Here is a 68,848-nt window from a genome sequence, read left to right on the forward strand (position 1 = left end):
ATTTCTCAATGAGGGAGAAGGAGTAGCTGTTATTTAAAAGGGTTTTAACGAGGTGACTGAACTTTGTTTTATGGGAAAACCACATTAGATACAAATTACCATTCAAAGCAGAGTATTATTATGTAACTTAAAACATGTCTGGTAGCAATCATTGATAAAAAAAAAAAATGCTAGACTCTACAGACTATACTCCTGGGCAGCAGATGGTGGCACAGTGGCAATGTACCTTTAAGTTTAACATTGTTAGAAAATAAAAAAAAGAATAAAAAGTAGTTTATTTAAATAAAATATATACCCGATTTTATTTCCTATTTCTTACATGTTGTTGATCTCAGAATTTTAAAAAAGTACTTGTAACGTTAGTTAGGTAGAAAAAACAACAACATTTCGACCCATTCTCCAGTAGGTGGCGGTAAAACTTATAAAGTTGTTTTCTGATCGCCAGAAAGGGAAAACGAAGAAGAGGAAGAGGAAGAGGCAAATATTGTAGCAGCATGGCGGCTGACATGAGATTACCTGTTATCCGAAAACCAGTATCGTTAACCGTTTCCACTGACCGAAGAGATCTGGTGGTCCCCGGCGATGTGATCACTTCAGACACCGGTTTCATGAGGTAGGTCCCGGCTGGTGGACCGGTGGTGTGATCGGCTGCTGCTCCGGGTGGCCTCATGATGTTTGTCATGCAGGAAAATCAAGTGAAAGAAGCTGGTTTATTTGTGGTACTACTACTGGCATCTTGCTTTTAGCTGGTTAAAGCTAACTGGTTAAAAAGTAGGTTGAGCTCAGAAAAAATCTTCTTAAGAAAACCCAAACCTACCACGGACCGTTTAAGTGAGCATGATCAGGTTTGCAGGCTACACCAGCTTCATTTGAAAGGTTTATCTTAACTCACTGAGAGGATAATATTGGTTCAGCTTGTGATCAGTTGATGTAAGATTAGATATACTCAACTTGTCTGGTCTGCCATTGAAGAGTACGGAAGGTAAATCCTCCTTGTTTTTATCTAACCCACCTTTTTTAGACTCAAATACAATTAATATGTATGCAATAAGTGATGCGGACTTTAAGGGGGGGCGAAATCATGTATGAATTTGTTAGAATTGACACCTGTGTAGTTTGTGAACACTAGCTGGAGGGCATCATTACCGCGCCTTTCTCTTCACCACATCCCTGTTTGTCAGCATAACAAAGCCTCATTCTCAGTGGTTCTCATACCTTTTGTCCCAAGGGGTCATGGTACCTATGTTGATGAGGAGAAGCTAACTGCTTCAGTCGCTGGAGAGGTGCAGAGAGTAGACAAACTAATCTGTGTCAGACCACTTAAGACCAGGTAAGTAAAGTCATACTGAATTGAAACATGCACTGATTTTAGTTGGATAAGACTGCATTTGTAGAAATGATGCAATTGTAATTTGGTTGTGTGTTATTGAATTACAGGTTCAATGGTGAGGTTGGTGATGTGGTGGTTGGCAGAATAACTGAGGTAGGTTCCTGTCTCCATGTCTCTTTTTCTATGTGATGTCCAATATTTTAAAATGTTTCCTTTATGCTTACAACAAGCTGTTTTATGCTGTATTATGTCATGTATAGGTGCAACAGAAACGGTGGAAGGTGGAGACGAACTCCCGATTGGACTCTGTCCTCTTGCTGTCTTCTGTCAATCTGCCTGGAGGAGAGCTGGTGAGATGCTTGGAAATTGGATTAACAGGGAGATGTTACACCGAAGAATTAGGAAACGGTTTCGGGTGGGGAAGTTTGTTCAATTTTATTCTTGAAACATTTCTTTATTTTTCTTTTAGAGGAGAAGATCAGCAGAAGATGAGCTGACCATGAGAGAATACCTTCAGGAGGGTGATCTCATCAGTGTATGCCTCTCTGACTATGCACACTTTATAATTATCTTTAACAGGTTACTCCACCTTCTTATCTCTTGCTCATAATGTCTTTGTTGCTTTTGTCCTGTGTTTTTAGGCTGAAGTGCAGTCTGTCTTCTCAGATGGAGCCTTATCACTTCATACCCGCAGTTTAAAGTATGGAAAAGTAAGTAATGCACATGTGCACAATGAGATGGTTTAGTTTGCTCTATGACTCACTGTTTGAGGTCAGGAAGTAAACAAAGGGCCAGGATATACTTCTAAGTGGGCAGTGCTAAAAAAACAGAAATCACATTACTATACAAAGGAAATTATTCACTCAATGCTTACACTTAGTATTGGGGGTGGTAATAATGAAAGCACTATTCATTTAAAGCACACCTTAAAAGTGTCTATTTAATCCTTCCTATACAGTATATCACAGTACAGTATGTCTTCGCTCCTTTTATATGTTTATGTATAGCACAAACAACAGTGCCGGGAGACAACATAGTAAGACAAGTACACATTTAAAAACAACAAAAATACAACCGCATATACTGTCTAACAAATAGTTGCATAAAAGACAGTTATATACTCTTAATGTAAAAACAATCAATAAACCTAAAAGCAGCAGTAATGTAAAAGAAGTAAAGTTGAGTCATTAACAATGTGATTTGAGTCCTTGGAACAACTAAAAAGTAATGTAGCCAAAACATAGTTATAAGTTTGTTTGTTTGTTTTTTATTTTTAATGAGAGCCTTAATTTGAACTCCTCCTCCTTCTCTGATCATCAGCTGGGCCAAGGAGTGATGGTACAGCTCTCTCCTTCTCTCATCAAAAGGCAGAAATCACATTTCCACAACCTGCCATGTGGTGCATCCCTCATCCTCGGCAATAATGGCTTTGTGTGGCTATATCCCACACCAGGACAGCAAGAGGAGGAGGCTGGGGGCTTCTACACCAGCCTTGAGGTGGGAATGGGATTAATGAAGAGTAGTAATTTCATAGCTTTTCCAAGTCTGTCTATCATCTCATCTATCATGGCCACTTGCATTTCAACTGTTGGGGAAATACACCATGTCTCGTTTGAATACCTTTTACAGAACAATGTTACAATAAATTATAGTAATCTGGAGACACTTGATTAATATTAATTTTAATCATGTTTGTATTTGTGTGTCTTATCTCTGTCCTCAGCCTGTGAGTCTGTCAGATCGAGAGGTTATTTCACGGTTGAGAAACTGCCTGCTGGCTTTGGCTGCGCACAAGGTCCTCTTGTTTGACACCAGTGTTCTCTATTGCTATGAATCATCACTTCAGCACCAGGTAGGAAGCAAGCAAGTAGAATTTGATACACTGAAATGACAGTTACATCAGTTTGCAACATTATGTGACTGTTTTTGAATTACACCCAAAATATTGCAATAGAAAGTGGACTTTTCTGTGCCATCTGGTGGCCATTAGGGAAACCCACAGCTGCTGGGCAACAGTTATGGAAAACAAATCTTTTGCCGTTCTCAACTTTGCTGTTCTAACAGTGGGGAACAGACACGACTGAATTCATTGCTTTTTTAGGCAGAGAACTAATGACTTACTGACAAATACTTCTCATAAATGTTGAGTTTATATAATATCGGCATGACGGCTTACATCTCGTATATCAACAAATCCTTGTGGCAGTAATGACATGGGCAATACGCTTTTACTATATACTAATACTTTACATTTTGTCAGCTGTTAATTTGGCATTAGTTTGCAAAGTTTTCCTTTTTACAATACTTGTTATTGAAGCCCAACACAGCTGTTTGATGGGTTACTGAGCTGTCATTATTGTTTGTTTCAGTGGCTAGAACCCAAATAGTAAAATCATTCAAGGAATTGCTGAAATCACAAATGTGAGAATAAATATCCATTATTTTAATTCTATAAGGCCTTTGTATCTAAATTTTGTCTAACCAGATACGTGACATTTTTGTGGTATTCAAAACACTAATTTATTTCAGTGCAGCTGATCTACAATTGTCCCCTTTGTGCTGCGTCTGCAGGTCAAGGACATTTTGAAACCAGAAGTGATGGAGGAGATTGTAATGCTGACACAACAGAAGCTGTTGGAACAAGAGGGTTAAAGATGAAGCATGAATCCAAACAGTGGCCTCAGAAATCCACAATCACACCAGCAGCTAAGGACTGACCACCTACCTACCTGAGGACTGGACTGGTTTAAAAAATAACAACAACAATAACAACAAAAAAACCCTCCCCATTGTACAGTTCAAATTTACTGTATGTATAAAACAAAATGGCTCATTGTTGTTTGACTGCAAATCGAAAGAAACTATAACCTCCAAAATACTGCAACATTCACAAATCACTTGTGCAGCTGTTCTTTGGTTTTAACTGTTTTACATTTTCAGAGTTACAGTGGAACACTATTGATAATGTGTGATGTGTGATATTGTACAAAACTCTGTTGTATACAATACATTTTCTATCATTTTCAATACTTGGCACAGTGTGGTTGTTCTTGCTGAATGATTGAGAACCAAATACAAAATTCAGTCTTCACAAGGTCATGTATTTTTTTCCATCACAAATATTCCTATATATTTTTTAATGAAACTAAACTACTGAAAATGGCAAGGCCAACTAGAGCGATAATTAAATCTGAACAATACATACTTAGGGGTCTATACAGTGTCATTACATACTATGTCTATTTGTCTATAACACTTGCATGTGAGTTTGCAGAGCACAGATACAAATCTTGAGCTTTTTTACCTTTTGAACACTATATCACCTTGTAAGTTACAATTGTAGATACAGTATCTTGCAAAGGTTTTAGGCACTTAAGATGTTTAGAGTCTTATCCATAATGCAAAGCTATCAGGGAGAACAAGAACAAGGAGTCCTGCAGCAAAAAAAACCCTGATCTCTACATCATTGAGTCAGTCTGGAATTGGCAAGATGTTTGGAGCAATCTCAGTTCTTTTAAATCAAATGTGAGGCTTTTGATTCATCTCTTGCACTGCACTGTAACTTGTATTATCTTGTTTTATGTGTCTCATCCTATTATAACTTATTTTTGTTTTCTAGTCTCTTAACTTGACCTTAAAAAACTATGTGCAGGTGTACCGAGGTAAACTAGTGCTGATTTAAAGATGAAGCATGGTCATAATAAATACTGATTTAATTTAGGTTTCTTCTGTTTACTGAACTTTGTGTGAAGTTATCTGATAAGTAAAAAAACTATTCATGGCATTATTTTTTAAAGCACTTTACTTTTTGTACCTAAAACTTTTGCATAGTAGGCTACTGTATGCTGGTATTCTGAAATCAAGCACACAAGAAGAAATTAAGAAAAATTGTGGTAAGATTTTGTTCCCCAACTAATAATATATTTGTTAAATGTTTTATTACAGAAAGTGTAAAAACAGTTAAACATTCTGTCATGTTTTACTTATAGGTGGAAACATAAATTATTCCCCCTTTTTCTGGGGTTCCCTGGGACCCTGTGAAGTCTCCATACTTCACTTTGAGAACCACTGGAGTAGAGGGTGTGGAATACAGCATACTCACTATCTATTTGATTACAATTGTTGGTATACAGTTATTGACATGCACTTTAAATGCCTGCCTGGACCAGGACCATAATAATGTGTACAGTGACTGCAACAGATGATCCGGACAATACGTTTTCCAAGTCTACTTTTACAAACTGCACAAAAGTATTCAGAGAAATTCCATCAAGTAATAAAAAATAGAAGAAGAAAAAAAAAACAGGTTGTTGTAGGTTTTGCTTGAAGTGAACTTCTTGAGTTGTTCTGGCCTGCTGCTCTTCCTCTGCTCGCATGTACTAGCCCACGCACGCACATGACGCCACACGTCGCCCCACCCTCATATTTCTGTAAACCACCTTGCGTATGGAAGTATGGCGGCCCCAGCGACACAACTACTGCTCGGCCAAAGTTTATTGCTGAGATTTTCACGTGAGAGCGATGAATAAGTGCGTGAACCGAGCGGTCGGCAACGAAGAGCTCGGCGGCTGTGAACAGAGGAAAGGGCTCACAGAAAGAGACGTCGGTGGCAGGCTGACTTGAGTTTCCTCGATTTCTCTTCGCCTCCCTGATTGAAGTGCCTTTAGTCCGGGTACCACAGGAGAAGAAACTCCGCAAGACGGAAGAGTGGACACGGAAGTTTGAAACAAACTCTATACCGTGCCTTTTGGGAAGAAAAACACACCGCAAAGCATTGAAGTGCGGTGGCCGGAGATGTTTTTGTGAGACATTATTGCACTTGTTTACTAGCATCGTGTTAACAGCGACCCAGGAAGAGCCAACTGTTGACTGCTCGATGTGCATTTAAGGCTCAGGCGCTGCATACCACCAGCTAGTTAGTTAGCCTCCATGGCTACCTCCAACATTAGCCTGAGGTCGCTTCATAACCAACAACATGAATGTTTCTGTGGACATGTAAGTTTAAAAAAAAATTCATACTTGTCTTCACGTTGTAAGTTTCTAATTGTTGTAGAAGTTTGCCATTTTCATTTGACTGGGTGCTACTGACCCCTGAGTGCTTTTGTAGTAAAAGCAGTATGCCAGGAGCGATAGGGTTAAAGATAAGAGTTAAAGTCCCCTTCCATTCAAAAAATGTGTTTTGATTTCTGCTCCTGCGGTTGGATGTTTGAGCTTCACTTTGCTGCATGGGTTATATGCAGAGTTTGACAAGAGAAAGTTGTTTTCACATTCATCTGCTGAAAGTGGAAAGTTTCTTTGGGAAAAAAAAAGATTTTAATGGGGGGCCCTATAAGCATGATTTGTGACATCACAAACAGTTTGGGTGGTAATTGTGGTCTAATATTCAACTTACACAAGTATGATGTGGAATTTTGAAGCCTCTGGTGCATATAAACTGAAAATGGATGAAGGAGAAGACAACATTTGAAATGAAATATATTTGCAGTATTTTTTAATGAGGGAGATGGAGTAGATACTAATTATCTTTGCATGGATTCCTCTGTGCTCTGACCACCTGTTGCATATGACACTTATGAAAAGTGGGTCACACTCTTTAATTTACTTTCATTGTTTATCTGTCACTACAATAAGACATTTGTAAGGAATAAATTGCATATTACCAAATTAAGTAATTAGTAGTGGTTTTGACAGATCTATTTTTGGAGGTTGTTACTGATTCTTTGTTTATGAAGGGATTTCTTTGTCAACTGAACTGATTAATGAATGGTGAGGAAACTGAGGTCCACAGTGACAGCCATAGTTGTTTTGGAATATATTTTGTGAATTATGGCGATTTTAATTATTGTTGTTTCAGTATGTCTAATTGGATGGTGGATATACTTATAAACTTATTTGGAATAACAATGGACAGTATTGACTGACAGTGAAATTCAATGTGATGTGATTGTTACGTCATAGTGATTAGTAATTAGCTTTATCTGGCAATCTACCTGTCCCCTTTCAGTAAGTGATGTTTTTCTTCATTTGTACACTCTGATGTAAATTCTCTGTGACGGATTAGTGATTAAATCTGAGTGTGACCCTCTTTTCACAAAATGTAGAAGGTGTAGATCCTATTTTAAGGTTTTTTTTAACCTTTTTTCTGTGTAAAACCCATATCAGATACACACACTATTAGTCAAAGTAGAGTTTTTTTGTATAGATCTTGAACATGTCTGGAGGGTATCTTTAAGGCTCGGCCTCATTTCCATAATCAGACGGCTCCATAGACAGAAAGGAATAGGGATGTATGTAGAAAAAAAGCACAGGTAAAGTAGATGTACCGACAACATAATAGAAATAAAGCAGTTTCCAATAACATTTTGAATTGCAGCATAGAGAAACATTTGCTTAAACTGATTGAAATGTTTATTTTGAATCTAGGATGCATGTTTGATTGGTTTATGATTTTTTTTGGGTAATATCTTCAAACTGTTGACTAAAACAAAATCTTTCATACTATTATTAGGAGCAACTGAATTTGAGTGGTGCAGTTTGAAAGCATCACACTTTACTTTTAAGATAATCATCAGTGACCCTTGACTGTCCCCCCTCCCCTCCCCCCTCCCCTTAGGTTCCTGTGATATGTCTTTTTTGACCATTGAAGCACTCAGATTCCATTAATGCATGATAAAAAGAGACATACTGGAGTAATTCGGATCTGCAGAGTTGACCCGCATCACCCATACTCCAGGAGAGGACAGACTGAGCCAGGGAAAAGGGCTCCTGTCTTCTCCCAGTCCCCCCCCTGCTAGACGGCCGACTGTTGGACGGTGAGCAACTGAGTCCAGCTTGGAGAGTCCCGGCTGCGGCCTGGCACCCTGCCCTTATGGGGCAGCAGCCGGGAAAGTTTGTAGGGGACCAGAGGAGACCCAGTCTGCCGGCCTTCATCAAGGGAGGAAAGAGGGAGTCGTCACGCCATGGTACCCAGCCCTGTAACGTTTTCGCTGTGCACGGTAAGAGCAAATTTTTCTTCTAAGATCTTTGTAAGGTCCCTTTCACTACTTTTACTACTCTTTCTTGGTAGTATTAGTTTACTATGTGAAAATTAGACTTGCTGATTTTTGAGCATCATGTTGGCCTAGGATCAAAATACTATAATACCTTTCTGTTGCCTTCATCTGTCTTGTACTTTACTTTTCAAAAAAGTGAACCATATAGATGAGTAAGATGAGCACGCTGGACTGACCATTGCACGTTGAGAGCTGATTGACAGACATACGTTTGCATAACCAGGAGGGGAGAAAGTGGTTTTCACTTTAAAGCATGCATAATTAATTTTAACAGTTAATAATCAAACCTACCACATAAATTATACAAGCAGCACTGGGTAACTCTAGAAGCGGTACGATACATCTGTACCTTTGTCAGTCACTTGCTGGGTCTTAGTTGTGATCAGTTGTCCGTCACTTGACCAACAAAGTGAGATTCTTCTTGTAATGCTTCACAACAGCTAATGACACACTGCATGAAGCATGAAATATGTGATATATTTATTTGATTATATTTATTTATCTCAGCTCACTACATATCTCTGGTATAACAAACTGATTACTAAACAGTGAGATGTACCAGTAAGGGTCTCTTAATATAATCTTTGTTTAAATGAAAACAGCAGTGTGCATGCAATGTGTAATGATAAAGCTATAACTTGGAGATGTATTCATTATTTTATATTTGTTGTTTTATGAAGGTTTTTGTGGCAAGAGCCTGTTGATGATGTTTAGAAATATTATTTGACTGTTTTTCCTCTGAACAGTTACAAACTAATAGTACAATTTTAGAAGAAAATATACTGCAGTATACAAGTATACAATACCAAATAGTGTGTGGAGTTCTGAGATGTTTGTTTGGGGTGTAAGAGGATAGTTTTACTCAATTACTCAGTGGTATTGATCCTGTCATCTGAGATTTCCCAGCCATCTGTTCGTCACAGAAATAAACGACAGCAACTGGGGCCCATAACAAAAACATTAAACTTGCAATACAACATTAATACTTTTTTTTGTGTGTGTGTAACATCTAGTGTACTGTCAGACTTCTCTGACTCTATTTAACAAGAGATGTGAAGTATTGTAAATAAAATGTTACATTACAGTGCAAATCTCCAGAAGGCAGACATGTATGGACATCTCACAGCTTAGTCTGATTACATAATCAGGTGCTCAGACAGAGTCACAGGAGTCTCATGGGAGATTGTGTACCTTGTGGCCAGTATGATAATGATATGGACAGAGGATGCTGAGAGACAACTAAAAGCATAGAGCACACTGCTTTTAATAAGCTTGCCCTAACTGAGGAATGAATGGAGAAGAAGTGGGAACAACAATCATTAAAGAATACGTTCACATACATGATATAAAGGAGTGTTTTGGTGAGTGGCACAGCTCAACAGTGCCTCCTCCTGTGTTTATAGTGTGAAGTATGTTTTACAGAGCACTACAAGTTTTGCTGGAGGTTGCAGAATGTAACTAAATCTGCAGGATATTTTCTCAATAAACCAATTAATCACCTTGTTAATAAAATGTCAAACAATAGTGAAAAGTGCCAATCATGTTTCCAGAGCACATCTTAAAAGTACTTGTGTAGTCCAACAAATGACTTAAATATACTGGTTACTACTATCTTCACAGCTGAAATGCTGAAGCCACAAAATATTTGCTTGAAAATGGACTCAAATTATTAATTACAAAAAATATATATTTGCAGCTTAATGTCTGAATGAGCTCATTATACCTGTTCTCAATTGCCTCTGGGGAAGGCTGGCATGTTGATGGCACAGAGCCTGCTGTGCTTTGTGAAAAAAAATTACCCAGTATGCATCATATCACATCGTAGACTGATACATGGTGATGTTTGTCCTTGTGTGGGCAGTGATCATGTATCTTTTAGCAATATAGAGAAGTTTGTCTTGTTCTGTTCCTCTACTCGTCTTGTTGTTTCTAATGTCCCATCAGAATTTCTCATGGCTTTTAGACACAAGACATAGAAACCAGCGGTGACATCATCCGTTACTTCACCCCTTGTTTTTATTGTTTTTATAGTCAGTGGTTTATTTACTTGTTTTGGCTCATGAAAATGCTTTTGTGGTAGTCTGTGGCTTCATTTATTGCCAAGAATAACAAAACAAACAATATAACAAGGCACAGGGAGGTTTATTATCTACCATAAATCAATATATAAGTCAATTGAGATGAGGACGTTTTGTGCATTTATGTACGTAAAAGTTTTATCATAATTGTCCCAACTTGAATGCTTAGTAGTGTAGCTAGTACTCAGTGTGGGTGCAAGGACAATGAAAAAATTTAGAGGTAAATTGTAGCATTTCAGCACATCAATGGAAAGTATCAATGAGGTAAACAAGTTGTATATCAATGCAGGATAAAAGAGAGATCATGCTGAACTGTTGTAGCTTTGTAAAATGATCATGTGCCATTGAACCGGATGCATGCCATGCATCCAGCTAACTGATAAGTTTACCAAATGTGTCTGTGGGGCTGTGATTGCCTTGGCAGGGAATACTTTCCACTGACTCTAAAGTCTTGCATAACACAGAGGGGGGACAGGACAGGGAAGGTCAGAAAAACAGATTGAAAGCTTTTGCCAGTAAACGGATCGAATTTGGCAAAGGGTCAGTGACACGGGGCGTATTTGTTTTCCCTCTCTGCCCCCTTTCCTCCTGTGATGAGCAGGTTAGGCTATGAGAGGGGATGTGAGTCATAGTGCAAGAGGAGGGCAATATCAACACATGATTTTACATCCATGTTTTTTTTTCTACCTGGTGAGCCTCAGCTAATTAACTCTAGCCTAGCCAGCACCACGCTGCTTCCCAACAGGCAGGTTCAGATCTTTGCATGCAGCTGCCTGGGAGACTGACAGAGGCAGTGAAGGGCAAGCAAAGACCTGTTTCTGTTCTTGGCACTTCTGTGTACTGTACAGTGGGGAGGTATGATCTCACTGGCTAGCAAGCACAGATTGTGCGGATTGTGCAGGGTTGTGAATTTCTGGAACCATAGCTCACACGCTGTATTAACAGCTTTTTTTCTCAGTGTGGGGTTCAGATAACGAAGTATTCTTTAAAGGTGACACTGGAACTCGATGAATCATGGACTAGATTACAGGCTGCAGTAGGTTACCAGGCCTGTTTAAAAAAACAGATCTGAGCACAGATAAGTGTACTTAATCTCTTCTTTATAGTCTAATTTTGGCTTGTGCATAATGCTCACTTGTGGATACAGAAATACATCCTGGATTAACGGTTGTTGCTGATGTTCGGTAACTATTACTGTTTAATAATAGCTACAAAAAATCGGCATCAGTTTAATAATTTACACAGTTTTTTAAAGTAATTTAACTGAATTAAAATGAATTGATTGTGTAAGCATATTAAGCATTGTTTTATTCAAAGAGCGTTAAGGTGACCATTGTTACTACACCCAGTGAAGCAAAACTTTTTTGTATTTCCGTCAAAAATATGCTTCCCGTCTTCCTACCAGAATTTTAAATCTGCTGTTGTGTTAACTACATGGGCCGACAATATGTGACAAGTCTGGAACATTTTTGAGCGACTGCAGGAAGCGGAACTGCTGTGTAAAAGTGCTTAATGAAGGAATGATGCCTTTCATTTGTCTTCCTGCCCCTCCATGAAAAGGGCTGACAGAGGAAATAGGAAAGCAGAGCGGGATTTGGAGGTTGGAGGGTTCAAAAGAAAAACTAATTCTTTTATTTATTTATTTTTTCTTAAAAGGCTCTCAACTATATTGTCTGTTAGAGTTAACTTGGTGATTTCTGTACTCACCTTGGTAGAGTAAAGGAAAATTGGGCATTTTGCCCCCTGGTGGTTACATCTGTTTTGTATATTGCAGTTGTACTGAGATGCCATTTTCATTCAAAAAAATATTTTGACAAATGTTATGTGTTGTAATAAACTGCTTTCTATTACATAGTATATGTATAATTTCTCTTATTGATCATGATGGCAGTTTGGTGACAGGTTGATGTCACCTGCAAAGCTTTTCCTTCTGTTTCATCTCTGCAGGTGCATGAGTACCATTATTATTTATTATAGTAGCACAGTAATGGTGTTTGTTTATTCTGTTACTAGTGTGTGTTTATTCTGTTTAACCCTGTATATTTCCTATGAAGTTCTGATCTGTAGCATGGATTTGGCCTTATTTATATTATTTTTAAATGAACAAATGCTGTAGGGTCTCAGTGCTATTTAGCCCAGTGTGCAGAATCTAGCTCTTAATGAGTCTGGATGATATGACACAGCATGACTTCATCAAGGGCAAACCATCACATCATAGGCCCTGATAGTGGTGCATTTATCACAATTAAATTATATCTCTCCAAAGCACATGCATTCCAGACAAATTTCAGTCATTTAACTTTTAATGGAAACCATGCAGCAGGGCTCTGACCTCTCATACATTACATCATTACAAGACAGCAAATTTCTATTCTGTGCTCTGTTTATTCAATCATCTTGTTCATGAAAATGCACCTTTTGTATGAAGCTTAACCTATTAGCTGTAAATCCCCCCAAAACTACTGGAAAACAGCAACAGCTGGAAACAGTGTAAGGGTTTAACAGATGGCGGTTTTGGCATGTGATTGGCCACTGATTGCCCTTGTTGTCTCAAATTTTAACCGTAGCCAACAAAAAGAGAACAGTGCCAACTTATGGTCGTCAGCCAGACGAGTAGGGTTACAGAAAATGTAGGGAACTCTGTCTTGTTGCTTCTTGCCTGGATGGGTTTCAGTTTGGGCACAACAGGGCTTTTCTTCTTACTCATAAGCTTCACCCCACAATTTATCTCTGGCTGATGCCTGCAGGCTCCTCTGGCAAAACTTCAAGTATGTTCAAGGAACATTAAAATGTGGGGATGAAGGAAGATGACACCCCATTGTCTTTATTTGCTTACCAGTGTTTCAATTCAGTGATGTTGGGTTCTGGGGGCAGCATGTAGAGATGAAAACAGAGAAGCACAACACACAGGTTAAGGCTAATAGGAAATCACACTCATCTATGGGTAAATAAATAGATCATTTGACTTACAAGGCTGTGGATGATGCAAAAGGAAGAACCACACATAAGGACATAATATAAAAACTCTTTTGCAAATGGTGTATGATATCTGATAGTAGATATTTAACAGAGCTTGATATAAGTGTCATGAGCAGTTAAATTAGAATAAATGTTTTCAGCGTTGCTTGTAGATGCATGAACAGTGTTTTCGTATGTGCTGTAAAAGTGGTACAGTAAGCTTAGATTACGTCATGGCTTCCAGGAAGAACAGCTGATGTTAATATCTAGAACTGAGATTAGACAGTCATGACTGGGTTATCTGATGGCCATAACCGCTAACTTATAAGACTGTGTGACATAGCAGGGTTCCAGCAGCGTAACATAAATATGTTTTCAGTCATGTAAAGTCAAAGATATTAATATAGATGTATATTTTATAAGTTATGACAGAGATATCTACTGTCATCTTAGCCTCTAGTTTATAAATCAGTTGCTGCTGGATGTTTCATGATCTGCTAGTGATGGTAATCATGTAGTTGAACTTATAATGAGTGTTGTGTTTGGGAAATAGGGTAGACGCTGTGACCACCCCCCCAGGCTCCTCAGTGACATCATTTCTGTGTGTGTGTGTGTGTGTGTGTGTCCGTTTTTCCTGCAGCAGCTGCATTCAATGTGTATGCAGTAAGTAAATCCGTTTCTCTCTTAGTCTGTAACTCGCTCTTTCTTGGCTGGAACTCGTGGAATCTATACAGTCTAGACACCAAATCTCCTCCCATGATCCCTGTGCGTCCTGAAGATTGAAGGAGGGGGGTGTGTGTGTGTTTGTGTGTGTGTGTGTACACACACCCACGCATGTACCCATGCAGAAGGCGCCTCATAGTAATGCTCATTCAGGCCAGCTGTTAGGTGGCTGCTCCCCGGTGACTTGTCCCTCACTGTGGTTGGCTGTGTCTCCACACTAATGGACACAGACAGACAGACAGACAGACAGTCAGACACTGTGCTCAAGTCAAAGGATGTTTACTATTTCTTGGTGTGTGTGTGTGTGCGTGTGTGTGCTTGCACGTGTGTGTGAGTGCGTGTGTGTGTGTGTGTGTGTGTGTGTGTGTGTGTGTGCTGATTAGTAAGTGTTTTGCCCTCTCATCAAGCCTTGACCAACTGGAAAGGAGTCCACTTTATTACCATGCTGGCTGATGACTAGACAGAACAGGTGTGTGTATAAATCAAGGTTGTCTCACAAGTTCCCACTTCTTAACTTTGTAAATGAGGACCTGAATTCAAAACACTTATGGCATTTACATGCTGGAAATGATATGGCAATTGGACAAAAAGTGTGAAAATCAATTCAACATAGTTTTCCTACAAATACACACATGACAATTTGAAGAAGTTAAGTCGTATGAGATAAACCAGATTGATCTATTCTGTCTGCCCAATTAAGGCCCTTTCTGCACAGGAGTAGATTTATGAACAAGTTAGGTTGAGGACATTGTAGGATATGACTGGGATGGACAGATGCCCTGCGTACAATTTTTAATGGCGGAATTTAACGGTGATGACAAATAGTTCTTCATTATTGTTAGTGTCATACATGACACCAATGTCAGGAGTTTCTGTCTTCAGAGTACAAACAGAGATGTTAAGGTGCTCACTAGTTTGTGGTAAATGCTGATTACTTGAAACCTACTCTGGTCAGATGTTTTGAAAGTGAGTCCCACTGTAGTTGTGTTTGGACCACAGGAACTGTCCCCAGGGATTAAGAACCTGTTGAGAAACTCACTTTCTTGACCTGGGTAAGACCTTCTTCTTGATCTAAATTAAATACCAGGAAGATTGTTTCATCCCCCAAAAAGCCCCTGCTCAGTGGGTTGGTACTTTCCAAGAGTACAGGAACTTTGGGGGTGGGCATTGCAACGTTGACCACCAGTGATTGGTCAAACACACATCATTGCTGTTTTAGCTTGTGTGCTGCCTCATTCACAAAACAAGGATTGTTTGATCACGTTAAAGTAAAGTTAGACTCTGTTGCCCCCCCCCCCCCCCCCCCCGACTAATTTTTAAGAGAAAAAAAGTGCGACTAAGTGAAAGAGAGGGAGAGAGACGGCGTGGCGGTGGTCGAGTGAGGAGAAGAAACAGCGGTAGCGAGAACAAAGCCCATAAAATAAGAGAAATAAAACATTATTTTTTCATTGTTTCATGGTGGTTATGTTCTAAAGCAGAAAGAAACAACAAACACTCAAATTTACTGTGGAAACAGACACCATTAGTTTCCTTTAGCTCCTCTGCATTTCACCATTTTATTCATTCATTACACAGCACTGAATACAAAGACAACAGGAGAAATCTGCGTTGATTTGAATACAGATCATATCTACCTGGGCGGGTTTTAATCTACCTGGGTGGGCTGCCCGAGTAGAGCCTATGTATGGGAAACTTAGTGTTGTGTTATTTGATCAGCATCATTGTGTCATGAACAGATTCCTGGCCAAAGCCTCTTCATCCCCTTCCTCTTGAGCCCGCCCACTCTGTTTTATAGTGAATCGCATATGTTTGTGTATCATCTGTTGCACCAAGGGTGTGTTGAGTAATATTGTCTTCCGTATTTTGCAGAGGGGGAGAGAGAGAGAGAGAGAGAGGGAGAGGGAGAGGGAGAGAGTGAGTTAAACACAGGGCAAGCCACAGCAGTGGAGTGAAGAATGTGACCTCTTGTGCATTCCTCTCTCAAATAACTGGTGCAATCCCCCTCCCTCCCTACCTCCTCTCTTTTTTTTTCTCCCCTCTGCCTCGTTTTGTCTTTCTCATCTCTTTGTCATTGTTTCTCTCTTTTTTTTCTTTGCCTTGCTCGCATGCTCTCATTTCTAATAAGTGGATTTTGCATCGCTTAGAACATTTTCATTGACATGAAAGACAAAGACAAAGGGAACAAAGATCAAAACTAATGAAAATCAGCAGACAACAACGGAGCACACAAAAATGACAAATCACAATATACATCAGTAAATAGTATTAAAGCAGCAGGCGTTAGAAACAGTAACAAGTTAACAAGTGTGTTTTTCCTTAAGCTAACATGGTTACGTTGGTGTGTTATCTCTTTCTGAATGGCTAAACGGTATCTGCTACCCAGTGTTTGTATTTAAGCTGCATTTTATTATCCAGTCCAAAAATACTTTGAATGATGCAAACACTAAGCTTATTGTCAGTGGATAGGCCACAGTGATTTTAATAACATTTCATCATACCTGAGATAATTGTTTTCTGGACTGATTTCAGACTTGAAAATTGAGTAATATCAAAAGAGAATCTCTAACTTTCATTGTCAAATTATGATTTAAACAGCTGAAACAGAGAAATGATTGAGAAAGATTGAGCTAGTTATAAAGTTTGAAGGAAAAAGAAACTTCCAAATGCAAACAAAGGAAGAAAAAACATCACAAAGGCGCAAACCAAAGCTTTTTCCATATACATCAGTTACGCAGTGTTTTGCACAGAACAATTGAAAATGTAAGCATGCTGGTGTAGTACAAACAATCCTGTTGAGTCAGTGATTTTTGTCTTGGTTTTTGTTATATGGATCAACTTCAGCATCTACAGTAGTATATGTAATGAAATCTGGGCTTGTGATTGCACTGAAAATAATTATGTACTGAAATATCTAACTGTTGAAAATGTGGCTAATTTGGATTTTTTGAGACTGAGACTTAACTCCAAATTGTATTGCCTTGAAGAGAGAATAATTTTGATGTAATTTATCTGGGCATTCTCATATTATTTCGCAGGGTATGTATAAGTGATTCTAAAAGTAATTGTTCATTTTAAGTACCGGTTAGAACAATAAGAAGTACAGTTAAACGTTCAGTACAAGCAGTTTCTTTTCACACACTTATACATAATGTATATACTGCACTCAAATGCATACAGAGAGCCTTCACGTTGGGTTAGGAATGCAGTGTGGGAGCTCTTCGCCACCCGGCTCCATACACACACGCACACACAATCACAATAAAAAGAACACCCCTGGTTCCCTTGCTCCATGCCCGAGCAGGCAGCTCCAGCTTTAAACGCAGCTGTTGTTTTCTCTGCAGACAACCGGCTACCTAGGATGCCAGCTCTGTCTTGTAGTAAAAATTTCCCAAAGTGTGCGGGTCCTTCATGTTCAGAGATCATCTGTTTATTTTGCAGATTGAGGTATTGAAGCCCATGGAGTCATGATTTGACATGAAGTTAAGAATACCTTCATATAATGTTGGTGTTCCTTCATCTTACTCAGAACAATATTAGTTTCTTTTTCTCTCATGCTTAGGGCTTTATGTTCTGTTTTAAATATCTATTACATTATTCAATTTTAAAATTCTGTCCACCTAAGCATCATATTTCCAGATATATTATCACATGGTTAGTTTGTTTTTTCCTCTCACCAGTCCGGTCCATACAGCACTGATATGGTGTCCTGTCCTTTTGTGTTGTTTTAAGCTCCTCTTCGTAGCGCTATATGAGGGGGCCTGCTATGCTCGCTGCATCTGGATCCACTTAGACACAAAGAAGAGCCCAAGCAGCTCCACTGCGGCAGCCTGAGAGTCTCATAGCCATAGTTTTCTCTGCTATGTATCTGTTTCTGTTTTTACCTCCAATGGGCACACAGACAAATGGGGTCTCTTCCCAGGCATCTAGATAACTTATCCAAGACGTTTAAGGTTTATAGTCTGTGAAAGCAGACTGTGCATTTACTGTCTTTCTCTGCCTTGTTTACTGAATTTTGTCTAGTACAGTGTTGTCTTATCATGCAGCTGAATTCATAAATTAGACCTAAAATAATGTAAGAGGCTACTGTACAAACCGTCTTCTAATCGCTGTGGAACGGGAACCCTCCTGCTCATATGTATACATGCACCCTTTTCTTTGCTGCATTCTCTTTCCCTCCTGAAAGAGTTTGGCTCTCCTTGTCTGCACTCTCATAAAACAATGGAACATAAAAAAATGTGCTTTCATGCCAGCACTCTGGGTCAAATTGAGTAGTTAAGCTAAACTCTAAAAAAAAAAGGACTGGATTATCACCCTCTCCCCTCCACAGACACACACATAGGTTACTTTCTTTCTTTTGCCGCCTTAATTTTCACAGACGTTTTCAACACAGATGGTTTGCACAGCAGTTTTTCCTAATAAATGATGAAAAGTTCTGTGCATTTGACCTGCCTGTCTGTTTGCTTCAAAGTGTGAAATTATAACTCTGGGCTAACATACATATATATTCACTTTCTGCAGGTTTGCATATTTTTGGCACTACATAGCTTCGTCTGGGCCTACATCAGTCTATCGTGTGGAGAAATGAGCAAAGGTTCTGCTTAGTCACCTGGTTTGTGTTGCCCTATTTTGTGTCTGTCATCATGATAAAATGGTTCCTCCAGTCCTGTTTTAATAGGTTGGCAGGGTTTCACTCCCTCTGTCTCAGCTCTGCATGCCAGCAGGTCTGTCTGGCCCATCTGTATTGAAGATTGTTGTGAAGTTGAGCTGACAGCGAAGTGTTAATGAGTCACATCAAATCTGATGGATTTAACTAGAAAGATATCGAGTATCTGTGCAGATGTTTACCAGCATGCACAGACATGAATTTCATCAAGAAAATGTGTTCAGTGACCTCTGGGTCAGTCTCACAGTTTCCATTTAAAAGATAGTGAGGAAACAGCTTCTGAAAAGCCGAGGTATAAATGACAATATAGGAAATGGTATTTTGCTGTCTGGGCATATTATGATTTCTACACACCAGAAGCTGGGAGACAAGTCTGCTTATTTATGTTCACCTATTACCACAGGCGGATGATAGAGCCCTTACACTTGAACTCGAGCAGCCACTGTTTTGTTCTGAAGTGTCCATTCTCCCGGTGGACAGTGCTGAGTGGAGAATTATGTGGAACTCAAAACCTCTTAACCTCATCTGCTGGTCTGCACGCCCCAGACGCTCTGGCTGCGTTCTCCAGAGGGCCCTGAGTAAATAGCCACACACACACACACAGACACACACACACACACACATCCATGGTACCTGGTTCTCGAGTGTCTGATATTTAAGTACACTTGGCTGTTACAGAGTTAGGCACAGCAATGAAATGATGAACCATGTGCAGCGCAGAATCACTATCATGGATTTACACAGCTTTGTCTCACTCCCCCATCTCCCACCCTTTTCCTCCTCTGTAATTAGAAAGCTTGCTCAGTTTAAAGTGTAATAACTCTTGTTCCATGACTTGGATGGACAGGATTCATGCCAAGTGTTTGCTGGCTTACATATCTAACATTGTTAGACACTGTAATTATTGTTTGTGTGTACGTGTCCTCATGCATGGAGTGGGGTGGATTGTGTTTTTGTATGATACTAAAATATTACAGCAATCGAACTGTCCTCAGACACATTTAAAGACATTATCTTCTTACCAAACCTTTTTATTTCCACTTTTTCACATCAACTGACCGAGTATTAATTTATCATACAGGCTAATGGCCTACTTCTGCCTTCACTGCCTTGCCACATGTCAAAATCTTCATAGCAGATGTCAGCAGCAGTTAATCATGTAATGGTCTGAATTACTGAGGTGCATTCTTGCTCAGTGAATACTGATAAAAAGCATTAGCTAAGTGTGGAAGCAATGCCTGGTTCATAATTGATAGTTAGGAAATGAAATATGACACATGTCAGCATTATCTAAAGTGCTATAACACAAGTGGAGTCTGAGACAGGGAGGGAAATTAACTTTTTAAAACGTGAACCTCTACCAGCCACTGACAGATAAAGCCACTCAATAGTAAATCAGCCACTTTATATTTTACCAACATCTGGCTGGTGGCTGGTGCTTATTTCCCACCCTATCCTGAGCCATTATGCCTCGGGTAATGCAACCTGTTCTCTTCTTGAAGGTTTGGAGAACGGAATCAGGAAAGCAGGAGGGGGTATATTAGAGGAAAAGGGCCAAAAACCATCCCGTGGGTGGATGTACGTCAGCTAACTGTTAACACACTAGGCTCAGATTATAAAACGCGAGCGAGTTATTCTCCTATGAGCTCACTTCCAAACAATGTGCTTCATGTTTCTCCATCTGCAACCTTTTTTCCTCTTTCCTCCTACATTTTTATAGCCCCTCTCCTCTTCCCCTCATCCTCTCATCTCCCCAACACTCTGTGACTGCGGTAAGTTAATGGGCCTTTCTCAGAGTTTGAGGAAGCCTGCAATTCTTCTTAATTGGTGTTTGGGGTGGCGTATGAGAGGAACACAAATGTTAGCCATACCAGCACTGCAGCGATGATGTAGGACTTGGTGCCATGTGACTGGATGCTCAGGGCACTGAGGTCATTACTTGCAAAAACCACTGACACTGAGCCATGTTGAAGAATGCCAGTAGATGCTAATGAAAGCATCAATGTCTGTACCCAAGAGACAATCTTACAGTAACTTGACTGTATCAAGACTAGTGTGGATATATTGTACTTGGCCAGATTTGTTTGGATTCCTCTTAGATAAAAATTAAAATCTGCATCTTGACTTAACTATTGATCAAAAATACATTCCTTACACATTTCTCTGGTTGTCCCTGTTTGTATTTATCTGGTCCGCTGTGGCCGGGTTAAAGCTGGGGTAGGCAGTTTTTGGGGAAAGGCAAAAAAAAAAAAGAAGAAAAAACACATACAGCCCTCCTCTCTTTCTCCCCACTCCGCTCTCCGTCCTAAGTCCCTCCCACCAGACAAAAACAGCACATGTTTCATACACGCCCCAACACAACAGTATAACAGTTTACCACTGTACTCACGGAGACACACAAGTTCATCTCAATGAACAACAACCTTTAGTGAACAGTAAATAGAACTGTCCTTCACTCTTTTGAAGTCCGCCACAAAAGTAATAAGTGTCTCTGCTTGAATTCAAGTGATATTGTGCCTCTTTCATTGTCTGCTTCAAAAACCTCCTCAGTCATCTTACAGTCATAGAGCCAAACCCAACCTGCAGCTTCAGTCTTAAGATGACGAGCGGCATCAGGGTCCAAAGACGGGTCATTATCTGGCCTGAAGCTGCTGTAATGCATAAAAATCTTATCACTACTTTTCACCTCTGGGACCTGAGTTCATTTCCTTTTGAAAGTGACTCATTCCGGTGTTGTTAAGATTATGTGCTGTTCAGTTTCCACTGTACTAAAGTCAATATTTCGATGACTACACATTGCTTTTCATTCTGCTTTCCGATTCCGATTTTCTCCCCATTTGTAATTCTTGCAGTCCCATCACTTCCAATCCATCAGTATCCGACTGCTCATCTGGCCTCTAAACTTTCTGTTTTGTCTGTTTAGTCTTGTGGAAGACTCCAGTCATGTGCCAAGAGTGTACAGGCAGAGTGTGGGCAGATAGGTAGGTAGGTAGGTAGGTAGACACGCAGGTAGGCCATCCAATCATTCCATGCTGGCCAAATGAAATTATTGGTTGGGTTTATTACAGGCCTGTGGGCCACAGATACTGGATTTTTTCTTCTTTTTTTGTCAGAGCATTAGATTTATTAGTTTGTGATGGGATGTAAAGAGAATTCAAACAAATAAAACAAAAATCTAAATTCTAAAATAAATTGTCTATCCAAGCTTGACTGGGCCAATTATGCATCTGAACCCTCCCTCCAAACTTTTTGTCTTATATCTCTGATCATGAATCCTCACAACTACAAATGTGTAGGAGGCGTTGGGGCGGTCTCTGAGGAAGGCAATCAACCTGTGTTGAGGCAGCTTGTCGAAAATTGTTTTGCAAAAAGGTTTCAAGACGAAATTTTGGGCTCTCTCCCGATTCCCAGCCCCCTTCATACATAATTCCATCTTTGCTGCAGAGGTGGATAGCTTTGGAGAGCACCTTTTTCCAAATTCTTTGTCTTCCCACATTTTAAGGACTTTTATGACTGTCAAAGGTTTCCTCGTGAATGCAGTAGCACATATACTTAACACTAGCAGGGCTGGGTAGCCTTTAAAACTTCAATACCACTCCCAATACCAGTACCCTTAAAGTGACACCGATACCATTAGAGTACTTCATTCAATACCCATTATGTGAATGTAAGCATTCAGGTGCGTAAAATGCCACCATTCCTCCCCAACCAAATGATATTCAAACAAATACATTTGGACAGTGGTGACATCATTTAAATATTTAATAAATAACTGTACAAAATCATGCTATTAAGTATTATTACCACAGATTGTCTGGGTTGTAGCTGCCAATCACATTAAATCGAAGAATGCTTGTGGTGATTGTTTGTGAAAAGTCTGGGTTCAAAAAGGATTGAATGCAGGGATTGTTTGACTGGAGACGTTTGGATAATACTTGGTGGTGTGTTTTTTCAGTCGATATACCTTAAGGTTATAAAGTACTGATACCCAGCCCTGAAAACCTAGGCCAGCATACTCTTATTACAACAACCAATCCAGATAAGATGTACAGTTGATACAAATAATGAGCTCTTAATGAAAATGATCATACATAGCTATGGCAAATGTGCTCATAAACCATTAATAGCCTGCATTGTAAATTGTTTTCTAAGACTAGCCTTCAGACAGACATTATCTTTGGATTTTCTAGCCTTCTCTTTTCCTCTGTCCCCTGTGCCTTCCTCCTACTTTTCCTTGTCTTATGTATTACACAAGAATCAGTTTTGTCTTCAGAAACATCTGTCGATAGATCTTTTTTTTGCCAAATGGTCAAGCCAGCCAGTCTCATGCAATACTTGACATTTTATAATACCAGATGAAGTTGTTTAGAAACCCTTGTGCAATTTAAAGTTTTATTGTGACCACCAAAAATGTCAAATTGTCATTCACTGATTTTCCAGTATATTGGAGACAACAGTCTTGTAATAAATCTTACTTTCATGATGTTTTATAATATTAAGTTTTGTTTCAAATTTTAGAGGTGTTGATTCAAATGCAATTATGGAGGGTGAACACTATGAAGCTGTCGAAGTGTATCGCGTTTTACTGAAATATGTTTCTAATATTTGATCCACCTTCATTGACATTAATAGAATCAAGAAAATGTTTGATTTTCACTTCAAGAATGTGTTTATATTGCAAACCTTTTTGGTTAACAAAGTTTTTTTCAGTCAGCTACTGACTTCATTGCTTTCATTTCATGATTTTGAACCAAGATAAAGGCTGTTTATGCTATTGTGCCTTGTTTACTTATGTGTACGGGGCATATTTTTAGCCCCCTTATTGGAAATTCCAGCAAACGCGTCAGCCAGCAAACAGGTTTAGCACTCATGCCACTCATTATGGTGTCATCAAGTCGGCTTCCCACCAGTATTTAATCACTCACTTGACTGGACCTCCTCTTATCTCTGAAGTACACACAGATGAGGATGTTGGTCAGTTGATTGGAAAAATACTTGCTCGACAGAGTCAGTAGCTTACAGCTGCTCTCCTGACCATTTGTGGAGTGTGTCTAATCTTCATATTCCTTTTAGCCAGTGTAAGGGGACAGCATGTTAAATTAAATCATCTATGAATGCAGTATTTATCCCCATAACTGGCTGTCCTTTCCATAATCTTTGTATCTAAGGTTGTTCTATGGGTTGATCGCGTTGTCTACTCGCATATTTTGGATCGACTTCAACATGTACAGATATATTTTAAGACATTTTGAGTAAAGAACGAGTAAAAGAAGTGAAATCCTACTACAACTGTTTGTTTACATAGCCTTCAGAGCTGGCGAAAGTTTCAGAGTTGAGTTGTCGGGAGCAGGGGCTTAAAGAGACAGTATAACATCAATACAGTAAAGACAGTAAAGTATAACATCAGTATGAAGATTTTTGATGAGTAAATCATGAAAAGATATTCCAGTGGAGCCCTAGAATAAAAAATATTGACCTGGTTTATGAAATGTTTATATGCCCACTTTAACAATTGGAAGAAGAGTACAAAAGCCAAATGCCTCAAAGAGTAATTATTTTGAAAGATGTCATGAACACTCCCAGATGCATTAAAACCACAGCAAGAATGACATCCCAATTTTGATTGCTTTTTCGATAGATTGGCCTCCAGGAGATGTGGTTTAGACTAAACTCTTGAAAGAGTTGTGTATCAGTAAACTTGGAGACAGCTGAGAAAATACAGAAGAGAGAGATAAAAAGTTGTGTTGCAAGAACACTTGGCTTCTCCCAAGGATGATTTGTTCCTTCCAGATTTGGCTAAACCAGTGCTGCTGTCTAAAAATCACATGGTAGGACATGTTTCTCGAAAGATAAGAAGATAAATGTTTTCATTTTGATGAATTCAAATGTATGACTTTCATAGGAGGTTATACTTACCTCACTGTTTGCTGCCCATGATTGAGAGCTTCAGCTACATATTTAACACCCCCAGTTCTGTGTCCCGGACTGATTTCTTAACCTGTAAACATTTCAGACTGGAGAGAGAGAGAGACAGTGAGAGAGACAGAGAAGTAGAGAGAGAGGCAGAAAGACAGTGAGAAGGGGGAAGGGGGGTTAAAAAGTTGGGAGGAGGAGCTTCTTGTAATCATCTCATGACTTCAACAGAAGGAAAAGAGAAATACTGAAGATCTAAACTGTATCTAACCTTCAAAGTTTTTAATGAGACCTCCGGAGCTTTCGTCTCTCATGTTGGCATGAATTTATGTGCCGGTGAGGTGTTTGTATTCCTCTTGCTTGTGCGTGTGTGTGGTAGCGGTCTCTTCCCCCTCATTGTGTGTTTGCTGCTGGGAGGTGGGAGGGCTCAGCTGATGTCATTGAGTGCAGCAGGCTGATCCTGAAAGAGGCCCTTTGTTGGCAGCTGTAGCACGAGTAGTCCCTGTGCCTCAGATACACACTCACACAGGGGACAGGAGAGAGGAATGGCACCGTGGAGACTGCCCTGCTGCCCGCTCAACTGACACATCTACAAGTCTAGAAAGGCTTTGGATCAAATCTGCGCTTTTTTAGGAACGCTGTTGTTTCTTACAGAAGTGGATCTAACCAAAAGCCAAGGAGGGGGAAAAAAAAAAAAACATGGAGACGCTCAGAAGAGAAACTTGGTAGACTTTGTCGGACAGGACTCTGCTTTTTCTGTCTCGGAAAAGGAGAGAGGAGAACAAGAGGATTTACAACAGCTGGAAGGACAGAGAAAAAGAAAACAACTATATTTCAGCACCCATTTTGGATTGGTGCTCTGTCTCCTTTTGTCAGGTTTTTTTCTCTTTCTTGTGTTTGATTTTTTTTTTTCCTCCTGTTGGACACATGTAGAGGAGTAACGTTCCGAGAGACGTCTGATTTGAACAGCAACAAAGTTTCCAAGCGGGAAGGGAAAGAAAGCAAATGAAAATGTTGGAGATATGCCTGAAATTGGTGGGGTGTAAATCTAAGAAAGGCCTCTCGTCCTCCTCCAGCTGTTACTTGGAAGGTAATTATATTTTGTGATGGCTGTTGTGTCATCTTCTAGTGTGGGCCTTGATTTTATAGTGTATTCGGAGAAATACAAACTAATTTAAAAGTAGATGTGTGAGAAAGGAAAAAGCAAGAGAGGACTTGAAAATGAAAATATCACCGTGTAAAGTCTCAACAATGATTGCGGCATTTTAGAAGAATGGGGAGGGGAGAGCAGGAGAGTATGAGCACAGGGGAGGGTGAGGGAGGCCAGACACACTGGCTAGCAGCAGAGGAAAGAAGTGGAAAAAGAGACGGAGAAGAGAATACAAGGAAATCTGACTCCTGGCCGTGTCCCACTTAACTCTTGTTTATGAGAAGAGGGGGTCTAATCTCAGTCTACACTCTCCTTTTCAGTCCTCTGCCATGTTTCAGTACTTAAATCTTCCATAATGAAGGAGGATAAAGGAGATGTGTACATATATTCACATTTCTTTGTAGTCTGAGTATTAGAGATGACTTTGTTTCCATTACTTAGACTGTGTGCTGTTCTGGTCACACTAAAAGTGAATCATTGATTTGCCCATGATGAATAAAACACAAGAGGAGTTTTAAGAACTTCAGGACACATTGAGTCTGAACATAATCAGCATAGTAATTGATCAGTAATAGAAGACTCATGGAGTTTTATGAGTGCCAAAGATTGCACAACAAAATGATTTAATAGAGGGAATAGTCCGGGTTCGCTCCCCACTGAGGTCGATGACGGTGATAAAGAGTCTCTAATTTTCAGACCATATGGTACAAATCTCATACTGAGATGTTCAAATCCCAAATACAAATTTCTGACTTGAACTACTTCATTTGACTTGAATGCCTCATTTGTCTTTTGCTTCAGGTTGTAAGTTTAATGTCATACTTAGAATTACAAGCATAAACGTTCACGTATAAAGAACTATAGCATAAAAACAAACAACCATTTAAATATTCGATGACCTTATCATTAATCAAATTAGTGAAAATGGTGGTTTTTCCATGTTTTCTTGCTCTGCTTTGAATATCCTTTCATTACAATATTACATCTCCCAGTGGGTTGAAACATGAACAGATGTATGGTGTGAATCAGCTTCCCTTGTTCTCCACCACCTCCCAGTCAGGTGATGACAGGTGATGCAAGAGAAGTATGTTAGTTAGAGGTTTTCCTTCTCTTAGCCCTCAGATATATGCAGGTTTGGACCAGGGTCAGCCTCATACATTAGAAGCACCACCACACTGTTATAAAGATTCATTGTTGTGGACCCAGACTACTATTTGGGCAGTTAGTTATCTCATTTAAGATGACTGGAATCAAAACTAGCAGGACTCTCGTGGTCTTGATTACCAGGGACAAGCGGAACCAGACATTTTCTTTTCAAGTTGTCTGGTTTTTGAAGAAATTTCTGCCTTGCATCACCGTGTGAGACTGGGTTAGGGTGCATTCTTGTTGCTCACAGCAGTGCAGTCATAGCCACGAATTCTTTACAAGTTCCACACATATTTAATCATTCTCAGTGTCACCTCTGTAGCGCCGCCAGGACATGCTGTAATTCCTCCCACTGCATGACTCTGGAGAACTGCAGCCCGATTAACAGAACTTTAAAAAAATATCATTTCAGTTTCTTTGTGACCTGATGTACCGAATTTTCCTTTTCCTATGACTTTTATTTTCTTTTTTTTGAGCGAGTGTTTCCTTGGTCCATATGTCAGTGTGCTGTCACCCTCTCACAAAGAGTTGTGGTATTTGTGGCCCGTAAAGTGGACATGTGTGACAGGGGCTGCCCACACAATTTATGACTAGGCCAAACTCTTGACATATGGTATGTTTTGCTTGCCAGCAGTTCTGAGTCTTGCTTGGTGGTTAGTGTTCCTTTACCTCTTGTTTGATCTCTGACTTCAGTCCTTGACTTGAGTCCGAATTTGACAAAACATGGCTGTGATTGTTACTTGAATCCCAGTGTTATCTCTATTATTTGTATAAGTATGTTCATTGGAAACGCATCACTCTAATGGGATCTTTATTATTGATTTCCTCAGAAGTGTGGATATAATATCAATGACAATGTACAGTAAGCCAATACTAACTGCTGCAACTGTGTCAAAGATGTGTTTAATGTAAAAATGTGCTTCTCCGTGGCAAAGATTTAGTTTCTGCACAAGCGTTTCCATTCCTTTGTTTACAGTTTTATATTACTTTACATGACATGGTTTCATATTGGACACAAAATACTGTATAAGTAAAACTGGATAAGTTGGGAATAGTATGATGACACAAGACTGTGTCAAACATTTTTGAGATGCTAGTGAACTAGCCAATGATGTCTGGCTAGCGGTTAACATCAATTATCACCACATAGTTTTATGTAAAAGCACCAGTCTTTCAGGTTCTAAACAGAAAAGCAACTTATCTGTTTATGTGGGTCTACTGTCTGGTATATTTTTGCATGCGTCATATGGATGCATGTATCTTTGATAGTCGAGGAATTGCCTCAAAATGCGATAGCTTTGTCTCTCTATGGAACACACCAAAATATTAGAGTGTGAGAAAGGCAGCGTGTCCCATTTGAAATAAAGCTTGGCATCTTCTCGCAAGCTTTGTGACTTAAAAGAAGCACCGTGTTTGTTTTTTATTTTTTCACTGCAAGTAGGCTGGTGAGTCTTTCCCTCAATGATGCCTGCTCTTGTCAACAATGTCATGTGACTGGCTGCAGGCTGTATATTTTCTGTTTACTTCCTCAGTGTTACACTAGTTTTGATAGTGTTTTCTATTAACTCTGTGTGATTCGTATATTAAGGAACTTGCAAGTCATATTTTCTCCAACCGCAAATTCTAAGCTCCTTCATCTGAGGTGGATGCAATCAATGCTTGGAGTTGTACTGAGTGTGTCAATAATGCTGCATTTGACAACAGTCTAAATCATCCAGATAGGATGTCTGTAACTCTTCTGTTCAATCCTTACCTTGCCACAGAGTATCCTCTTCACTTCACACTCAGTCAGCTCTCTGCTCTGTGTTTCCACCAAATACAGCTGTACCTTTTATCACTTAGTACACATTGTGCTTTTCCCCAAGTCCCCGAGTGAATAAATCGTAGTTGTGGTACAGTACACAGGTCCTGGATGATTTTGGCGTGTTTTTTACACCCTGATTCCTTCAGACCAGGCAAACTTCCTCACTCCTTTTACAGATACATAATGTCTGGAAGGGAAACATCAGGTGACCTCACTCCATGTTTTTTGCTGAGACACATTGTAGATATGTGGAATTTTTCTTAACTAGCATCCAATATGCAATAAATGTGGTGAGCAAGTGGTAATAGTTGGTTTTATTGAGCCTCAAGGTAGAGAGAAAAACAGGACAGAAAAACTCAACTCATCTCAGATGTATGGTTTCCACTTTATGGAGAATGGATAACTGTTCTATCTTGTTGGTGTGTGTAGGCGAGAGGGAAATGTTCAAAAGTGCATACAATTTTCCTGCCTGCTGCACCTCAGGGCATGGTGTGATGCATTAATTAAAAGCTGCCATTGAGCGTTGGTTTTGAGGTTTTATCAGACTGTGATAAATAAAATTTGGCTAAGTTTTGCTTCCTTATGTTACTGTCTATGTGATCTGGAGGAAAAGGCAACTTGAAATCGTTGTCAGTCCACTGAGCTGTGAGTCTCTGTATATCGTTTTAACTGCAAATGCCAAAAATATTTTTGCAAAGGACGAATTCAGGTTTATGACAAAAGCCTGCAAATATGCAGCAGAACAAATTATGATTGTGTGGTGTGATTATCAAATACTATCTGCTTCCTTTGTGTCTTCTTTAGCCTTGAGAAGAAACCGTAGACTTGCAGTGGTTTTCTCCCAAAGTGTAGTTCACACTAACTCTGTCCTCAAACTTGCCTTCAGGCCATTGTTCTGTTTTGAAAGATTTGTCAGTGTTGATGAATAGTTGACTTCAAGAGTCCTCTTTATATTTCTGTTACAGAATGTGTTTACAATTAATACATGATTTGGTATTTATATCAGGATCTTTGAAAAATTAGCATGGAGGAAAATACATTAACATTTCTGTTTAGTAGTGTTTTGGGTTTGTAGTTTCGCAGTTATAGAAGGGCATCATTGCTAAATTACTAAAACATCATATTTAGAAATCAGTATTTACTATCCAGAATTGCCAGACTCTACAGGTCCACCAGATTACTTTAAATCAGTCTGTATAGGTGTGTGTTTTACTGTCCAAACAGCCTTTTAATAATTCATTCAGTACCTAAAGCTACTTTACCTTGCGAAGCAGCTGGATTTGCAGTTCACGACATCAGGAGAGAATCCATCCTGTCAGGGTTCAAGTTATGCACTTGGTTCAGACCGATCAGCATCATATGAGGATTCTCGTATGATTGCATGATCTCGCGAATCCAGCTGACTCTTAGGGTAAGACGATGACAGTCGGATGGATAATCCAATCACCTGCCAAGTATTTTTTTGAAAGTGCCTGCCCTTTCCAAGGACAACTTCTCATTATTAATTATTCAGAATTGAACGATTAAATCCAGTTTGTTTGTTATATTGCTTTTTGAGGGCTTGGTTGGTTCCCTCATAAAATAATTTGGAGGATGATGTGAGGAGGAAATATCCATCCTCACATCTTGTTACTATTGGTGAAATTGCCACTAAAAGCTAAACACCTAATGCTGCACTAGCAGTGGTGTGGTGTTGGTGTGATTGTGTGTGTGTGAGTGAGCTTGGGGGGTAAAATGGTAAAATTCCTCAGAAACATGTGTTACAACAGCTGAACAAGTCACACAATTAAGCTCATGTTCAGCTCATGTAGGCCAAACTACAATTAAACTCACTTAACTATTTTTCTCTCCTCCTCTTCTTTTCTCGTCATTATTTCCATTTTTCACATTTTGTAATTCACTGCAATCAGTTTTACTGCAGTAAAATGAGTATAATTCAAGCTGTCTATAATTAACATAACTCTAAGTCAAAGCACTTTGAACTCTGACTTGTTACCTTTGAGTGCAAGCACATCCGTGTTACTGTTACAGTGGAAGATTCATGCTGAGACACATTCTCGCAGTCTGATGTGTGTTAGTTGTCCAGGTATTCACCAAAATGAAAACTAAGCAGGGATAATCCAGGAAATGAAAAGTTATGGAGACAGCAGGAACACCGCAGGTCACATGACCAGGTTTATTACACTAATCCCATGGTGGGATCACAGCTGACAACCCGCTTGTTTGGAGCAAGCCACCCTGGAAGGGGGAGAAAATAATTTAAACGACACATGGAGAGGCATTAGCTGACATAGTTCCTTAATCATCCTACATGTGCAAAGCTGCATGGGAAAACTGCTTTACAGTGTCGCTGCATACCAAACACACGCCTACAGATCTCCCTCCCTTCAGCAGTGCACTGTTTGACATTGTAATTGCAACTCCATGTGTTATGATATTCAGATTGTCTTGTTTTTTTCTTTAGAAGCTCTCCAAAGACCAGACTTTGAGGGTCAGGGTCTGACAGAAGCAGCTCGCTGGAACTCCAAAGAGAACCTGTTGGCCGGGCCCAGCGAGAATGACCCCAACCTGTTTGTTGCGCTCTATGATTTCGTGGCCAGCGGGGACAACACACTCAGCATTACTAAAGGTGAGCAAGTTTATTAATCTAGGAATTATTCTGAATTTGTTTTAACAATTTTGTCACATATCACTATAGGTTGAAGTTGAAAGTGACACGCGAACAGACAGTTTGACAGTTGAATTCTCAGTAAGGTCACAAATCTTCCTGGGAATCTGCTTATTTGCTTCCTGTCTCGTCTCCTTCCCTCTCTTTCTTCATCCCCGTCTGACTCTCACTTCCTGATGATGTTCTCACACATGAGGGTTTTTTTTCCCACTGAACTGACTGTAGAACAATACCACAGATGGATCACGCAGACAAACAGAGGAAGGAAAGAGAGAACATATGCACCGGAATAAACAAGCAAATGTCCTGTGTATTCCTGTATTTACTTTCCACTTAATTCTAATACAATCCATTCCACACGCAAGGTTACTTTTACTTTTGGTTTATGTTGTCGAATAACATAGATAAAGTAATTGTTTGAATATGGGGTTTGGACAACAGGAATAAGCCACTTTTTTAGGAAAGAAATACATTTATTTATTAAGGTCACCAAATGACCGCTGGAAAAGCCCTCGCTAGAGTTCCTGATCTGAGGAAACATGACATTAGATACAATGGATTCCCGCATGTTTTACTCTAAGTAAGTTCACTTCTGATAAAGTGTTCATATTATGGCAGCCTTTTCTCAATGTGAATAATATAGAAGATTAAAAACAACTATGTAATAACTCCTTTTTTTTAAATCACAGGAATAAGATGTAACCAGATATTTTGGCCACAATTAGCCTGGATATTTCCTAAAATTTGAATCTCTTCATGTTAACTAGGGGAGAAGCTGCGTGTGCTAGGTTACAACCACAATGGTGAGTGGTGCGAAGCGCAGACCAAGAATGGCCAGGGTTGGGTGCCGTCCAACTACATCACCCCCGTCAACAGCTTGGAGAAGCACAGCTGGTACCATGGACCTGTGTCACGCAATGCTGCCGAGTACCTGCTCAGCTCGGGCATTAATGGGAGCTTCCTGGTCCGTGAGAGCGAGAGCAGCCCTGGCCAGAGGTCCATTTCTCTGCGGTACGAGGGGAGAGTCTACCATTACAGGATTAACACTGCATCCGATGGCAAGGTGGGCAAACTAAATATAAGTCTCATATTTGCAAGAACAGATCAGTTCAGTTCAGATCAGATCATACACTTCCGACACAAACAAAAAAACTTAGATATGCTTAAAATCTTCTGACAGTTTGCTTTATGTTTAACTTAAAGAAGACTGCTCATTAAAGAAAGCAGGATACCCCATTCAAATAAACGATATAGGTAAGCGCAGGGCTTTTTTCACTGTATGTAGGTTAGTCTTGGTGCGGGATTCCCCCAAAGTGCTATATCAATTGAGAAGCAGCTGCCATTTTGGCTGTGTCACCCTCAAGTCTGTGATGTAGCGAGGTGAGCTAGCTTGAGGAACGCTAGCTATGAGAAGAATGCCTCTAACCACTGCTGTGCTGCTCATAATGGCCAGCAGACACGAGACCAGGCCAGACACTGACGCCCATGCTAAGACATGCATTAGTACAGACAGATGCAGCCAAGTATACACACACACACACCAAACCAAATGGACGAACACACACACTCATGGTTCCCCATCTCATATTGTTTTCCATCCTCCCACTGAGAGCTACAACTCAAGGGTCTGGTATGATATACTTGTCCAATAATTTGAGATGACCTCAGCACTCTCCTTAGCTGCCACTTTATTTCACTGTAACTCTGTGATTAACACGGCACTGAATAACCAAGGTTTTTATGTAAAACCAATTCTCATTTTTCCCCTTTGATTTGGAAAACGGTCATGGTTTAAGCCAGGAAAGCGGCCAACTGACCATTAAATCCTCTTTAGATTTCAAAGGTCTTTTTACTACCATCAAGGTCATTCTTTTTCACTTTTTCCCTCCACATGCTTTCAGCTTGAGCAAAGAGCCTTTTCACGAGTAAAGAAATGCAGATTGTAGAGCAAATTATTTTTAGGGTTATGTAAGAGTTGGACAATGGAAAAGACTGTGTCCACTGAGCCCTGACCAATATCCTCCCCTCCACCAGCTTCCTGACCAATGCCTTGTTTTTTTTGAATGGCCTGAGATTGTTCATTATGAAGAATAAATTAGTGCATTGTTTTGTCAAGAGTAGATTATTTCATGATGTGCTACTAACCCACTCTTGATACACCTCTTTTTTTCATCTGTAAGCACTGTTAATGCAGCTAGTTAGTGTAAAAATGGTGTAGAAAGGGTTCTTAACTGTGTTGCACTGTTGACATTCCTCTGACTTTGTGGAAAGTGCAAAATATTAATTTCCTCATGAAGAACTAAACCTGTATGTCCTGTCACTGAAAATATTCAGATAATAGATAGATTGACATTATTAATCTTCTATATGTCTAAAAATTCTTCTCATTAAAATTTTGTCAAAACCCTTAACTGAACTGACCTCTCGTGCACATCTACTCAAATGTAGAATCTCTTTCTTCTCCAGCTGTACGTCTCGTCAGAAAGCCGTTTCAACACACTGGCAGAGCTGGTACATCATCATTCCACAGTGGCCGACGGCCTCATCACCACGCTACACTACCCGGCACCGAAGCGCAACAAGCCCACCATCTACGGAGTGTCCCCCAACTACGATAAGTGGGAGATGGAGCGCACTGACATCACCATGAAGCACAAGCTGGGAGGCGGCCAGTATGGGGAGGTGTACGAGGGTGTTTGGAAGAAGTACAACCTCACTGTGGCTGTGAAGACACTAAAGGTATAAAAGTTTAGATTTCTGTCTGCAATGCTCACATTTGCTTTTGGGAGAAAAAGACTATCAGCCTCCATTTGGTCAGGCAGAAACATCTTGACATTTACTGTCATGACATTCTCAATGTGTCAGCTATATATCTTTAATTTAGCTGAATAATGCTACCACCTGGTGTTTTTTGGATGCAACTGCAGCCAGTTTATCATTTTTCTCAACTGTTTTGCTGATATCTTTGTCTCCAGGAGGATACAATGGAGGTGGAGGAATTTCTCAAAGAGGCTGCTGTTATGAAAGAGATCAAACATCCCAACCTGGTACAACTGTTAGGTAGGTAACAAACCCCTGTTTGTCAATGTCAAAACACTGAGATCTGAAAAATATTGCTTGAATTCATTACTTAAATTGGTTGTTTTCAGGGTGTTTTCTGCATAAAAGTTGTAACCACATTTACAGATGGAAGCAACATGCAGACAAACATATGATGTTCAATAATTGTTATTGTTTTCTTTTATGACCTGTCATTGGCAGGGGTGTGCACACGGGAGCCACCGTTCTATATTATCACAGAGTTCATGACCCATGGTAACCTACTAGACTACCTGAGGGAGTGCAACAGAGAGGAGGTCAATGCTGTGGTGCTGCTCCACATGGCCACACAGATCTCCTCTGCTATGGAGTACCTGGAGAAAAAAAACTTTATACACAGGTGGGTGTAGATCCTTTTTTGTAGTCTGAGTTACATTGAAGAGGTTTGTCAGCCTTGAGAAAGTTCACAAGAGTCTGAGTGCTAACCTAGAATAGATTTTAGCCTTTAGTATTGAAGGGTTTTCAGCAACCTGATTACAGATCAGTTTTGTGGTCCGAGTCAGAGCTGCATGAATACCAGAGAAGTGAAACATCTTTGACTTTAAATCTCAATCTCTCTTTTCTCCCACATTCCTGAGAAGCTCCCCTCTCACTCTCCCATCTGTTCTCACTGGAGGACAGACTTGACTTGTATTGCAGACGAGTCGATGTTGTAACATACTCAGTTTGTTCTGGCACATTTAACAAGGTTCTTTAGAGGCAATGGGATGATTTATGTCACTTGTATTTGCCAGCTGCGTTTTAATTTTTAAACCTGACAAGACTCAGCTTGCAACTTTGCTTCACACAAAACATCTGTAGGAATCTAACACAGACCTGGATAGCTATTGAGTATTTTTTCTCACTTTCTCTTAATTCTATTTTTTCAGTAATTATTTGATTCTTGGATTATTTGGTCTGTTTCTTATCCAATCCTGTCCTTCACTTATTCTCCTTTGTATGCTCTTCTGTAGGGACTTAGCTGCCCGTAACTGTCTGGTCGGAGAGAACCACCTGGTGAAGGTTGCCGACTTTGGCCTGAGTAGGTTAATGACAGGAGATACCTACACAGCTCATGCCGGGGCTAAGTTTCCCATCAAATGGACCGCTCCAGAGAGTCTGGCGTACAACAAATTCTCTATTAAGTCTGATGTCTGGGGTAGGTTTTCATATTCAGGCAGCACTTCTGGAAATCGTCGTTGATTGTTTCATGAATCACACTAATTTTCTCATGATGACATCTCCAGCATTTGGTGTGCTGTTGTGGGAGATCGCCACCTATGGGATGTCTCCATACCCCGGCATTGACTTGTCCCAGGTCTACGAATTGCTCGAGAAAGACTACCGCATGGACCGACCAGAGGGTTGCCCTGAGAAGGTCTATGAACTCATGAGGGACTGTGAGTAGCAATATGTATCTATTCAGGTCATGATTGGATTAACGCTTCTGCTCAGCAACTTATTCTTATTTTTTGTCTTCCCTCCTGTCAGGCTGGAGGTGGAACCCATCAGAACGTCCATCTTTTGCTGAAACACACCAAGCCTTTGAGACCATGTTCCAGGAGTCCAGCATCTCTGACGGTCGGTGCTACTTTAAGTTAAAACTTTCTAAAGCATGTTTCTTGTGGGTCTCTGCTGACAATGTTATGTCTTAGGCTACAGGGGTGTGGTTAAGTGTTAAATTTCAACTGTATATGTATTATTAGAGGTGGAAAAGGAGTTGGGGAAGAAAGGGAAGAAGGTGACATTGGGCTCCATTCAGCAGGCTCCAGAGCTGCCCACCAAGACAAGAACTCTTCGCAAAAACATGGACAACCGGGATGGAGATAGTCCAGGTGAGACACACAGATGTGCACCATGTTTTCTGTGGATGGTGTACGGGTGGGGATTGATACTTAGATTTACACAAAAATATTTGATAAAGACAAAGACTTTTTTTTCCCCATTCTGTCAAAGCGTTTTGTAGTTGTGGTTTTATACTCAGTTGATGGTTCCGTGATTCTTTTGCACTCCTTAGACCCAGTTGATCCAGAGGCAGCTGTGTCATCACCCATGCTCCCCAGGAAAGAGCGCCCTCTCCTGGACAGCAACCTGAATGAGGATGACCGCCTGCTACCGAAAGACAAGGACAAGACACGTGGCAGTGGCTTTCTCAGCCTCATCAAGAAAAAGAAAAAGAACGCACCAGCTCCTCCCAAACGCAGCTCCTCCTTCAGAGAGATGGACATCCACCCTGACAGGAGGGTTGTGACTCCAGATCCTCGGGACAGTGACAGCTTCAACAGTGGTGGATCTTTGGCCATTAATGACACGGCACACGGACTTGACTCCTCAAAGTTTCTGAGTACTAACAATAATGGGGCGGGGGGAATCACCAATGGAGCTCCTACCTACCCTGGACCTTTATTCCCCAGGAAGAAGGGAGCTCCTGCAGTGCCTGGCCCAGGGGGCAAGGCAGCTACCACACCACCCAGTGAGGAGGAAGTGATGACTAACTCGAAGCGTTTCCTCTGGTCCTCTAGCCTGCCCTCCAGCTCAGATGGCACTGAATGGAAGTCTGTTACACTGCCGCGAGACTTGGGCCAGCATCACTTTGACTCAGGCACCTTTGGGGGCAAACCAGCTCTGCCACGAAAGAGAACCAGTGAGCAGAAAGGGGAGAACGCCCCTCGAATGGGCACCCTGACTCCCCCACCACGTCTGCCTAAAAAGACAGAAGAAACATCTGATGAGGTGTTAAAAGACACTGAACCCAGTCCTGGATCCAGTCCTCAGGCTTTAACACCTAAGGTGGTCAGGAGACCAGGGGTACCGGGGCTGGAGAACTCCAAGACCAGTGCTCTCCATGCTGAGCTTCTCAAGCCCAATGTCTTCCCTGCTTTGGGGGCAGCTGGAGAAGAGTGCAGGGCCCGCAGGCAAAGGCACACTGTGGACTCTTCATCTGTCAGGGAAAGAGGAAAGTTTCAGAAACCCAAACCAGCCCCACCTCCACCACCTGCCAATGCCAAAATAGGCAAGAGTTCCCGCAGCCCCACTCAAGAACTCCCCTCCCCCTCAGACATCAAAGCTAAGGGCCTCCCGTCTGTGTCAGAGCCCCACCACTCAACCACTGCCAGTGACCAAGCCCGCACATCCCTCAGTGAGGGCTCCAAGAAGCTGCCCTTGGGCTCCACCTCCAAACCTCAACCGTTAAAGACCTCCACCTCCTCCACTTCAGTGAGCACCTCCCTCTCCAGCCAGAGCCTCGGAGGTTTCTCTTCCTCCCTCACCTCCCCTGGCGACCAGAGCTCACCCACTGCTTTCATCCCCCTCGTGAACACCCGACGCTCCCTTCGCAAGACTGCACCCCGCCAGGCCTCTGAACGTACGCCGAACTCAGCCGTGACACGTGAGATGGTGCTGGAGGGCACCGAGCTGCTTCGTGCAGCCATTTGCCGCAACTCGGAGCAGACGGGTAGCCACAGTGCTGTGCTGGAGGCCGGCAAGAACCTGTCGAAGTACTGCATGAGCTACGTCGACTCCATCCAGCAGATGAGGAACAAGTTTGCCTTCCGCGAGGCTATCAACAAGCTTGAGAGCAGCCTGCGTGAGCTGCAAATCTGCCCCGCCGCCACAGGGGGTGGCAATGCCCAGCAGGACTTCAGCAAGCTGCTGTCCTCTGTCAAAGAGATCAGTGACATTGTTCAGAGGTAGCGCCATAAAATCTTACACTACCAATAAATAAAACTGATAAGAACTGTATCTTACACTACCCTTTTTTTCTGAGCATGTGCATGAACTGTGGTCTGTGCCAGGTTCATGTTGGAGAGCTGAGGGTAAAGTCTGCTGGAGAGCAGCAGCAGAGTGTAGGTTTACACTCTGAAACACTTAAGCCTGTGGTTGTTGTGGATGGAGTCAAAGGAATCTTTCTGTAGATGATGTCAAGTGATTGCAATATTGAAAAGCCTTAACTATGAATGAACTGTGTCTTTTGGCCTTAGTGAGAGGCTAGGGGCCAAATCTTTATCAACATGACTTTTCGCCAATCATTTTTGAAATGATCATGTCTCATGTATTCTAGTTGTTGTTTCCCCTTTATTAATGACACTAGTAGAAAAAAGGCCTGTGATATTTGTTTCCGTCACTGTTTGAGTTTTTTCATTGATGCCGATGACAATGACAAAAAACACTTAACCTCATCTTGTTCTAGGATGCCTTCTAACACTATTATGTCTAATGTCATTGTTTCCATTTTCACCTGTAAAATTAGGGAGCATCTGGAAACAGTGTTTATAACCTGATGCCTCTGTCCAACACATCCCAACATCCTTCATCGCTTTGTAACATTTCATCAGTGATTGGTTGCGTGCTGAGTGATGAAATCGTGTCAGTGTTTGTTCCATACTGTATGAATGCTTTTTGCAGTATTTGCAACCATGTGCCATAAAATAATAATGGGAGCAAGCAAATGTGGCAGAATGAGCCTCTAGCCTTCACCTTTTTGCTTCTCTGCACACTTGAGTAAAAGAAATAGTGCCTTAAACACTTTTGACACAGCTGTTCCAAGACTTGCCACACCAACAAGTGCAGAATTGTGGCAAAGTGGTTAAGAATAGCTGTGCTGATTTGTTTAGTGGATTTAAATGTTTGATTGCCATACCAAAAAACCTTTTGTCTCCAGCTTGTTCTGGAGAGGGACCAGGGTGCAGAATCTGCAACTCAGTGGATCTGACTGTTGTTATATGTTGTCCTTAGACTGGACTTTGTTTTTTTTTTTATAAGTTTGACTATACTTTCTCTACATGCCAGTCATAAAAGCCATCAGTAGCAGTTTGGCCTTGCAGCAGCATGCTGTGTGATCTGTATAGAGGGATCATGGACTGAAACAGTGTTTCTCCGACCACTGAGGGGCCTCTTTGGATGAAAGAACTTGTTTTACTGGAGGGTTTTACGTCACACGGTCTAAATGCTGTTTCAGAGGCCTTTCCACCCCAGCAAATAAATGTATATCCTGGGGGAAACACTGGACTGAAATGTTTATGGATCTGTCACTTGCTGTCTTACAAAATAATGTATAAGTGAGAAGCTGACCATGATAGACTTCAAAAACCCATGAAATTAATGTTTCTAATATTTTCAAGACATTTTCAGTATTTGTTCTGTAGTTTTCTCACCCCCATGTGCCCTGTCTGACTGCGATGCCTGAGGACACAAGTCAACCGCAAGCTGCCTTGACTTCAACATGGTACTGTCAGTGTTGGCTCTTATTTTAAATTCCTCCCCTTTACCAACCATACCACTACTCTACTTTTGTGTCTAAGCCTCCTCACCGATTTTGTAGAGCATTTCATTTTTTTTTTTGTAAATATGTTTTCTTATTCCTATTTGTTCCTCCTTCTAGCCTTGTGCAATTTTTGTTGCAATAAAATACAAAGCAGTTGTGCTACTTGAAATAAATTTACTGAGTCTGGTGCTTTTTCCACATGTGAGTGTAAATGTGCTTTTGTATGTAGTGAAAAGAGACACACAACAGGTTATGTATAATTTATTTTTTCTGTCTAGAGTATTTTGTCATTAAAATCAAAATGTCAACATTTTAAAATCATATACACGCAAGAACGCATTTAAATGTTAGCACAGCTCCTTAAAAATTTATACATATGTACGTTTTTTTTTTTCTGTTTGTTTTTGTACTTGTGGACAGACAAAAGCAGGAAGTGGTCACTCAGACTGTAGAGGTGGGACACAGGGAAAAAAAAAGACCCAGCCCAATAACTTCCCACAATTACAAACCAATCCCCACTCCCCAAAAAGTTAAGACAGCGATGCAGGCCCCTTGCCATATGGAGGAGCTATGATGGGGTGGAAGAAGAAAACAGAATATAAACATAAAAGTGTCCCAGTCTCCACTCCATACAAAAACGAGAGGAATCAAAGTTAGCAGACATAAATACTAGTTTGCACATCATCTCAATCCGCTTCCTCTCCCCTCAACCAATCGGCAAGTTCAGTAGTGTGCAGACGGGGGTGGGTTGGGGCAAGAGGGGGTGTCTACGTGTCTGTCCTTTACATACATTTATTAATAGAAACTATGTTACAGAATTTCCCAAGCATGAATTACAGGCAACCCACTAGCACATCAACTGTACAGATCTTGGCAGAGCCAGCAAATAAATTTCTAAATCCCAAGTAGCGAGGTCATCACCAATAGTTAAGAAGCAATATATACAGCTGTCCAATCAGGGAATCACTATCGTACAGAAAATTGTACTTGAAAAAAAAAACAAAAAAAAAAAACATAATTGTATTTTGACAATTTCATCAAGTTTAGGGGGGTGGGGCATGCTGCTTGATGTGGTATTATACAAAGCAGAGGAACAACCTCCCTAACCAACGGATTGGCTCTTCAGTGCAGCTTCACTTGACACAGGAGTGTTTGTTTTTACATCCGAATAGTTACGATGAGAGTTTAAGACCATGCTGCTGACACTCCATCTGAGAAATATTGACCATGTGAGCCGCCACTCATGTTTACTTTCCAGTAAAATGCTAGAATTATTCTAAAAGGTTTGGTTTATTGAATCGGTGTGAGAGTCAGACAGCAATGTGAAGAGCAAGTGCAGCAAAACAAAATAGATTAAAGAGTAATAACATTAATTATAATAAGGCAACAAATGATGACAAAGAAAATGCTGGTAAAGACAGAATCTGTTGATATGACCTGGGGAGGGGAACGAGGGAGGGTTAAGGGAGTCATGAGTGAGGAGAGGGAGAGCTGGTGCAAAGGAATAGATGTGGATGAGTCTTTCCATCAAAAACAGAGATGCCATCTTTTTCTTTGAAGTGTCATTTTAACTGAGTCAAAAGAAACCCCCTTCCAGCTTCTTCACACACACACAGACAAGCTGGAAATCACCCAAAATTCCTTCCTGTAATAACTCAGGAGAGACGGGAATTACCCACAAGAAAGTTGTGGGAATTCCTGGTCTCCCCCAACCCCCACTCTCACTCTCCTGAGAATATCAGTGCTAAGCAACAGAAACAGGATTTTTTTAAAAAAGCCACAAGCAGGTTTAAAACCTGCTGCGAAAGCTCCCTCAGCTACACATTCTCTGACACAGGAGCCTCTACCTGTGTGGCTGCATGATACACTACGTCATTGCTTTCAACTGTCCCATCTCATGAAAATGACCCGCGAGTGAGATATCGTACCCGCATTAAACGCCAGATTGGTAAACCATGCAGGGCGGGCATCCGGAGGGGTATGATTACGATCTGGATTCATACAGAACTGATCAGTGGTGAATGAAACCTAACGCAGTGTTTACATGTCATATATAGCTATAAAACCAAACATAAAACAACAGTCTCAGTTTATCATTATCGTATGAACGTTACATCTATCTAAAGTGTCAGTAACCCGTGTAATGCGTGGTGGCGTCTACAATACTATGACGGGCGGGGGTGAGGCGGGAGGGGGGACTACACAAGAATGGTGCAAGAGGAGCAAAAGAGGAGAGGTATGGACTGACAACACACTGACAGAGTTTTAAGAGGAGGAGTGAGACAGCGACGGAGGGAGACAGACAGGCAGAGACGAGGAAGAGGAGGAGAAGGAGGAGGAGGGGAGAGATAAAGTCCGCACAGCCCAGCTCAGTCTGGCCCAAGTCGATATCCGTCCCCCTTTCCTTCCCTCCGCAGCCCTGTTCTCATGCAGCTCCTGGTGCTGTGAGGGACGAGGGTGGATGGATGTACGGAGGTGGAGGAATGGATGGAGGTGTAGGGGGGGTGGATGGTTGAGGGAGGGCGGGCAGGACAGACAGAAAGAGAGGAAGGCTGAGTGAATAAGGGGGAGGTTGCTTGGTCATTAGCAGCCGCAGCCTTCCCTCTGGGGCTGTGGTTCGCTGGTTAGCCGGCCGCCCTGAGGGGCCGAGGGCTTGTGCTGGACCCCGGACTCGGCAGCGTTCAGGTCCAGGCTGCCATCTTGGATGTTCTGGTAGATCTTCTTAGCGGCTTCCAGGAAGGCGTCCTCAACGTTTTCACCTCTGGAACACAGAGCATAAACACAAACATGAGGAAAAGAGGGAAATGGGAGTGTATTATATACATATTGCAATATTTTACATATATCGTCTTTTGAATATCGTGATATGGAGTGTTGTCTTTTCCTGCTTTTAAAAGAAAAAATAATAATTTTCTGAGCCTAACAGACTGTTATCTGCCTTTATCCACTCCTCATTATATCCACATTACTGATGATTGTCAAAAATCTCACTGTGTAAATATTTTTTTGAAAACACAGATAGTCCTCCCTACAATATTGTCAAAATATCGATACTGAGGTATTTCGCCCAGTCCTAGAGTGTAGGAGTGTAGGAGTGTATACAAAGAGATATCACATGCTCTAATGCTGAAGTGCTGCAAACTTACGTTTTTGCGCTGGCTTCCAGAAACAACAGACCTGCAGAACATAAAACAGACACGATGACGGAGTCAGTAAAACATTGTTCCAAGCTGACATGCCTCAAATATCAAGTCCTTATTCACCCCCTCCTTCAATATCTCTCCTCACTTTATCTTTCCGAGTTTTTGTCTCAGCATGAATTTTCACTTTTGTTTCAGTGGTAAAGGCTCCTTCTATTAACATTCTGGAGAGAATAAACAGCTAAATCAATTTATCATAACTATTTTGACATTGTTTGGGATCACTGATTTTATAAAATGTATTTATTGGAACGGAGCAAGAAAAGGTCACAGTTTTGAAAGAGAGTTTGAGTTCAATCAAAGAAAACAAAAAATCCTGATAACAACATTGACTGCTGTTTAATTTTACACAGCATCAACAACTATGTCTCGTCCTTAATCTTCTTCTACAGACTCAAACCATTTCCTCCATTCAAAACTTCTCTCGTCTTCATAACATTTTCATGTTGTGTGTGTCTGGCTCACCGTTCTCCTCAGCGAACTGCTTAGCTTCCTCATATGTAACGTCCCTCTGGGCCTCGAGGTCTGCTTTGTTTCCTATGAGAATGATCACCTGAGAATACAGAGAGAGGAAGATAAAGAGTGAGACGCAGGGAGACACTTGTTTTTCAAGGCTCCAGGAGAATTGAAACCAGGAGGCAGTATAGGAACACTGATACTCTTATTTCTTGTTAGTTAAGAAATCGATTGAGATACACTAACTGACTGACACCCCCTTGTGAGCACATCAGGCGGTGCCCCTGGCAACGGTGATGTAATTAGAGCCTCTAATGTACTGATGTAAACGTAATTAGCTTCCCTGTTGTAAAGTGAAAGACTTTCTGAAGTCTCCTCTCCACTGAAACTCATGCATGGTCTTTTTTCACGTTTTATTTCTGATCCTCACTGTGTCAACAACTAAACGTCATCAGTGTCGTAGTGACAATTTAACTGTGCTGAGTTTCAATTTAACAGCAAGTTTCAAACGTTATTATGGGGAGAGGGCTCCATTTCCACCATATGAAAGCATATGAAAGGGTTTACTTAAAAATGTGAGGTTTCATATTTTTAATATGAATTTGAATTACTGGCTATTACTGGGAAAAGAGAGAATAGTGAAGCTCTTGCTAAATTACAAGAAGTCTTATGTAACACTTATTTTCATTCAGATAACCACAGCGTCACTCAAATGATCAGATAATATGTTCATTATGTTTCCCATCTCAAACTAAAAAACACTTAAAGCAGGAACACATGTTGACACTTGGGGCACAAGTCACGACTACACTACAACAGAATCACCACATGGCAGCTACCAAACAGCAATGATGCAGAAAACAGCTCGCATGGATTCAGGCAAATTGGATATCATTTTAATGGATGAGAGCAGAGATAGTCAAATTAGATGGCAACGGTAGACGGCGCTGTCGTCAAATTTGAACATTTTTATCCTTGGCGACAGAATTCACAGTCCGATGTTACGTAACTCCCTCACTCAGCGAGCAAACGTGGTCTAGACAATAAGAAGCTCACAATTTTAAGGAATACACCAGGTTGCAGTTTATCCTTTCACTGTTTATGTTGGAAATTAATGAATGACCTCACGTTTCTGGGAGAATTTAATATTCATTTTAGGTTTGCAATAGAATGTAAAGAGAAAGCTGCATTTTATAGCTACATGTATTTGTAGAATAATAGGCATGAAGTAATTTTATTTAATATACTGTATTTTATTGCATTCTTTGTAAACAATATGTCATCGCCATAGCAACATATTGTCACAAATGTAGTGTTTCGTCATCCTGCCATCGTGTTGAAGTGTTTGTTTGTTTTGCCTGTGATGTCCATCTGCCTGAGTCCACATGAACGCAGCATTAGACTCATAGCCTGCTTTTTTTCTGTTTTCTATGAGACTCATCGAGAAAAAAAAGGGACTTAACCAGACCAACTGTGAAAACCGCATCTTCACAAGAAAGCCACATGTGTATGAAAATAGCAGGATTTAAATAAATCAACAACAGATTTATTTACATCTGGCTATTGGCTACACCAGAAACATTTTTCACTTGATGTGGAGAAGCATAGAGTGGAAGTGGCATGTTGCAGGTATACTCTCCTCTGAAGTAACACAGAGCTCAGTAAATTAGAGCAGTATGATGTCGAGCTAATCATATTTACGAAGGAATCCAATTTAAGAAATGGAAAGGGCTCTGTGGCTTCAGGCAGAGGGGAGAGGCAGAGGGAGAAAGGGGGGGAGGAGGAAACAGGAAGTGAAGTAGCAACAGTGACATCGGGTGTGCTTTGAAGAAATGAGAGGGATGACACAGCAGGAAGAAGAACACGCAGATGAGAGTCGAATGTGCTGCTATATACAGTTTGAGGAATCTGTAAACTTACAGTATTGGGATTGGTGAGGTTTCTGGCATCAGTCAGCCAGCTGCTGAGATGGTTGTATGTGCTTCTCCTGCAAAACATTAACAGAGGGAAAGAGGTTACTATGACGACAGGCCAAGATCTTTAGAGTCAGCAGGTGCAAAACTGTAATGATGGTGTCAAACTGAGGCTAATTCTATAATGTGTTCCTAGATACATCCCAATCTAATATAGTATGAATAGTATAGTATGAAGTGCATAGTATGAAATGGATTTGTCCCACATATATCACTTTAGAAGGAGATACTCACAGCGATCAATAAACCTTTCAATGCACGTGTGAGCATGTCAGTATTGTTTAAAGATAGACCTGAAAAAATATGAACGTATCCTTTAAGTTGCTTCATGGTATGTTGTTTAGAAACAACAATTTACCCTGCAGACGTTCAACACATCTCGTTCTCATTAGAGCTCTGCATGTGAAGAACTTTCACTCTTAATTGGACACACTACACTGACACTGTGCCCTCTAAACTGGACCATGTGTTAGATTTAAAAGGAACATGCATTTAAAAAAGGGGAAAAAAAAAACAGATATTAAAACCGGTTACTGAAGCCACACCCTTTAATTACAGGATACTGTGTGTTCATAGCAACCGTACAAGACCCAACCAATGCTCTTCTTGTCTCCCATTTCTGTGCATTGGCTAGTGGAAGTTTTCAGTAGCCACATTAAACAGTGATGTAAAGAATTCATATATTCGTTGTTTTTTTTCCAGTAAAGGCCCTGGGGAGCTTTACTGGAGTTGGGTGTGGTGTGGACAGACATTCCACATGTTGAACTGTGTTTATTTAGCACGCAGCTGATAGCATCTAGCAGTTTGAGCAAGAAACACAGACATAAGCCGCGACACTCACTGTTCTTGTTTGTTCAGGAGGGAGACTGAGGGGGTGGACTGAGCACTTATCAGATGCGTTTGCTTTCACTTTACTTCCTCTTACATACATGTTTTTGTGAAATGCACCAGATGATTATCACATACACCGTGAAAGCTCGGGTGTAGAGTGGACACCGTGTATGTTCATTTTCCACATACACTTTAACACAAAGCAAGCACCCTGTACCTGGTGATGTCGTATACCATCAGCGCCCCTGCAGCTCCGCGGTAGTAGGAGCGGGTGACAGCCCTGAAGCGCTCTTGTCCCGCTGTGTCCCAAATCTGCAGCTTGATCTTCTGGCCGCTCACCTCGATTATCCTTGTACCAAACTCCACGCCAATTGTATGGGGGCAGTCTGCCATGACTGAGGACAGGAAGTGATGTCAGAATTCAGCTTGGTTCTTGATGTCAATTACTTTGACTGTTGCCATTTTTGTACATCGTAAATACTACACATACATTTTAATAACATTTTCTTGTCTTGTGTTGTTGCCATTCTCGTTAGAATTAGTGACATGCTAAGTTAAGCATCAAGAATAATCCCAACTACAACCTGATTGATTTTTCATTTTCATTGTTGTGTGGCAGAGTTTGCCATTCCCTGCTGGATATAAATTGCCTTCACCAATGTTACTACTTTTTAATTTCCATCTATAATCAACCTCACTGTTTACTAATCACTCACCGTACATTATATCAGAGCTGTATGAAATTAACTGCTAATAAAAGTCCAACACATGTTTGACTTTCATAAAGGAAGAATGAGCTGTAAGATGAAGTGTTTCAGGTTGTAGCAGCCGTTATTCTTGATTGACTTCTTTATAAAAAACAGCATGAGTGTGTTTGGTTGCACTGTAAACAGATACAGATACACCGGTTGACTGGCTTTATTTTGTAGGTAGGTGCTCAACAAGTTCTCTCTTTAGTACAAAACCACGCTTACTACCACCAGTCCAGTAGACACCCTGGCTAAAATCAACCAGGATAAAAATCTTATGAATTACAACTTCATGTTTTAAACTTAGAGGAAAAAGTCCAGTTACTGTTGATGAGACCTAAACCTCCTGTCTAGATGTAGCTTACAATCAATGTTGTGATACTTAGTGTAGTCACACACACACACAGAGAGAGACACACACACACACCTCATCTTGAGCAGGTGCATCAATTATTAATCACAGTATGTAGAGTCAGTATACTCACACTTACATTCAAAATATCAACGACCAGAAAGCGGCACATTTCTATGAAGCCGACACAGAAAACCTTTTCTTAACCACCCTAGCGTGCGTGTGTGTGTGTGCAGGATGCGACCGTGGATGGGTGAATGAGGAATACAGCATCTGGCTTGTTAATAGTAGCACTAAACAAAACGGCACTGAATGGTAATGGGAGGCTGCAGCTGACACACACACACTCACACACTCACACACTCACACACACACACACACAGACACAGAAGAAGAAGAGTCTCTCACTGTTGAGCTCACACTCGACTTCTATGCCACCGACTTCCGCCGGCGTATAAAAGAAATCTTAAGCGATTTAGGCACTCCAGTTAAACCTGGCAAACTTACACATACTTAAGCACATGCACTGACGGGAAAAGAAAAAAAAAAAAAGAGTCAAAATGAGGGCAGTACTTACATTTCTTTTCTGTGAACTGATGAAGCAAACATGACTTCCCTACCCCCATGTCCCCTGTGGAGAAAGAGACAGAGAAGGGAAGAGACAGAGAGAGAAACTCAGGTCAACCAAGGAAATAACAAGAACAACAATTCTCTATTCAAGCCCGCAGTGTTGCCTCCATGCATGATGTAGCAGTCCCTCTGTGACAGTCGGAGACAATGCTTAAAATTTCATGGGGACTGGTGAGAAAGTGGGAGACAAAGACAGAGCAAAAAAAAAAAGAAAGAAAAAGAGAGGTGTGAATATGGGCATAATGTCCTGTAGAGTTTCACGACATGTGTTAAGAACTATTTTGACACCGACGGCATGTTTGTTTTTAGCCTTGATATTGTTTTTTTTAGGAAATATTCTCACACACACACACACACGCAAGTACCAAAATTGAGGTATTCACTGTTTATTTTACTGAGCAGCAACAATAAAAAAAAAAAACAGGGTGAAGTGTATGAAACTCTGCAGGATCATAGTAGGGTAAAAACACTCTTTTTCCACGTCTTCTATGTTTCTATTTAAGTGAAAATGTAGCAAGCCATTATCTATTCAGGCTGCTCTCACACACTCAATCACACATCTCTTTAAGCTCAAAGCAGACAAACAGCTGTTAGCTTTGAGGCAGGGTGGTTTAAGTTTCACAGCGGTGGAGAACAAATAGCCCACAGCTGAGAGTGTGTGTGTGTTTGAGTAAATGTATGTACAAGTAAACGCAGTAAAACAGTCACTTAGAGACCTCACGTTAAGTAGCATGTCAGTGAAAATTCATTACGCATTAGCAGTGAATGTTTAATCATTGTCATTGAATTATTAGCGATAATTGATTTAAGAAACAGGCCCGCAAAAACCAGCCCCACCAGTGCATTAAGCAGCTTTCAGTCTCCAAAAATGCATAAATTCAGGTGAAAGCTCTTTGGACGTTGTCTTGGATCTCCTTCCCACATAAAGTGATCACGACACTCACTGGCGAGCGTGCACACTCTGATGATGAACACTTACCGATAATGATGTATTTGAAAATGTAGGAGTAGTTGTACGGTGCGGTGGCCATTGTGGCTCTGAAAGAGAGAGAGAAAAGAAAAGAGAGAGATTTAGGCTTATAAACTGTCAGTGAGGGCAACTGTCTGATTGTTTTTTTTAATTAGACCAATTCAGGCAAAAGCTTTTTTTTTTATGTGAATACATCTCAGTTTATTTTAACGTCTTACAATCAGTGATGACACTTCAACACAGATCACGTTCATTTTCCATGTCAGGTGTCTCAATATCAGCACGAGGAGGACTGGTCTCAGGTCAGCTTTTCTGACAATTTCCTGCTCTTCCTTCACCTTCTTTACTTCATCTAAATAAATGAATAACCTACCCCACCCCACCCCACCCCACCCCACCCCAACCCACATAAACACAAAATTGATACCTCACCGCAGACAGTGGATTGGTCATAAAAAGGGCTCATGTAAATTACAAAGCCATAATCCTATCAGGGCAACAAAACTGTTAAAATCGCCACAGTAATGTGAATGAACACATTATGCATATAAACAGTCAAACTACTCCATTGAACTTCATACACTCTTCATATTTCTTCCTGAATAAAGGTAGTAAAAGCAGCCGTATCAGCGGTGAAGATTTAAACTGTTTGGTGACCAATGATAAAACTGCTTTGCATGATTTTGAAATGAACATGTAAATGCACCCTCACCACAGGCAGTTACACCTGACTACCCGCCTACTAACTTTATCAAATTCAATCAGCAAAACGTAAGCATGAATTTATTTATTGTCACTTTCCCCAAAATGAGTTGATTTTCCTATTTACTGTAGGTTGTTTTAAAACATTTTAAAGCAAATCATTATTTTATGCAGCACTCTCTTATTTAATGCTCTATTTTAGTCTAGCTTTTATTTTCTTTCCCTCTTCCTAGTTTTCTGTACTTTATTTTATTTTTATTATAATTACTTAATTTTTACTTAAATGTTTGTTTTTATGTAAAGCACATTGAGTTGCCCCTCGGTATGAAATGCACTATATCAATAATGCTGCCTTGGCTATTCATATTACTACAAACTCACCTTTTTGTAGAGTAAAAATACTTTGAGATTTCACTTTTTAACTTCAAGGGTGACGTCTGTTAGCTAAAACACCAGGCCGCTCATTGGAAGAAGAAAAAAGTGCAGTGTACCCTCTATCTACTCAATATCTGTTTGTAAAATAAAAAAGTCTAAATCTACCTTTCACATGCTGCATCACTGTTCAGTTGGCTCGAGGGGAAACTAAATCAAGTGTGTAACATTTTGTGGTGACTTCATGGATCTATGAGATTAGAGCACTCCCTACAAAAACAGTCACGCTGCCTGTTAGCAAGAGCTGAAATCTCAGCAGCCACTGAGGCCGGTTGTGACTAACGTAATTTGGCAACACTTGGAAATCCCTCATAAATCCATCTCTTTCTGAAATTCTGACTTCACCTAAAGAAAATATGAATGAATAAAGATACTGTCCATAATCGTACAAACCAAACTCAACCTCACCTCAGAGGCTCAGTGGTCACACCATGTTACCCCAGCTGTCTGCACCCATAATGATAGATGATACTGGTTCATTTTGACTGGTCTGTCCACACTTAACCTTTACATGCGGTTCATATACGGTTCATATTCTGACTTATAATTAGTCCCTACAACCAATTCACATTCATAAAGTCCCCATTAGCAATTAATAAATGTTTGATTAGTGCTTAATAAAAGAGTATTCTATTACTTATGGAAAAAAGATATTTACACTATTCACATCACTATTTTATGAACCAGGAGAACATTTTATAGAATATAAAGAATACAGCAACATGTCTGAATCCTGATTTTTCAATTTTGTTATAAATACATGTCTAATTTGGACATTTACATACAAAAATGTGTATCAGCTACACATTTTTTGTATATTCAGGGTCACATTAGTCAAAGTTCAACTAGCAGACAATATGTATAGGGTGTTTTTACAGCTCTAACATGCTCTAACAATGGGTCAAATTTAATTAATTTTATGTTAGGGGTTAAACACTGAGGCACCTGCATGTATGCAAGAGCACTTCCAGCACCCATAGGTTAAGAGCTAAAAATACCCCCCTGACACCTATCTGATAGCTGCTTCATTGTAAGATTCTCTCACTCTCAGCGCAGAGACAAAGTGTGCAAGGAAAGATCATTCACGTTTAACAGACAAGATCACCAGTACAAGCCCACATCAGAGCACTGACACAAATCCACGGGTTAAACGGCCTCGGGGGCAGACGCTCTTTTTGAACTTGAACAGATTTGCTCATAAATAAATGATCCGGTCATGTATGACATCAATGAAGGAGATTTAGAAAGAACGTTTTTTCCTTATGATCAATTTCACCAAACAAAATCACTTTGAAACAGTCAACAGACATCAAGGTTATTTCTTTATAGTTGAGCTGAATATAGGCTGTTTAATTATTCTGTATCGAGATGCTGGTGTAGAAGTAAATAATTCAGGCTTAATCAGGATTGTAATCATTCAGCAGCCTGATGGTTTCATGTGCCGAGCAAAGATAGTCTTCCTTAAAACCAGCGTGTATCTCTCTGATCTGCAGTCTCTCCTCCACGCTGCAGTTTAATGCAGTTCCTGGGAACTGAAATCACTGTACCACACCAGAGCATGGTGCTGCTCACACTTCTGCATCTGCACCTCACTGACTATGTTTGACTGGCAGGATTAATGCTGACACAACCATAAGAAATGTGGTGATTGGGAGGGGGTGGGGGGGGTGATGATAAGAGAAGCTAAAGAGAGGGAAGTGACAAAAAAAAGACCAGGCAAGTTAAGAAAGAAGGGACCATAGTAACAGAGATGAAAAGATGGCGCTTTTCCACTATACACTTCTAGCACTACTCCACTCATTTTTTTTTTTTTACTCATACAGCAGCAAGTACACCACTGCCTCCATGTCCTCCATTGTTTATGTGTTTGTGTCGTGTATAAAACAAAGTCACAGCAGTTTCGCGGAGCCATGCTATGGCGAGGCAACCCCGCCCACGTTGAATAGGTACTTTTTTGTAAAGGAAAAGGTCTTTCCTGGAACCGTACTGAGTCGAGCAGAGGAGTGCTAGAACTGTCTAGTGGAAAAGCTCCAATAGTGACAGATAAAACGAGTCCATAGCGCACATAGTTTGTATGGTAGCCTAATGATGGAAAAATTAAAACTGGTAACTACAAAAATAAACCACAATTTATACTGTAAATATATAGCTTCACAGACAAATTGTTGTATTATTTCTGGGTTGTGTGTGAAAATCATTAAAAATAATATAAAACCAGTCTGTACACCACCAAGATGAACTATTACTATACTACTATAAGTGTGCTCTATTTGTGCGACATGTTTTTTATCGCCAATTTGTTATTATGTACAACTCAGGGACGTCCAAGCAGCAACAAGTTGTTTGAGCACTTTGTTGCACTGTCAATTTGAAATAATGTTTTGTTTTTGAATGAAGGGGTAGAAATTAAAAAAAAAAAAAAAAGTTTTATCCGATTCATCGAAAAAATTATCGACCGATTAATCGATTATCAAAATAATCGTTAGTTGCAGCCCTGGTATTGATATATTATATATCCTTGAACAATAATTTGTCAGATAGGAAACAAAGAGGGGATACTACACTTAGTTGAGGTTAATTCAGGTCAAGGTGTCATGTTTAATAAAAATGCTAAGTACTTTCCCTCATAGTGGCACATAAAACACTGACTCCTGCTACAAAGCCCTGACAAAAATCTAACACTAGAAACCCCACAATTAGAGAGTATACTTGTGGAGACAAATTACATTAAAATAAAATTAGAAAATAAAACTGGATAAAGAAGAACTCAAAAGTTTGTCTAGCATTCATTTTATGAAATAAATGATCACTGCTTACTAAAGCTTACAGAGCTACCACTGCTGGGTGTGTTTCTGAGTATCTTTATTAAAGACTTGGCTCACTCGCAGACCTCCACAAACTCTGAAACTTAACCTGACGTCTGGTTGTTACTCATGCTAACACCAATTGGCTAACTGAAGCTTAAAGAAGTCTGAACTTGCCACTTTGCATCATCATCATACTACCTGCATACCTACCCTATTACCACGGTCTTAAAAAATAAGGGGTTAATTGCTATATAAATCTTGCTTTCTACACAATTTATTTCAGCTTTGTCCCATCACTAAATACACTGAACCTACTAATGTGTTAGCAAAAGTCTGTCACTTTTTTAAAAACAACATTACAGGACTTCCACGTCATGTGATTTGTATAATTACTTTGAAACATGACTAAAGGGAGTATATTAAGTCACACTGAGCCAGTCCCACACACACTGATCCAGTGCAGAGTTTTCAAATGAAGCAGGAACCGTGAACAAGTTACACAATTACACCATTGCCATCCTTTAAAATCCCAGCATAACGATTAAAAGGCCTCTTTTTCTAGGCTGCCTCTTGTCACATGACCCTCATGTGGCATTTCTATCCCCAGTGTGATGGTTTTCAGTGCTCTTCAAGGTGAGCTATTAGAGAAGGTCTTCCCAAGCTGAGTAAAAACAAAAATGTGATTCAAGTTGTGACACTCAAACCCTTTTTTTCAGCTTGTTGTGCTTGTCACAAGGAAATAAACCCCATGAGTATCCACCAAGGAGAAGGCGAGTCAACACCATGTGACCAGACTGCAGTCTCAGCATTTCTCCATTACTCCAGAACAACACTATCACCACCACCTTCCCTCTTCTTAGGAATCACTTCCTATAGAGGCTGGGATGCACGACTCATATCAGGAAATCATGACACATATACACAGTCACAGTGCCTCCATGATGTTCAGGCCCCATTATTCATATCATGTAACTTCTTTCAAGCCATAAATAATGAGATCATCACATTACCATTCACAGCCGAGACAGAGCACATTGTCACAGTGTGTACAAACTGAATTTACGTTCATTAACAAGATGTATATGATTAATTAAAGTCACCGCATAAGAAAAACAACAACAGCCTAACCTATCTCGTCACGCCTGCTTGTACACAAGAGTGCAAAGGCACAAGATGAAGAAATGATGTAGCATTTTATGGTAGATCAAGGCAGATTAAAACAAAATTTGCACAATTTTAAAATCATGATCAATGTCTTCTTTTTCGCAAACTTCCGTTTTCACAATTGTATTCATCGGTTGTTTTGGAAAAGTAAAGCAAAAGAGGAGGCTAACACCCTACTGGCTAAAGAATTAGCATCGGACATTATGTGCAACACTACACTACAGATGGTCGCGTTACTCATTTTTTCCATGTAGGAAAACCAGAATGAGTAGAGATACAATTTCAAAACAAAACCCGACTGACTTTAACTATTTAATTTGACACTGTCACGTTATTCCTTCTCCCCGGGGACGATGGCTAGTTGAAGTTAGCTTAACAACCGGCATAGTGATCGCGTCGTTTATGTTGTTTCTCTGCTACAAGTAAGCACAGAAAAAATGGTAACGTTACTTAGCATATGAGGAAATTAAAGGTGACCATATCTTTGTCAGATAACTGGATTATCGTGTCTGATAACAACCACGGCCCCTAAATTAACGCTAGCTCTTTTGACAGCTAAGTTTGCGTTGCGGTAGCTTTGCTAGCTGCCAGCTCGCTGACATCAGTGTTTGTATCAAGACAGCAGATCGCATAAATCACAATACACGTTTTGTCTGTCGCGTCTGTTAGACGACAGACAATCGACTAAATGTCGCTTAACTGAAAACTAAATAACCCCCTTGCACATTTCACAAAAGCCAACATACACTTTGCTAACGTTGAGTTAGCTTTAGTATGCTAGTTTACCAGCTAAGTTAGCTGCGAGGATTGGATTAAGGTAACTGGATAGCTACATAGCTTATTGTGTCGACTCATATCGTTATCTAAAAATCAATTCTCGTCCTTTTAGTACCCTCTAACTGTTTAACACATGATAGCTTGTGTACTTGGCATCTTAAAGCAACCTACTATTAACCATCTGTTAGCTCGCCCCGGTTAGCTTGCCAATTAGCCGACTCCTGTTCCAACTGTTTCATTAGTCCATTTAAATATCAGCGTCTCTACATGTATCAGACATTATATACGCCTGTATGAGTGTGTTCAGATATTTCCCCGTTCATGTCCTTACCAGGAATAAAGTCTTTAGAGCGTTGTGTTGAGCTGTTCAGAGGAGGTTTGCAGGTTATCCTGGCTCAAGATGGCTGATCACGGTACAGGGTTTCCTCCGCTGTATACAATGGGCTTCTGGGACAAAGAGCATCATATGCGGCGATCTGCGGTTTGTGCACCAATAGTGCGTGTTAGGTGGAAGGCTGCCTCACCTGCACAGGTGTATTCATGTAATTCATGTATACTGTACTAGCAGGGTTGGGAAGGTTACTTTGGAAATGTAATAGGTTACGCATTACTAGTTACCATTTTTAAAATGTAATAGGTTTAAGTAATATAACTATTTCAATTACTTTATCAAAGTAATGTAACTTATTACATTTAATTACTTTTTGATTACTTTTCTAATTTTCTAACTGTTAGGGAAAGTGTACCCATTAAGCCCACCAAAATCTAAGTTCAGGTGTTTTTCATGGATAGTGACATGATTTATAAGGGAGATAATTTCTTATGAAGCAAGATTGGCCTCTCAATTGAAAATGTATTCATTAGTTAAAGAAGATTTTGGAATATAAGAATAAACATATTTTATGAAAAAAAGTGAAATGTCTGGCATGGGCTTAATTTGTACTGTGACACCATTTACACAATTTCAAAGAATTAAAAGCAGCCATATATGTATTCAGTAACATGTTAATTAATTTATTTTTTAAACAGGAAAAATCCCTCCTCCTGAGCAAAATCTTAAAGATCTGACTTCTGATGTAACCCCCTTTGTAATCATTGACATTTTCATAAGTAACTGTAATTTAATTACACATTTTTCTCAGTAACTGTAACAGATTGCAGTTACATTTATTTTGTTATTAAATTACGTAACGCCATTACATGTCATTACTTACTCCCCAACATTGTGTATTGGATAATGAAAATCACCATTAAGGTGAAATCATACTATGAGGGGATATGTGTTCACCTGTTTAACCTAGATTCACATTAGAGCTGCAATGATTACTCAATTAAAGGATGGGTTCACAATTTTTCAAGTCTGTTTTAAAATAATAGTCAACTGTCCAAATTAACATAGAAACAGGGATTTCTTGCAGTAATCATTCCTCATAGTCATACTGGCCATTAGAAGATACCTTCATAATCCACTTTCAAGTGATTGGGGCCAAAATGCACAAGCATCCTTCCTTGCAAAAAAATATTTCAAAAGTTTATCTGAAGCTTCAGCTGTTCAAATGAGTCAAAGATGAAGTAGATAAGTAGACATCTTTCAACATTAAACTCTTTTTAGTGCCAAAGTTCCTCTTTTTGTAACCTTTACTTCCACCACAGCTCAACAGGGAAACACCAAGAGGGTATTTTATGCAAAAAAGCCTGTAAACGTGTCAGATATCGACTTGATATGACTAATTCTGACTGCTGACACCCCATATAAGCTTCAAATAAACTTTCAAATGCATTTTTACACAAAATGACAGATAATGGATTTTGGTCCACTTGACTTACCTACATTGAAAGCACATTTGAAGGGGACCTGTCAGCATGGACAGGAGGAGTGATTACAATAAAGAAAACCTCTTTACGTGTTCTTATGGGCACCTGACTGTTGTTTTAAGACACACTTAAAAAAATGTGAACCTATCCTTTAATCAATAAATTGTTTTGAGTCTTTTTTAAGAAAAACATTATATCTGACTCTCTAATGTGAATAATTTATGGTTTATTCAGTCTTCTATGACAGCAGACTGAACATCTTTGACTTGTGCAAGAGATTTGAAGATGTCATGTTGGGCTTTGGGAAACAGTAATGGACATTTTCACAATTTTTCTGCCATTTTAAGGACCAAACTAATTGATTAATCGAGACAATAATCAACAGCAGACGTGGTTCAGATACTGTGCATTCATCTTAACTTATTCTGCTATGTGAGTTTTAGCCTTTTAGATCCCTCTTGCCCATACTAAAAATGATATATTGTTAATTAGTATTCCAATAACTTGTGTTGGCACCGAGTACTAGTACTTTTCCAAGAAAATACATTAGATCAATGTTTACAATTCAACTTAATATAGTTAATAATGTAGGCCTAGTTACTTTACCACTGAATCCAACTAATCCTGCAAATAAAGATATCAGCCAAAAGAAGCTCTATCAACTTGATGCCAAAATAACTTAAAACTTTTATATGACCTTAAGACTGTCCTGCTTATTGACTTGCAAAATTGCATGTAAAATCCCTGATCATATAGACCACATTATTCAACTCACAGTATTGTCATATCGTCTACCCCAAATGTGTAATTATATGGTACTTAATTAGTTTGTGCCCTATATAAAACAGACAGTCAGTGTAATGGAGTATGCCTTTATGAAAGTGGCTGTAATTATACAAATTGTATATTCTACAATATATATGATTTAGCTTTTCTAATATATTTAAAGCAACTCTTTCTGTCTACAGTTTTACATAATGGCATTGAACTGTATGTATCAGTAATTATGTGAAGTCATTTTCAAGTAATTTTAGATTGCTCTGATTATGTGTTGTATGTCACATGCAGTGTGTCTTTGCATAGAGCAAAATGTCAGAGTTCAAAGCCTTTTTCTTTTGAAAAATATGAAACATTTTAATACATTAATTCACAATATGACATGCCTTCACTGTACAGTGTTTCTTAAAATCATACATAGAACCACATGCAGTGTGCTTTCCCAAGCTTAGCTGGGAGAACAGAACAGCAAACTAAAAAAATATACTTCATTTTGCAAAGTAAATAGCCGGTGACTTTAAAAGAACATAGCCCACACAAAGTAGTTTTTTTCTATCTTGAAAGATAATGAGCTCCTCAACAGAGAAAGGGGATGTGTGTCTTACAGTACAAGAGGATCTAAGCCATTATAAAACTGAAGTCTGAAGTCTGTACTTAATGAACTGAAGTTATAACTCTGAGATCTCCCTTTCATGGCAACAAATGTCCCATAGTGTCCTATATACTTGAAACTACATTTAAGTGAATGGATGTGCACGATGAATTCACTGACAACTGCAAGCTGTTTCATCATTACTTTTATCAAACATATTCACAGAATTGTTTGCCACTGCTCTGAGTGTCGCTCTGTTCTTCCCTCTGTTTCGCTCTGTTTCGCTCTAGATTGACTCCAAATCACAGCTGCATCCTCAGGAGCAAGAGAGTGGCCAGTGCACAGATGTAGTGTAGTGTGCCTGGAGTCCTGTAGGGGGCGTGGTTACACAGGTCTGAGTCACAGCAGTGGATGCTCACCCCTGGCAGCTCTTGTTGCTGGCAGTGTCTGGATGTGGCGCAACCACTGGTCAGGACAATACCTAGAGCCGCTGGAAGGACAGGAGGGGAGGGTGGGAGTGCGGGTTAAACTGTCAGTCAGAGAAGAGTGACAAGCTGGTGTTTGGCTCAGCAAGAAAAAGGCATAAGTAAGCACCAAATGCTGCAAGTGTGTAATGAGGAAGACATTTAGAGGTCTTAAAGGCTTACTCCGCAAAACACACAGCTGAGAAACCTTTGATAAATAGTCCATTTTTTTTGCTCTTAAATTTGGAAAATAAAAACTTGGAGAATAATATTTGGTTGGATCTATATAGCCCATAAACAGGACATTTCAACATTACAATAAAACATGTCAAACCTAAATCCACACTTATGTTAGTGTTCTATCAATTTTGGTCATCAGTTATCCATCCCATAATCTATTAAGTTTGTGATATTTGGGATTTTTCAGACCCCTAAAAACAAATTAAGATAAAATGCATAGGGTTAGAGAAAGGGTTAGGGTTATTGAATCTGATAGTTGTTAATAGTACGCATCTACTCCATATTTTCTGCACCATTTCAGTTCATTTCCATGATGAGACTTTTATGTGGTTACTATGGTTATTTTTTTTTTCAAATTATCACCTGACAACATAGCTGTCATTCATAATGTGAAAGTCAAACTGCGACCTGACATCCCCAAACAGCAGGGAGCTCTGAATTGGTTTTTGTGTTAAAATCCAAACTGATGAGGTGTTCTAGGTGAGGGTATCTGAAACGAACTACCTGGCCTCTTCAGGCTCGGTTTTTAAAGTGACCACCATGACATAAGTCTATAAACTTGCTTAAGCTTGTTTTTTTATGTTTAGATTGTTTTATATGAGAGGATGCACCAGTTAGTGCAGCAGTATGAAATATTAAATTATGATGATAATCCTTAGTCCAGGCTATCACAACATCACATAATAACTTTACTTTAAGTACAAATTTTCACCTGTCTAAGGATTTAATTTCAGTGGATGGAGATGGCTCAGAAGTGAGAGGACATTGTTCAGGAGAGAAGTGACTGGTACTGGTTTAAGGACAGATGTCTTGTGTCTGAGGACAAAGGCGACTAGAACTCTAAGACTCTTATGGAACTTCACCAGCATGTATTTGATTTGGTTTTGGCAGGGTCACATGAAGATTAACAGGCTGACTGGTCACAGATTACAACCAAGACAGCTTCAAGATTTTTGACAAAGTGCTTGTCATAGTAATGGGATGTTGTCAGTACTTGTTTGAGCATGCAGTTTCCCTGAGCAAATGGAAAAAGATGCCCCATCAGCCCTTTCGACATTAGCGGGTCCTTTAGATGTCAAGCAAATGAACAGCTGGATTGTTCACGCTTCCATGGATCTCAGCAGAACAACTCATCTGACCATCACCATCCTGTCGAGGATGTCTACATCCTCCATTTGACTTAACATCAAACAATGAGTGACTTATAATTTACTCAGCAAAGCGCACCAAAGTAGGATTATGTAACCAACCTCAGTGCAGGGAGCAATTGAATATTCACATCGGCAGGGAAAGAACATTTACATGTATGATTAAAAATGATTATGCCAATGTCCAGTGGCATGTCACAGTGAATTCATCATGATTTAATAGTATTGTGCCAGCCCATAAATATTCTGCAAATAAGTATCACACATAGACGTATCAGCTGATTTAGTTAAACCATAAGAAGAAGAGAAGAATATATTTTAATTTTGTATGTAGTTCATGAGCAATTTACTCACTGCTCTCTGTCTTGATGCAGAAACGGTGTCTAAAGCCTTTGTGTGAGTGGGTGCAGGTGATGACCTCTGGGTTGGAGCAGCCCACGTCCACGTACCTCTGGCCCTGGATGATGTTGCAGCCATAGCACTGCAGCCCCTGGACTGCAGGGCACAAACAGAACAGTAAATGATAACTTGTTTGGATTCAATTAAAGATGATCTAGCAGCTTGTTTTGTGTTACACCACAAAGATACATAAGCAGTGGAACCTTCCCTTGCTACTTTCACTGCTATGGAAGGAATAACATACACAGGAAGTAAATATAGGAAGATGTAACAACGTCAAGTCTGAGTGTTATCAGCACAAATACTGTACTACAGACAGGAGATCCAGACAGAATATGGGGACCACTGGAAGCCTCTCATACGACCATTATGATTATTATTATTCACATAATAAGAAAACATTAGCCTTAGACTTATTACATAGAGCAGATTTGCACCGATTTATTCCTGTAAAATGCATTATCGAAATTATTGTTTATAAAAGATTGACACCTACAGTGGTGGGCAGAACATCTGGAAATATGGAGAGTACAACAACATAAAGACTGAAAAAAACACAATAAAGATGAGTCATATTATTATTGTATGCCAATCACCAGCATTCGTCACTGCTTTTATTCTTGACCACTGCTCTTCTTTGTTAATGCAACTTGTCTTTATCTAAACCACATCTCCTACAAAACACCTTATTAATGTCATTAACTTTCATGACAGTTTAACTTAACACATTTCTGTTGGCACATTAAATGTTTTCTTGAGTGGTGCTTCTACATATTTGGCTGCACATAATCCTGTATTTTTGGATTTCTCTTAATTATCTCATCTTGCTTTGAAAGCTCACATATGAAAGTGTTTTGCCAGACTGCTTTTAAAACTGACTGTTGCTACTGGTAGACATCCAACCTAAAATGGAAAAACCTTTGTAACAGTGTTGGTAAGGTCATGACATTAGAGTTAAAATCATATGTTTATATATATATTTTTGCTTATCTCCACTATATCATAAAACATATACTGTACGTTTGAGTCGTTCAGTTCAACTGAAGGTGATATCTTGCATAGTATTTCAAAAGACGTGCATCTCAAAGGAATCAAGGTTCATTCTGAACTCTTTATGGTTCCAACAAGGAATGTAATCCCTGAAATCATATTCACAATTTTTCTCTTCTCTTCTCTTCTCTTCTCTTCTCTTCTCTTCTCTTCTCTTCTCTTCTCTTCTCTTCTCTTCTCTTCTCTAGCTTCTGCTTAAAGGTGACTCAGCCTCAGTAGTAGACCCAAGCTGGAGCTGTCTTCCTGCCAGCTCCAGCTTGCGATCTAAAAGCTGTGCCTCCACCACTTAGCACCCTGTAAGTGGTTGAAGCTACAGTGCAGAAAAGGACTGAAGAGGAACCAAATCAACATGCATGCAGCTCAATTTTGCAGTTTAGTTTTCCTTCTTAACTGACACTGAAAAATGTTCAGTGTCAAATGTTCCCTCATGTCTTCCACCACTGTCTTGCTTCCTAAATGTCTAACTCTCTTAAGAAAGTAAGGCTAAGCCTAAACAGAACAAATCCACCTGAGCTTAAAGAGATTGTCCGTGAGTTCAGACCCCGCGCCTCACACACCTGTGCCCGACCTCCAAAATCCCTCACACACAAGATGGACGATCAGCTTTGGCTGAAACCAATCCTCCCTCTTTATCCGTGCAGCCCTGTGGACTGAGTGCTAGGGCAGAGCGCGGGCGTGAGCCTCTCGCTGCCTCTGCTCTGTTAAATAGCCCACCAAAAGCTCTGATGGAGCTTTCAGGAGCAAACTAATCCCAGGCAAATGCTCTTACAAAAATCACTTTAGAAATCTGCTGGAATCAATGTAAAGCCTCACAGGGACAGAGCGCACATGCCAGCTTTTAGGGGATGTGTCATATTCCCCTGTTGGTGATACAGCATACAGTGAAAGCTCTCATAAATACTGAAATATTTCATTACAGATAAGTATGGGTTGTGAAAATGAAAAAAAATAAACAGTGGAACGGTCATTTACATCTGGCAAACAACCTGATTTAACAATTCATCGTGATGCAATGTTGTTACACACCACACTCATGAAACATTGAAAAGCTGCCCAATATGAGCATTTGTCAACATAATGAGGACATATTGGAAAGACATTTAAATCCCATTGTACAATGCAATTTGTTGTGACTATACGCCAGCTCCTGTCCCAGTGTGCACTGCAAATGTTCATTAAATCCAGAGATATTTAAATCTAATGTCACCTAAATCTAATTTTATGTAATCGTTTCAAGCACATGTTGCAAACACCAGATTCGTTAGTACAACTCATCTGCATTTCAAACCTAAGCTAATTATATTCGTAATACTGTTTTATGCAGTATACATGTATGAGAAACATGTATACAGTCTAACAGGAAAAACATCCAACACAAGAAGTCAAACAAGAAACATTAAAATATTATTATAAGGACATTTGGATTTGATTCAGGCTGGCCATCATTGAAGATGTACTCAAAATTAGTTTTTTAGCTGCCATAAACATATTAGAATCCAATTTTGAACGCATACTGTAATAAAGAATGATATAGGTATTACTGTAAGCTCGTGATGTTTGCTTAATGGTTATTTAAAAAAACCTAATACTATTATCATTGCCCCTCGAGTTTCTTTTGAATATCGTATGTTTTAAATCACAGATGTTGGATTGCATTCAGATGCATTACCTTTCTCATGTGACAATAATATGCATATTATGTTATTCCAGATATTTACTCATTTTCAACACAAATAACAGGACTCATATCCAGGTCCAGTTTTGTTGCCTTATCTACTGCTTTTCATGAAGCTTATTTCACCTTCAGTCTGGTTTGGGATTGGGATCAGAGGTGCTTTGACTCAGAACAAACACTGAGAAAGAATCAAGCAAGCAACATCTCTGCACACAACAAAACCAGATTTCCTATTGTTTGGCCCTCATCAGAAATAAAGGTTACAGCCAAGCTGAGTGCAGGTCAATCGTTATTGCTCTATAGGGAAATTAAGTTTGCCACCTATGGATATTACCTATTGTCTGGAGGCACAGATTTGAACTCCCAGATCAATTACATGCAGAACAAAGGCATATTTATTGGAATCACCTTTCAACATGGCCACTCATTATATGACTGTGATCAATTCGGTTGGTTTCAGTTTGGAACATTCAGCTCATTTTCTATAATGGTACTGCTGTTATTTTTATATTTTGCAAATGTTTAAAGTTGTTTTTGATAATACTTTAACTCTACTTACATTGTATTTATATACTACAGTATAAAAATATTACCTATATTACCTGTATATCATGTTATTGATCATTTTGGCTGCAAGAAAGTGTTCTAAAGATTATTATCTCTGTCATATTTTGTAGTGTCTGGTGCTTTTCTGTCACATGCAAATCTGCAAGCATGTGTGAGTGCGTGCACATACACACACACACACACACACACACACACACACACACACACACACACACACACCGTATGGTCATATCTACAACATATACTATACATATCCCACTCACCTCGTGTCAAGCAGAGCGCCCAAATGAAAATGAATCCAAGCCCATACACCAGCCAGGTATGTAAAGTCATGGATGCAGCACAGTAATGATGGTCAGTGATCAGTGCTGGAGGAGAGTGAGCCAGAGATGTCCTCTGCTCTCATTTAATAGTCCACAAAAAACAGTCAGAGAGAGAGAGAGAGTGAGAGACAAATCTAGCGGCGATCCCACTTTTCAAAGCCCGAACAGCCCTGACTGTCTCTCTACACTCCAGCCTCACTGAAGCTCTTGCAGTGTGTGAGTGCACTGCCAGTGAGAGAGGGAGCCAACCATCCAGGCAGTCAGTCAGCTCAGCAGCCAGTCAGGGAAAGAGACGAGGGGGGAGGAAGATAAATGAGTGAAGGAACTACATAAATGAACGTCTTCCTCAGCAGTCTTCTTGCACCCTGAGCATGGAGGAGCTGACGGAACTTGTGGTTTAATCACAAAAAAAGAAAAAAATCCCCTATGTTGTCATGTCACCTCCTGAAGAAGAAAAAAGAAGGCAAAGAACCACCTACTCTAATCACACAGATAAAAACAAACAGTGTGGCACTGAGCGTGCTCCTTTTCCAGTTGGGGCAAACACATCAATCAGGATTAATTCCTGATTGATAATCCATCTCTTCTAATAATAGCCCTATCACAAAGTGTTAAAAGCCCTGGCACTAAATGGGATGGCACACCAAGGGGCCAGGTTGGTGTGCATATGTGAGTCTGTGCATGTGTGTGAGAGAGCATTGCCAAAGGACTCACAAACACGCACACAAACAAACACACACTTCCCCAACAGGGCAGGTTATCTCTGCTCAGTGTATCACTGTGCTCGCACACTGGGGAGAAAATTCTATCTAATCAAGAATTAAAGACTAAATCCTTTCTTAGAGACTGTAATGCCAAAGGATAAGGCAGGCTTTGCAGTAAGCTCTCTACCCCCCCTACCTCCCCATCCAAAGCAACATATGGTCTGGCCTGATAGATGGCTGCCAATGATCGCTGTCATTCATATTAAGACATATTTACTGTGGCGGGTGGGATTTTTCCACATACAGCATCAGTCAAAAGTTTGGACACAACTTCCCTTTCACTTGAATGAGAAAATGTGTCCAAACTTTTGACTGGTATATGTTTTCATTACAGAAGGAAGCAGGTAAAGTAATCTCATTAGATCTCTTTCACAAAGCCAACAATGCCTAATCATGTCCTTTTTTTTTTCTTTTGCACATGCACACAGATGTGCCTCTTTTTATTTGTAAGTGCATGCAGCTGCGTGTGAGTTGTCTCGCCTCTCTGTGCTTTTATTCACGAGTCATCATTTGTGTGTGTACGAGTGTGAAAGGAAAAACAGGGCAAGAGACATGCCAGCAGTGTGTACTATCTGTGTGAAGCATATGGTAGCTAGAAAAGGGTCATGTGGACAGTTGTGTGTACGTGTGTGTGCACAAGGGAGGAAAAAGATACTGTTTTAAGCTTAATTTGAATCAACATTACATTTTACGTGTGTAAACTGGAATCACAAACCTTTCCATCTTACCTTATGTATTATCAAAGTTGCACTCACCCATGCACGTGCACAACTCAGCATCCTGAGGTAATTTTTTTCATGGATGGGCATGATAAATCTATAATGTGAATTTTTTCACATGGCGTCAACACAAGTGGTGTAGAGCATAATAGAGCAGTACTTGTAAAAGTCTCAGTGCTGGTGTGCACATGCAATTTTTGTCTCGACCTATTCCCTCTTTCCTCCATCTTACAGCTCTTTTTTCATTTATATTCTGCTGAGCTGCTTGAGCCTTGGAGTGATAAAGCCATGAAAGAGGGAGTGAGGGAAGGATGGATTTGGAGGGGTAGAAGAGGTCCGGCGCTACAACAATGATGAAAGTGAGTCTTCCCCGAGCTGCTCCTGACTTATCTTAGGACACACAATAGCTGCTTTAAATTCCCTTGAAGTCCCTTGCGGTGGTTAGTTTGGACTGACAGTGACAAGAATAGGGAAGGCTACATGGCTTTAAATTCTTGATGAAATTGCAATTAAGACACCAGAAGAAGAAGAATAAAAGAGCCTGAGGCTGTGCAGGCAACGACCAAGAAGAAACAACAAGGATGGTTGGAAGAAACACATGAAAAGTTAATTCTGTTCTGTGGGCTTTCATTCTGGGCATCTGTTGTCACATATAACCCTGTACTTAAATGTGGAGGACATGAAACTGAAAATGGCCATTAAGTCTTATGTATTAACCGCAGCCTGGCGGGTACTCTGCAGTGTTAATAAGCAGTAATCCAGTAGTGTTTGACCACAATACTCTTCAGCATGGGCAGAGATTCTGCAGGCTATGTGCAGCTAAATCAAAACAAAAAGTCTGGAAACTACATTGAGAGGGGTGATGTTAAAGATGTAGGGTCACAGAGACTTTGATGCCCCACCAATTTGGGTGACTGAAGAAATCCTCAGGGGTCTTTTTCGTTTCCCTTTAGGGACAGTTTTTGTGCTTTTGTCACATGTCCCATGATTATCGCCTTAATTCTGGCACTGGCTGTAAGATTAACGGCTGGAGCCCTGAAGGGAAACTGCCTTTTAGCACCCAGAATATCAAGTAATTGAAAGTTTGACCGGATGTATGTGCCTCTGCAGTTTTACACTAAAGGGAGTGCAAAGCTGGATTCTCCTTAAACAGCAAAAGAGACGTCTCAGCAAAAGGCTTAGCTTCAGTTGTGAAAATGTAAGCACTTCTGATTTTTTCTTTATTTCCCCTTTAAATTACAGCTCCAAGCATTTTTGTATGAATTACAAATATTCAGGTTTCAAGGCACCAATTCACTACATGAATTCAGATTTCCACTTCAGGAGGTTATACACATATAATGCAGTACAAAGCATTTTCTTGCTTTGCATAAATCAATAATTTTTGCACATATAGTAACTGACACATTCCAGCAATATATTAAAATGTCTGCTTGTTTTCTATTATGAATGTTTGCAGTGTAGGAAGACCAGTTGTTCCAGTATGCTCTTTTACCATCTTCTAAATCCAACCACCATAGATTGGTCAGGCTGACACCTCCTGCAAATATTTTTTATTTTTTATTTTTAATGAATTGCAGTCAATGCCAGAGTGAGACCTCTCATTTACTGACCTAATAAGCTTCAGTGTCGCCCTGATGGGAGAGTGAGGGTTCCAGAGAAACTACTGGGTTAACATAATTATATATTTTCTCAAGCATGTAAGCGCTGCTTCTCTGAGCGTCTTATCAGCCCGTGGCATCTTAAGAAGCACAGTCCAATCAGTGGCCAGATATTTTGTGCATGGCTGCTCTGTCCCTGTGCCCAGGGGCCTGAGGGTGAAGCCCTGGAGCCCTCTCACCATCTGCTGCTGTCACTGGGGGTGGCGCTATCACGTTCACAGTGCCATGCCAGCCCAGTGAGCCCAAGACCAGGCTGTGACCTTCTCTGCAACTGCCCTGAGACCCACTGTCATCCTCACCAGGTTACTCATTTCTACTTGATGCAGACTGGTTGCTGGTCAAGAGGCATGTTCTGCAGAAAGTTGGTCACAAGGTTTTGAATGAATGCACAATAGCATAATGACAAAGTTTCCTTAAATCTCAACTCAGGTCTGAATTTGAATTTTGACACATTTCACAAGACTAACAAAAACAGTTTCACAGTAAATCTCGTTCCATGGCATGCAACTCCAGATCTGATATTCCATCTCATACATAGCATTTCAGACTTTTTAAGGAGCTGTTATCAGTTTTCGTAGGTTAATTCGCTCCTCGGATGCATAGCGTCTGGCATGGAAATTCAAACCCGCATTTGAAGGCTTGCTGGGGGACGTGCCCGCCGACGTGCCCGCCGACGTGCCCACTTGATATGCTGCAGCACACATCACTCAGAATATAATTGGATGTTTGGACTATTTTTAAAAGGCCCACTGAACCCATGGCCCAGCCTTTTAAGAGTGGTTGATAAATAATTAAACCAGCCCACAGATAGGGTGGAAGAATATTTAAGTGCTACCCCCATTTAAAGGCTTAGCTTTACAAACCATCAGCTCAATAATCTCTTAATTTAAACATTCCCCTCAATCTCTGAGGCTTAGGAGGCAGCATCTGCTAGACACACACACACTCTGCTGCAGAACATCTTTATAAAAATCCAACCTGAGACATTTTGACATCTGTTTCCCTAATGACTTTCATTCAATGCCCATTTGGTCACTGATTGCTTGGTAAACCATTTGTGTATTAACTAAAACTGTGTCATCACTGGCACAATTTTCAGATTTTTGAAAGGTCACATTCTCAGCCGTAAGTCCCCTGTAGCTCAGAATTCAGCTTAGCTTGGCCTATATTACATCCTGATGAATCTATTTCTGTTTGTCATTTATAGATCTTATTGTTATACTTCATGAAATCAATGATAGGGCTCTCTGGGGATTTGTAAGAGATGGGGCATTATACGGCCATGCTCCCAGTAGGGAAATAAAAACATGATTTTCTATTTTCTTTCATATGTAGCCTATCATATGCTTCGACGGAAACATTAAAAGCCTTGCCTCATGAATAATGAGCAACATCACAAACTAAATTGCCTGAACCACATAACATGGAGATGAAGCAGTGATTCATCAGGAGAATGATTTCAACATGAGAGTGAAGACACTGCCAGGAGCTTTGGAGGCTGACCTGACAGCGTACTCATTTTATTTGACTGCCAAGTTGAAACCACCACAACCTTCCTGTGCCTGCCAGCTTCATATCTTAATCCCTCTCGGGCTTTATCACTTAAATCACCTTTTAAAAACCAAAACGGATCCTATAGGTGGCTTGTTGCACCTACTGCCTGCGTGTAAACCTTGCATCCCTCTCAGCTCCCCTGAACAGATTTGCCTCCAGGCCACCACAGCCTGGCTCTGTGGGGGAATATGAATGGCATTAGCTCCAGGCTGTTGCCATGGTGTTGACTTA

General features: G+C 40.2%; 3 protein-coding genes across 6 annotated transcripts; 2 read left to right on the forward strand and 1 right to left on the reverse strand.

Moving 5' to 3' along the window:
• The first annotated feature begins 494 nt into the window (after nucleotides 1-494).
• Nucleotides 495-4,293, forward strand: exosc2 (exosome component 2). Its single transcript, XM_053340361.1, has 9 exons — nucleotides 495-613; nucleotides 1,229-1,330; nucleotides 1,438-1,483; nucleotides 1,591-1,680; nucleotides 1,800-1,865; nucleotides 1,972-2,040; nucleotides 2,651-2,827; nucleotides 3,054-3,182; nucleotides 3,902-4,293. The coding sequence occupies exons 1-9, from the start codon at nucleotides 495-497 to the stop codon at nucleotides 3,980-3,982; spliced, it is 879 nt and encodes a 292-aa protein (XP_053196336.1). The 3' UTR covers nucleotides 3,983-4,293.
• Nucleotides 4,294-5,792: 1,499 nt separating this feature from the next.
• Nucleotides 5,793-39,989, forward strand: abl1 (c-abl oncogene 1, non-receptor tyrosine kinase). Of its 4 annotated transcripts, none has more exons than XM_053340349.1 (12): nucleotides 5,793-6,325; nucleotides 7,944-8,325; nucleotides 31,282-31,446; nucleotides 32,253-32,548; nucleotides 33,934-34,224; nucleotides 34,461-34,545; nucleotides 34,747-34,924; nucleotides 35,538-35,722; nucleotides 35,811-35,963; nucleotides 36,055-36,144; nucleotides 36,270-36,398; nucleotides 36,581-39,989. In XM_053340349.1, the coding sequence occupies exons 2-12, from the start codon at nucleotides 8,199-8,201 to the stop codon at nucleotides 38,254-38,256; spliced, it is 3,375 nt and encodes a 1,124-aa protein (XP_053196324.1). In that variant the 5' UTR covers nucleotides 5,793-6,325; nucleotides 7,944-8,198; the 3' UTR covers nucleotides 38,257-39,989. The 4 variants fall into 4 exon arrangements, with proteins under 4 accessions (XP_053196324.1, XP_053196325.1, XP_053196326.1 ...); XM_053340350.1 differs by having other exon boundaries at nucleotides 33,952-34,224; XM_053340351.1 differs by lacking the exons at nucleotides 5,793-6,325; nucleotides 7,944-8,325 and adding an exon at nucleotides 25,164-25,807.
• A 1,544-nt stretch (nucleotides 39,990-41,533) lies between these two features.
• On the reverse strand, nucleotides 41,534-55,294 carry rab14l (RAB14, member RAS oncogene family, like). The gene is made up of 8 exons (XM_053340362.1): nucleotides 55,201-55,294; nucleotides 48,997-49,055; nucleotides 47,965-48,018; nucleotides 46,504-46,681; nucleotides 45,403-45,469; nucleotides 43,492-43,579; nucleotides 42,973-43,003; nucleotides 41,534-42,587 (listed from the first exon to the last, which is right to left on the reverse strand). The coding sequence occupies exons 2-8, from the start codon at nucleotides 49,046-49,048 to the stop codon at nucleotides 42,410-42,412; spliced, it is 648 nt and encodes a 215-aa protein (XP_053196337.1). The 5' UTR covers nucleotides 49,049-49,055; nucleotides 55,201-55,294; the 3' UTR covers nucleotides 41,534-42,409.
• Nucleotides 55,295-68,848: the final 13,554 nt, after the last annotated feature.

The sequence above is a fragment of the Scomber japonicus genome, chromosome 19 (assembly GCF_027409825.1).
Source record: "Scomber japonicus isolate fScoJap1 chromosome 19, fScoJap1.pri, whole genome shotgun sequence".
Classification (NCBI taxonomy): domain Eukaryota; kingdom Metazoa; phylum Chordata; class Actinopteri; order Scombriformes; family Scombridae; genus Scomber; species Scomber japonicus.

Coding starts and splice junctions, on each gene's coding strand:
- rab14l (XM_053340362.1), bottom strand. CDS start 49,048: ATGGCCACCGCACCGTACAACTACTCCTACATTTTCAAATACATCATT. Junction 48,019..48,996: donor TTTCAAATACATCATTATCG/GTAAGTGTTCAT, acceptor CTTTCTCCACAG/GGGACATGGGGGTAGGGAAG. Junction 42,588..42,972: donor CTGGAAGCCAGCGCAAAAAC/GTAAGTTTGCAG, acceptor TCTGTGTTCCAG/AGGTGAAAACGTTGAGGACG.
- abl1 (XM_053340349.1), top strand. CDS start 8,199: ATGGGGCAGCAGCCGGGAAAGTTTGTAGGGGACCAGAGGAGACCCAGT. Junction 8,326..31,281: donor TAACGTTTTCGCTGTGCACG/GTAAGAGCAAAT, acceptor TTTTTTCTTTAG/AAGCTCTCCAAAGACCAGAC. Junction 34,546..34,746: donor CAACCTGGTACAACTGTTAG/GTAGGTAACAAA, acceptor TGTCATTGGCAG/GGGTGTGCACACGGGAGCCA.
- exosc2 (XM_053340361.1), top strand. CDS start 495: ATGGCGGCTGACATGAGATTACCTGTTATCCGAAAACCAGTATCGTTA. Junction 614..1,228: donor TCAGACACCGGTTTCATGAG/GTAGGTCCCGGC, acceptor TTTTGTCCCAAG/GGGTCATGGTACCTATGTTG. Junction 1,866..1,971: donor AGGAGGGTGATCTCATCAGT/GTATGCCTCTCT, acceptor CTGTGTTTTTAG/GCTGAAGTGCAGTCTGTCTT.